At 37.2% G+C, this 72,089-nt stretch overlaps 1 non-coding gene across 1 annotated transcript; it reads left to right on the top strand.

Moving 5' to 3' along the window:
• Nucleotides 1-40,628: 40,628 nt before the first annotated feature.
• On the top strand, nt 40,629-40,734 carry LOC123456111. Its single transcript, XR_006634332.1, has one exon. It is a non-coding gene; the product is annotated as a U6 spliceosomal RNA (small nuclear RNA).
• Nucleotides 40,735-72,089: the final 31,355 nt, after the last annotated feature.

Here is a 72,089-nt window from a genome sequence, read left to right as displayed (position 1 = left end):
GTGATAATGAAATGTACAGTGCAGGGCAGGCTGGAGAGATGGCTTAGCAGTTAAGGTGCATACCTGCAAAGCCTAAGGACCCCGGCTTGATTCTCCAGGTCCCACTTAAGCCAGATGCATATGAGTTCATTTGCAGTGGCTCTTAGAGGCTCTGGCATACCCATTCTCTCCTCTCTCTGTAATAAATAAATAAAATCTTAAAAATAGAAATATATTGTGTGAGGAAATTAAATGGACATTTGAGAAATGTTGATTTTATTGACTTAATCGTTTTTTATTTTTATTAAACAAACAAACGCTAGAAAGAATAAATATAAAAGACCAAAAGCTCCAGTCACTTCCTGGTCCATAACTTACATCCTCAATGCTAAAATCACAATTATTAATACCTTGGGTAGACAAGCAAGAATAAGCAAGATTGTATATAAAGTTTCTACGGTATAGCAAATGGAGGTGCTTTATAAGGAATTTGTTTTCCCCTGAACCTGTTGACACAATCCTGTAATATTAACTACTTTATAGGCTGAGGCCGAAGGATTGCAAGTTTATGAATTACATTGGTTATGAAATTAGTTTAATGCCCAAAAAAAGAAAAGAAAAAAACGCTATCACTACAGCTGAGAGCTAGGGCATGTACACCCCTGGAGTGGGTGTGGCCCTGATGTCAATCCCTACATCTGCAACCTCAATATTAATAATAAAATAGAAACAACTAAGTCATGGTCCTAAACCTGGCCCCACTGGACTGCAGGAACAATAAAACCTAGAACACCTAAGATGATGGCAATACATATAGCAGAAAGGCTATGCCATAGACCAGATCATCTGGTTGGAACTAGATTTGTTCCATCTAGAGGTGACAATGACTAACAATTGATCCCCTCACCTGAGCTAAGGAGAGACAGACCATGCCTTCAATGGTATGCTTGATTTTTCACCATTCTTATACTCTGCTCTCACAATTATTACTCCATGTAAACGTAAAGGTCATAACAGTACGCTGAACATGAGTGCAAGGCTAGAAGACCACTTTATTTTTTACTTCTCAACAAATGAAATGCCTATCTTGGCTTTTCATCACCACTCACCTTCTCAATGGCATACTGGGATGGGTGGGCAAACCTAAGTGGTTGGAGCTGCTCAAGCTTCAATGCTGCCCTAACACTTTGTTGACAACAGCAGCCCTTTCACTAGGAAGAGAAGTCCTTCTTGCTTTTGTTCCTGGAGTTCCTTATGTGCTCTGCAGCAACAGGAACGTAATTACACAGGTAAGTATCCCCTGACTGCTCCTGCAAAATAGTTTTACATACAATTCAATGGCCAAGAAAGAGCAACAGAGATAGATTTAGCGACAGAAAGAAGCGGAACTTTGTAAAACTGTTTCAATGTATGCAAATAATAAAACTTGTGTTTAAGTATGACAAGAAGGAGTTTATAGATTCTACTATAAATAAAAAAATGTTAATGTCTTATAAATGTTGTGTATAAAAAGTTGTTCCCTTATTTTTTAGTACTAGCTAATGCTAATGGTTTCTGGAATCCCTAACTTTTCCCAAATGTCATTTATAACCCATTTTGGAATCTTCAATTAAAGAAATATATGCAAGTAAAAATAGACAAATGGAGATACCACACACTGTTTTGTTAGAACCACACATAAACACCAGTGCAAATTCTAGAAATATGGACACATGGTCTAAGTTTAGAGGTCTAATTTGAAATCTCAAATTTCCTTTCCTCTGTATAAAGTGGTATATGATTTGACACACTCCTCAATTAGCCCATAGGTATGCATACATATGTATGTATAGGCACACACACACGTGTGTGTGTATGCGTACATGTAGATATATATGTATATATATTAAATCAGGCAGAGACTGTTAGACATGGGTCACAGGCATGCGTCTTGTTCAAACCCTGGGCAGGACATTGAACAGTTTTTTAGCTCTGTCCCAGTGTCTTAGCACTTGCAATCACCAGGTAAGTTGTTGATATACTCTTCAAAATTGAGAATTATTTAGGGTCAATTAGGCAATTCAGATTGGAACCCTCTGACCTGGATTTGGCAAACTTGTCGATGTATCGGAAGAGATGGGGAGAACTGGATGTGAAAAATACTGAAGAGCAAGTCCATGGGTAGAGAAAGCCATGAATAACCTCATAAAATGAATGGATACACAGAATTAACAAAAGATCTCTAAGAGTTGAATATCTGACAAACAAGCAGGAATATGGCCATTGAATGGCTAACTGAACATTAATCAGTTCACTAAGTTAGAGGCTGGCTTTCCAACATCTGCCTCTTCCTAGATTTCATCTATGAAGAGTCATAGAACAATTGACATTTTTCTTTAAAACTTAAAAGCCTCTTGTAAAGGTTGTTAATAATGATGAAAAAATAAAATGTAAGTCCTCCTTTTGATGTTTGCTTTAATAATATTATATTAAAAGTTACATACAGTGAAGATACAGCTTAAAAGTGTCCATATTTTCTTGGATATATGTACACATCCTTCATTAAATTACAAAATGAAGATAGTAAAAGCATATATTACCTATTATAGATGCTCTCCACAACCCTTGGTAATATTTCTTCTCAATCTCGACTCCTGTAGCATCCAGTTATGGTTTTTATGACCATATTTTGATGTTTTATAAATTTTTTTAAAGTACAAAAATGTAATTTTCAGGCTGGAGAGATGGCTCAGTGTTCAAAGCGCTTGCCAGCAAAGCCTATTGACCACAGTTCAATTCCCCAGTACTAATATACAGTCAGATGCACGTATTTCTAGGGTTTTTTTTTTTTTTTTTTTTTTTTTGCAGTGACTAGAGGCTCTGGCATGTTCATTCATTCTCTCTCTCCCTTTCCCAATCGCTCCACAATCCCCACTCCCCTGCTCTCTTCTCTTTCATTGCTTTCAAATAAATAACTATAAAAATGCAATTATGTTTCCTTATTCAGCATAGTCACTTAATTTTACTGTTTCCTAATGGTTTTCTTATTTTTGTTTTTAGTAGTTATGGCAGCCTCTATCTAAACCTCTATGGGATATAAGCTGTCCAGATAGTTGCTTGAATACTGCTTATGGTTCAATAACTGGAGCAAAATTTCATTAGTTTTTATTGTGGATAACTAATGTTGCCAAAATAATTTGTGAGAAGACTATTGAATTTCTCTTCTGTTTTGGAAATTAATCATATTTGAATCACATAAATGTATTTAATTTTTCATTCAATTTCATTGGTGTACATTCCAATTTATAAATCTATACAGTGGGCTAGAGAGATGGCTCAGTGCTTAAGGCATTTGCCTGCAGAGCCTAATGACCAGGTTTGATTCCCCAGTAGCTACATAAGGCCAGATGCACACAGTGACAGATATGTCTCTAGTTTGTTTACGCTGGCTAGAGGCCCTGGCATGCCCATTTACTTTCTCTCTCTCTCTCTCACTCTCTGCCTCTCCCCTTGCTAGTGAACACAATTTTTTTTAATATATTGAATTTTATTTTAAATACACCAAATGAAATCAGTAACACCTGCTTCAGCTTGTTCTTCCATCTCAAAATTTAGTGTTAATATTTTTAGGGGAGTTTCACTATAAAAATTTTAATGTAAAATATTTTTATTTGACTTTCAATACTACTAGTAATAATTATTTAACAAGTACAATTAAAAGTATATTTATCTGCCAGGCCGGGCATGGTGACACACGCCTTTAATCATAGCACGTGGGAGGCAGAGATAGGAGGATTGCCATGAGTTCAAGGCTACCCTGAGAATACAGAGTGAATTCCAGGTCAGCCTGTGCTGTCTAAGGTGAGAACCTACCTCGGAAAAACCACAAACCAAAACACAAAAAAGTATATTTATTGCCTCTTACCATAATGGATGGCTAACCCCACAAAGCATGACCCGTATTTCCCAACGAGGTAGGTCCCGGAGGAGGGGAGAGGACAGCGCAGAAGCTAATGATGGTACCAACATGCCCGTATACGCTGTGCACATAGCTAATAAAAAGCATATTTATTTAAGTAAATGCAAACTTATGCATAAAAACATATCGAGTATATATATTAATGGGGTACCATGTGATGGTCCAATACCTGCTCATGGATACATAATACGTGACCTTTTGAAATTTCATAAAATCTTAAATCAGTATTACTTTTTATAAATCCTAACAGGATTTTTATCTTGATTGTACTCAATCCTTATATATTAATTTCAGAATGTTTTTACTATTGTGACCTTTATTTATTGGATGCATATATTTATATACATATATTTCAATTGACTAGAACATTCTGTCAGAATATTTTATTATTTTCAGTTATAGGTCTTTCATGCCTTATTAAGATTTATTTTTATGGCTGGAGAGATGGCTTAGTGGTTAAGACCTTTGTCTGCAAAGCCAAAGGCTCCCGGTTCAATTCTGCAAGACCCACGTAAGCCAGATGCACAAGGGGGTACATGCATCTAGAGTTCGTTTGCAGTGGCTGGAGGCCCTAGCACACCCATTCTCTCTCTCTCTTCCCCTCTCTCTCTCTCTCTCGCTCTCGCTCTTGCTCTCGCTCTCTCTCTCTCTCTCTCTGCTTCTTTCCTTCTCTCTCTCTCTCTCTCTCTCTCTCTCTCTCTCTCTCTTTTACTTATTTTATTTTATTTCTATTTTTCAAGGCAGGGTCTCACTTTAGCCCAGGCTGACCTGACCCTCACTGAAGTCCAGGCTAGCCTCTAACATGGTGATTCTCCTAATGCGCACGTGCACTCAGGACATGCATGTTCAGGCCAAAGGAGAACACCGGTGTCTTCCATCACTCTTCTGCCTGTTTTTTTTTTTTTTAAATTAGTCTTTTTATTTTTTTATTAACAACTTCCATGTTTGTAAGAAATACCCCATGGTAATACCATCCCTACCTCCTCTCTCTCATAAATAAAAATAAATAAATAAAAAATATTTAAAAACCGATTTATTTTTAAATATTTCATAGCATAATTTCTATATATGATGCTTTAAATAATACATTTGTGTATTGTTGAAATAAACTTTACTCTTTATCTCACAGATGAACTAACAAATTTAAGAAATGCTATAGTTTTCAATAATCTTTTTTTTTAGTTTATTTATTTGAGAGCGACAGACACAGAAAGACAGAGAGAGGGAGAGAGAGAGAATGGGCGCGCCAGGGCTTCCAGCCTCTGCAAACGAACTCCAGACGCGTGCGCCCCCTTGTGCATCTGGCTAACGTGGGACCTGGGGAACCGAGCCTCGAACCGGGGTCCTTAGGCTTCACAGGCAAGCGCTTAACCGCTAAGCCATCTCTCCAGCCCTCAATAATCTTTTTTAAAATACATTTTATTAACATTTTTCAAGTCTCAGTAGATAAATAAAATATATGACCTTAAGATGAGGTAAGAAGAAATGTTCTTAAAGTATTACTTTAAAAAAAAAATCCAGAGACATGTTTGTTTTATTTATTTATTGGAGAGAGAGGGGGAGAAAGAGAGAGAGAAAGAGATGCAGTTAGAATGGGTGCACAAGGGCCAACAGCCTCTGCAAATGAACTCCAGACATTTGCAACACCTTGTGCATCTGGCTTATGTGGGTATTGGTTAATTGAACCTGGGCCCTTAGACTTTGTAGAGAAGTGCCTTAACTGCTAAGACTTCTCTCCACTACAAGTATCACAATTTTTTGCGGTAGTGTCTTAGTGTATAGCCAGGCTAGTCCGAAAAACATTGGCTGAAGCTGGCCTCAGAGACACTATAGTATAATTAGATAACATTGTATGCATTTTTATAATATTTATTTATTTATTAGTAAAAGGTGACAGGGAACTAGAATGTGTGTGCCAGGGCCTCTAGTCAGACTTCAAATACTAGATGACAGATGTGAACCACCATGACTTGCCACTACCATAATTTTAGATACTCAGTCAGAATTGAATGCTAACTTGGAGATAAAATGGGCTAAAGTTATCACTAATATCAAAAAGTCGTTCATAAGGCAAAAATAGAGAAAATTGGAATTACTATTACAAAAGTACACTAGGTCTAAAATAGAGCATAAAAAGCAAGTTGAAGGGATAATTAAAGGACAGAAGGGGCAAGTTAAACCAAAGTGAAATATTATAGATTAAACTGAAATATATTCATTAAAGCAGATGGTCTCATCTGGGGTTTGAAAGCAATTACCAAGAAGCAGCATGTTAAATGTGGCCACCTCTGAGCTGCCGAGGCTCTACTGCCAGCGTCTGGTCCACCACAGCAACAGAAGAACAGCCATGGGCAACAGACAAGTCACTGAGCATAGCCCTCTTCTAATAAGACATGACTTTCAAAAATAGAAAGAAAGAAAGAAAGAAAGAAAGAAAGAAAGAAAGAAAGAAAGAAAGAAAGAAAGAAAGAAAGGGGAAAGAAAAAAAAACAAGATTGGCAAATTCTTGCTCCAAATATCCCAATTAAATGGAAATGACTGTTAGATTGTATTTGAAAAGTAATGAGAATGATATATATTCTGCTTGCAAAAAAAAAAAAAAAAGATGTTAAGAGAGCAATTAAGATGGGCCGTAGGACATGAAAATGTTAGTGAAAAATGGAGGTGCAGTCACTACACAAACACCCAAAAATGTCAATTCCAGAGCAAGTTACTAGAGGAAACAAGAAAAAACAATCATTTAATAAAGATAAAAGAGTTAAACCAACAAAGCGCATAATGATCCCATGTTTATATATTAATAACAGAATTATAAAGTATATGAGAAATTTGATAATTGCATAAATGAATTCTTATACTTAGTGCTTTTAAAACTGCTGTTTTCAATAATTGATAGAATAAAGGGTAGGAAATAATTAAAGGCATAGATTTCCCAAGTGACATGATTAAACAATTTAATCTTTTTGGCCTTCTAGAACACTCCAACCAATAACAGAAATCATATTAAACTCAAAAGCACACAGTATACCAAAGAAAAATGGATGGCTGGGGTGGTTTGATTCCGGTGTCCCCCATAAACATAGGTATTCTGAATGCTAGGTTCCCACCTGTTGGAAAGTTGGAAATTAAGGCCTCCTGGAGGCAGTGTATTGTTGGGGGTGGGCTTATGGGTGTCATAGCCAGTTTCCCTAGGCCAGTGTTTGGCACACACTCCTATTTGCTATTTTCCATCTGTTGTTGGCCAGGGGATGATGTCCACCCTCTGCTCATGGCATCATTTTCCCCTGCCATCATGGAGCTTCCCTTCCAGTCTGTGAGCCAAATTAAGCTGTTTTTTTTTTGTTTTTCCCACAAGCTGCTCTTGGTCAGGTGATTTCTGCCAGCAGTGCGAACCTGACTGCAACAATAGCCTATAAATTGAATTTCAATATATTTAAGAATATTTAGTCCCGATAAGCTATGTTCTCCAGCAGTTTCTAATGCTAATAATAAAACAGCTACCAATAACAACATCACTAAACTCTTCTTTAAATTAATCAGAAGTAAAATCAACAAAAATTCCAGGTAAAGCAAGGATCAAAGTTAAAATGAGGAGGAATTAGAGAGTATTTTGTACTAAGCCATAGTGAAAACACGACTTATTCCTGGGAGGTGAGTTTATAGCAGTGTGCCATAACCCTAAGTGCTAGCCAGGAAGTGAGCTCAGAAATTAATTGCTTTGGCTTTTAGCATAAAGACAAAGAAAGGGAAAATAAAATGTATCCCAATGTGGCTAATGCAAAGAATTCTCAGATTGTCAATGGTCAGGTATGGAAAAATATGAAATTTTAAAAATAGAAAAAAAATCAGCTAAACTTTATTGGATAAGTAATTCATTATCTGAAGAAATATTTAGAAAATTACAACACACTGACTATTATAAAAATAATGTTGCCATTACAGTAGATTCTATTCATATTTATAGGATCTTGAAAGGATGAATAACAAAGGAACATTATGGAAAAAAAATAAGGCAATGCGTTAAATAATGCAAATTAAAAAGAAAATATGCTTTAGAGCCAACACCTGGAAAGAATTTGGTAAGATGAACAAAATTAAATTGAATATTCCAACGTCCATCAAATATAATGAGTTAAAATTTTTTTCCATGAAAAAAACACGAGGCTTATATGGATGGTTTACCAATAAATGCTAGCAAACACCTCAAAGTCAAACTTACCAAACCTGCAAATTTTAAATCCACCAATGTCAGACAAGAAAGGAAACCAGATAAGAAAGGAAAACTATACACAAATTAGCTTCCTAAACAGAAAAAAAAAAAAATGCAAAAAGAAATTAGAGGAAATTCTGATCACTCCAATCAAAATTTTTGCACAAGAATAAAATGCTCTTATCAGATGACATTTATTTCAAGATTGGAAGGTTGATTTAACTCTCAAAATGAACTCTTTATTTATTTATTTGTGAGCAGAAAGTGATGGAGAGGAGAGAAACAGAGAACCTTGGTGCTCCAGAGTCTCCATCCACTGCAAATGAACTCCAGATGCATGCATGACGGTGGGTCTGGCTTCAGGTGGATACTGGGGAATCAATCCTTGGTCCTTGGGCTTTGCTGGAAAGTGCCTTAGCCACAAACCCATCTCTCCAGCTCTCAAAAACACACTCTTGAACACTTTGAAAACCCTAAAATCAATCATCATAATATATACAAAAATCATTTGATAGAAACTAACAGAATTTTCATTCAAATTAACAATAGCAACAACAACAAAAAAAAAAAAAACTCTGGGTTAATGGAACTCCCCTTGAAATCTACAACTTGGACAATACTTAAGCTGAAGAACCTAATTATTTCCCATGCTAAGACAAACTGAAATAAGGAGTATCTGACGTCAACATCCCTATTCAGCATAAAATGATACATAAATAGTTACATGCAAATGTACAAATAAAGTAAAATTTTACTTGCACAAGACATCATTATCTAGTGACACAAAAGTGTAGAACTATCTCTACATGTACCTTGACTGACCTAATCTTACACTTTATGCCTACTATTGTCCAGCAAGATGAGTCAAGAACGTAATATCCTGAAATTGTAAGGGTTAAAATCCAAGTTGCATCTTTATTTATTTATTTATTTATTTTTGAGATTGGGATATTCTGTAACTCTTATGCCTTGGGAACTAAATCCTGATCAGCTGTTTAATCCCAGAGTACAGTACTCTTGCGGTTGGTCAGATGAGAGCCAGCATGCAACATAAGACCCCATCCATACGAACCAATTTTCCTAATTCTTTTTTGTTTGTTTGTTTATTTTTTTTTTTCAAGATAAGGTCTCACTCTAGCCCAGGCTGACCTGGAATTCACTATGTAGTCTCAGTCTAACCTTGAACTCATGGTGATCCTCCTACCTCTGCCTCACAAATGCTGGGATTAAAGGCGTGCACCACCATTCCCGGCTAATTTTCCTGATTTTTCTTGAGGGTGGACATGAACCCCGAGATTCTGTTTATCCTCAATGCCTGAAAGTAACTACCCAGTTTGCCTAACTTGTGGCAAGATAAGCAATTTGCTCAAATAACGGGTCTACTTTTCCCCTCCTCAGCGGACTTCATGAAGGTTCTGCTGAAGCTCATAGTTCTAGTCCATGTGAAATGTACAAACACTGGCCAAAACCTCCTAGAATAAGTGAACTGTGCCAAGTTGCGAGATAGAGCATTGATGTATCATAATCACTTTGTTAACATTTTTATCTTAGGAATGAATGTGTGTGTGCATGTATCTAACATTACAAAGAGTGAAACTAAAATTGCCTGGAAATAAGCATAATAAAAAATGAAAGACATATACAGTAAAAACTATTTAAAAATATGTAAGAATTTGAATGTCTAAAAATGGTGAGGAGGATTTCAATGATGTTGGCAGGCCCTCACTATTAATATGTCAACTTTCCCCCAAACGTTGCTATAAAGTCAGAACAATATTAAACAAATCCCCACAAAACTTCATATATACTTATTTATTTTCAAATTTTTATTAACAACTTCCGTCATTATAAAATTATCCTATGGTAATACCCTCCCTCCCCTCCTCCGTTCCCCTTTGAAACTCCATTCCCCATCATATCCCCACCCCATCTCAATCAGTCTCTCTTTTATTTTTATGTCATGATCTTTTCCTCCTTTTATGATGGTCTTGTGTAGTAGTGTCAGGCACTGTGGGGTCATGGATATCCAATCCCAGAGTGGAAGCCTTGAATGAAAATTTACAGGAAACTCAACAGAATTTCAAAATGCAATTTAATAAACATAATCCAAAAAAAAAAAAAAAACCTTAATCATGGGCTGAGGAGTTGGCTCAGCAGTGGCACTTGCTTACAAAGCATGTGGGTCCAGGTTTTCTTCCCCAGTACCCACATCAAACCAGAGGCAAGGCCCAGGAACACACCCTTATTCATTTTCTTTCTCTCTCTCTCTCTCTCTCTCTCTCTCTCTCTCTCTCTCTCTCTCTCTCTCTCTCTCTCTCCCCCTCTGCTCCTTTCTCCTACCCCTCCATGCTTTCTTACTATATCTTTCTCTGCTCACAAGTAAGTATATAAAATATATTTTAAAAGTGACTTAAAAGTCCATGAACAAAGGGCTGAATGAAATGGAAGAGAGTCAACAAAAAGAACTCCCAGATGGTGGAATGCACTCCATGAATTACAAAGGACATGATCAAATGCCTGAATGAATTCCAAGAGACAATCAACTAAATGCAGCGAGAAATTTAAGAAATGAAAGTAACTCAGTAAGGAGATAGAGATGTTAATGAAAAATCAAAAGTACAATAACTAAATTAAAAAAGGCTTCCATGAAAGCCTGACCAACAGAATTGATCATGTGGAGAACAGATTACCAGGGCCTGAGGACAAGACAAGGAAAATAAATTAGGTGACCAAAATCAATGACAAGTTAAAAAAAAAAAAAAAAGTGAAAACAGAATAAAAGGTAACCTGGGACACCTTAAAAAGAACAGATATTCGAATCTTGGCATACAAGAAGGGGGAGAGCTACAAGACAAGGACGTAGGAAGTATCTTCAATATAATTTTAAAACAAACTTTTCCAAATCTTATGAACGAGGAGTCCATTCAGGTATAAGAAACACACACAAAGCACTAAACAGGGCCAGAGAAGAAATTTGCCACATCACACTGTAGTTACAACACTGCTGCAGTTTGAATTTACTCGTTCCATTGACGCAGGTTTCTTATTAAAGCTTGAAACTTGCATCCCCACTAGCCTGGCTTGAGGACTTGCCAGTGGGGAAGGATCCCCGGGTTAAGCTCTAAGGTGCGCTTGGGGGAGGGTCTGATTTCCAGCCCAAAAGTATGCAGAGAAGTCAGGGCTCTGCCTGTGTCCACGCTGCTTGCTTTCTGAGTGTTGCTGGCTGCTTTTGGAGTTAGCGGGCTGTTTGGTTGCTTGTGTCTGCTTGCATGCACCAAAGCATCTTCTTCCCCTGCGATGGAGCCTCCCCACCCCCATGGGTAAGCTTGAAGTCAGTCCCACGCTCCCAGGAACTGGGCAGCACTTGGATGTTCATCCCGGCAAGGAACTGTTTATAACAAACACTAAGCATAGAAATCAGAGAGAGTACCGAAAGCTGCAAGAGAATATCAGCTCTTCACTTTCGACGGCAAGCCCATCAGAATTGCCTCCAATTATAATTATTTTTAATAGAAATTCTAAAAGGCAGAAGGGATTGAAATGGAGTACTGCGAACTTTGTCAGACTCTGGCTACCCACCCAAACTACTACGCACAGCCAAACAGTCCTGCGTAATAGAAGGTGAAAATAAAACTTTCCGTAATAAAACCCAGCTTTGTGAATATATGAACTCTTCACCAGCTCTACCGAGAATACTGGATGAAATATTTTTTTTTCAATGAAGATAAGAATAAAATACTCAAAACATAGGAGGAACAAACAGCAATAAAAACTAGAACGGTTATGAAAGCACATGAAGGTCAAGAAAGCACAAAGCTCTGTAAACTCTTGACCTTTGACAAGGATTAACTCACACCCCTTTATTATAACTGAATAACAATGAACTCACCTCCTCCGTCAGAGCACATACATTAGCAAGAAGGATCAAGTTGAATCCATCCATCAGCTGTTTTTTTTTTGTTTTTTTTTTTTTCAGAAAGCCACCTTACCATTATAGAAATAAATTACTTCAAGGGTGGAAAAAGATATTTTGAGCAAATGGACATAGTAAAGAAGCAGATATGTCTATACTAATAACAGACAAAATAGACTTTAAATGAAAAAATATCAAAAATTATAAACAAGTACACTCCATACTCATTAAAGTAAGGATTCAGCAAGAGGCTATTACAATAATAATAATAAAATACTACACTGAAAAGCACAAACTATTTATTAAGCAAATTCTAAAAGACATTAAATCAGAAGTAAATCCCAACACATTACTTGTGAGTGACATTAATATCCCACTATTGTCAATAGACATATCATCCAAACAGAAAATAAATAGGGAAACAATAGAGCTAAACATTTAATACCATAGAACAAATAGACTTAAGAGAGATTTACAGAACATTCGATCCAAACTACAAAGAATACACATTCCTCTCAGCAGCTCACTGAACCTTCTCTAAAATATATCATCTATTAGGACCCAAAGCAAGTCTCCATAAATTTAGGGAAACTGACACAACTCCTTGTATATGACCACAAGGCAATATGTGTGTATGACCACTGACTAAAATGTATTTAAAGCTCTAAACCAGGCCTGGTGGCACACTCCTTTAGTCCCTGCACTTGGGAGGCAGGGGTAGGAGGATTGCTGAGAGTTCGAGGCTACCCTGGGACTACAGAGTGAATTCCAGGTCAGCAAGGGCTAGAGCGAGACCCTACCTTGAAAAAGAGAAAGGAAAAACAAAAAAAAAAAAAAAAAAAAAAAAACTAAATCAGCTTTCATGAGTATGTGAGTATATTTGTCCACAGAGATATAACAATTTGAATCATTGAGGATGCCATTTCTCAGGTGATATTTTACATTCTTGTTTTAGCCTGTTGTTTTTCCTTTATAAACAGTTTTTTCCTCCTATTGTTTGTGTTTCTTATTGGAGACTGAGCTGTTTAAAATGCCATATCTGTCCTCTATGCACAGGGCTAATGTATTGTCCAGTGGTGTGGTTTATGGGCTAAGTACTGTGTTAAAAAATTTCCTGCTTTAGGTGATATATGTTGCTGCTAGCTGTGAGTTCAATATCGATGAATTAAAAATGTGGAATGAATGAGGTGCTTTTTCACCAAAAAGCAAATAAAACAGAGTGATGTATTTAGTTTGGTTGATAAAAATGTTGTGACCAAAAAAAGCTGACAAGAAATGATTTCATTTGTTTATTCATTGTGGCAACTTAACAGAATATAACTAACCCAAGTAATGAGAATTGATTCTCTTTCTGAAAAATGGGTATTATAATTTAGCAATAAGCAGTTGATATGCATAAAATTAATCTTAAATTATGATGCTGAATGAAAGAAGCTGGGGTAAAATAAGGCATATTTATGCTTCTACTTATATAGAGCTCTAGAAAATGTAAGCTAGTCAACAGTGGAGAAGAAGCTAGCTGGTCAGTGGGGAACAGGGGAAACAGGCAGAGGAAAATATTATAAGAAAGGGGGTGAATATATTACTGTCCTTATTTTAATAACAGCTTAATAAGTGGGTGCTTTAAATATGTGAAAATCTGCATCATGTCATGTATATGCCATTGAAAATTATCAAAAGTCTTAAAGATTTTCTGATTCATGTAACAGAATTATCAGGTTATCAGTATAACTATTGAGTTTAATATACGAAGAATATAATTTCTAACTTCTAATTGAATAATATTCCTTAGTGCCTAGTTTTTAACCAGCTTTTAAATTTTTGATAACTTTTTGCATACTCTATCATTTTATCTATGGTTCCTTATTTACTGTGATATCCTTACAAATATATTGAATGTTATTCTTAGTGAAATCTTTGTAGTATTTAACTTGTATGTTTTTTACAGTATTTTGTATGTTTATTGTTTAGAGAGTTAAATTTTCTTTGTCAGGTAAAATAGGGTTAGGCTGGGCATGGTGGTGCACACCTTTAATCCCAGCACTGGGGAGGCACAGGTAGGAAGATTGCCATGAGTTAAAGGCCACCCTGAGACTCCATAGTGAATTCCAGGACAGCCTGGGCTAGAGTGAGTCCCTACCTCAAAAAAAAAAAAAAAAAAAAAAAAAAAAAAAAAAAAAAAATATATATATATATATATATATATATATATATATATATATATATATATATATAGATTTATGGTTCAGTGGTAGAACAAGTTCCATCTGAAACACATAAAAACATGAAAAAATGGAGGAGGGGGGAGAAAATGATATTTTACATCTTTTTAAGTGATTTTTAATTGATGTACAAAATAGTGAGTTTCACTGACACACAAATATGTAGCAAATATAACTGTTGTTCGCTCCATAATTCTCTCTTTGAAGCCTTGTTTGCTTATCCTTCTCCACAGAATAACCTCATCTGTAAATTTATGAATGGCTTTACTGGTACTCAGTAACAAAATGCCCTGTCATTCCAATGTCAATAATAATATTCCTTGATGACCAAGTGATTAAACTGATTTTGCAACTATCTATAAATCAGTATTTTATATATTAGCATGATATCTTACCTTCTATATACTTATTATTATTTTCATTGTGCTTTAATCAGCTTTCCATCATTATAACAAAAGAACTGAGAATTAACTTGTAAGGGGAAAACGTTTATTTGTGCCCACAGTTTCAAAAACTTCAGTCCAAAATCAGGTAGACTATTGTTTTGCATGTTGATGCGCATGCCCAAGAGCAATGGTGATCGCATTTTTGCTAAGCAAACTAGAATAATAACTACAAGAAGGTCCCAAGTTTCACGGTAACCCCAAGAGCCATGTGTCCTAGCTCAGGAGAGCACTGAAGTAGGAACCAGACCTTCAAAACCTCTGAGGAACATTCAATACCCAAACAAAAGGAGGTTGGGAGATGGTTTATCTTTCTTCTTATTATTATTTTTTTTTGCCTCTGGCCTCCCAGTCATAATTTATTGTTTTATTTCTATTGACAACTTCCATAATTATAGACAATAAACCATGGTAATCCCCCCCAAAACACACTTTCCCATTCATGACTCTACTTGTCATCATATATCATATCCCCTCCCCTCCCAATCAGTCTCTTTTTTATTTTGATGTCATCATCTTTTCTTCCTGTTATGATGGTCTTGAGTAGGCAATGTCAGGCACTGTGGGGTCATGGATATTCAGTCCATTTTGTGTTTGGAAGAGTATATTGTAACCAACTCTACCCTTCCTTTGGCTCTTACGTTCTTTCAGCCACCTGTTCTGCAATGGACTTGAGCCTTGGAAGGTGTGATGGAGATGTTTCAGTGCTGAGCACTCCTCTGTCACTTCTGAGTCATCCCAGAAGTTGCCACCATCTGAAAAGAGAAGTTTCTCTAACAAAAAGTGAGAGTATGGGTGAGCATATGGGTATGAACATTAAGATAAATGACTACCAGGCAGCTTGATGAGCATAATATATGCATTTAGCCAGACACCACCAGGCATTACACCCCTAGGTCACATGACTTCCATTGTCATAGGTTTTCACTATGAGGTATATATTCCCTTCCATGTAATGGGCCTCTAGTGCAATTAGAAACTGTTTAGGCCTCCTGCATAACAGACATGCCACTATTGCACCCATTGACCTGGCTGGCCCAACGTAAGACTTGCAGTGTCCACTTTGTTTATCTCCACTGCTGACTTCTCTCTCTCCTATGGAGATGCATGCAGCTTAACTATTTCCAGCTTTCTCAGCTTCAGCAAGATTTCTCAGTGACCTTGCAACCCAAGTATGTGGCTTCTTCTCCCGCTGGGAAACCAAGAGTCTCAGCAATGGCCTGTAATATTCTGGGGGTATAAGGGATGTCCCTGACCAACAACTCACTTGAAGGTATTCCATCCCTGGTACTGAAAATTTTCTAGTAACAATCTATGGCTTCTGAGTGCATCACTGTTCAAAAAAGTAGGTTTCCATATTACTTATTCATACCTTCTCAGATTTTGATTAATTCTCCCCTACCTTTCCTTTACTCAATCTCTTCCTCTGACCTCACTGAGGTCTTTCCAAACCCAAGAATCTGTTCTTCTACTTACATGTATACAAGAAAAAACCCTCTCCTCCCTCCTTTATAGCTACGTTCTAGTCTACTGGCCTCTGCTACCAGGATTTATTCCAACTCACATACAAGTCCAAACATTTGTAGCAAGGACCAACAGATAAGAGAGAACATGCAGTGCTTGGCATTCTGGTCCTGGCTATAATCCTATACATTTCCATGTAAATTTCATTTTTCTCTACTGCTAGATAGAACACCATCATATAAATGTCACACATCTTCATTATCTGCTCATTAGTTGAGGGATATCTAGGGGTGTGGAGAAATAAGGCATAACTTTATTTCATTGTGTATTTTTGTTTAAAGGGTAGTGAAGCCAAATGATAAAATAAGCTTAATTTATTTATTTTGCAAAAGTCAAATTATACCCTACCTTTCTTTTCCAGTTGTTGAATGAGTTCCAACTATGCCCAACATTATTTTTAATTGCCCTAATTATAATTTCATCATTTCTTTTCTTAGTGAATAAATGTAAAAAAAATACTCAAAATTATTATAAAGCAGAAAAGCAAATGAGAATGTTAAATGGATTAAATATTGCCAACTCGGTAAATTCATAGATATCTAAGATGAATAAAAAAGTGACAAAGAAATAAAATACCAGAAAATAATGCATATCTTTGAGTAATATCATGATCAAGCTGGCTTCATTTCAGAGATGCGAAGACAGTTAAACAAACGAAAAATAATAAATGTAACGCAGAACTCCAAAAGACCAAGTATCACATCACCATCTCAATACATATGGAAAATGCTTTTAACAAATTTTATGATAACAGCTCTGAGAAAAACTGGGAACCGAAGATTGATATTTCAATGTAATAAAGACTGTATAAGATTGTGCAGCAACATTGTACAAATAGAGGTACTTCCTCAACCAGAAGTAAAAGACAAAATGTGTGTTCTCATTTTATGTATTGATTGAATTCTTAGCTAGAATAATAAAGCCAAAAATTAAATAGAAATATGTGGCTGAGGAGATGGCTCAGTTCCTGTTGTACAAGCACGAGGTCCTGAACGGGTCCAGACCATCTAAGTTTGATTTTCCAGCGCCCATGTCAATAGCTGGGTATGGTAAAAACACATCTGTGACCCTGGTCCTATGGAGGGTGGAGATAAGAGAATCATTGGGGTTTGATGAAAGAAAAAATTATGGTAAAAAAAAAATTCAGGGGCTGGAGAGATGGCTTAGCGGTTAAGCGCTTGCCTGTGAAGCCTAAGGACCCCGGTTTGAGGCTCGGTTCCCCAGCTCCCACGTTAGCCAGATGCACAAGGGGACGCACGCGTCTGGAGTTCGTTTGCAGAGGCTGGAAGCCCTGGCGCGCCCATTCTCTCTCTCTCCCTCTATCTGTCTTTCTCTCTGTGTCTGTCGCTCTCAAATAAATAAATAAATAATTTAAAAAAAATTCAGCTCTGGGGCTGGAGAGATCACTTAGCAGATACGGTGCTTTCCTAAGAAGCCTAAGAACTAACGTTGCAATCTCTACATCCCACATAAGCCAGGAGCACAGTGACAGCAGCATGCACTATCACACATGAGGAGTGCATGGGTCTGGAGTTTGTTCGCAATGGTTGAAGACTGTGGTGTGTCCATTCTCTCTCTCTCTTTTGTCTTGTTGTTTGGTTCAGGGTGACTCTTTCAACTTCAACAATTTCTACGAATTGCGGGAGGCTTGTGCTTTAAATCACACTTCTCATTAACAAGAAACGGCTGTGATCTTTCTTATAAAACTTATAATACCAAAGGAGCAAGCAGGTCAATTCAGGTCTGTGGGATTAGTATTACTAGAATAACACAAAATATTTAAAGTAATTAGATAAATTGTCATTTCCCTACCTAACTAATGTAGACTTTTATCCCATATTTTTAAAAAGAAAGGAAACATACGGGGCTTTTAATTAATAATGCATCCTTGAAACTGAAAGAAAGGCACCAGGTAGGTGTGTAATTAAAATGATACATGAATATGTTAATATATATTCTGTCATCTATTCAATGTTCCCCTCTCTCTACAATGACTATAGTTAGATGAAGCTCTATTTTAAACATTTCTTCATAGAGAAACTTTACAAAGTAATGTATATGAAAAAGTAAAATACTAATTTTATACAGATTATAATTAAATTAATAGCTAAACTTTACAGCGTAATAAAATAGTAGAAGAAAAAATAATCTGCTTGTGCTAAAACTTCAGATGGGCCAATGGCTCACAGACACTGGAAAAACAAACATTATTTGCATTCTTATCCTAAGCAATGTAAAATAATTCTATTATTCACATTTTGCTGAACATGGTTAACGTTGAAGTTTTGTCTGCAAAAAGAGAATAATAAGGAATATACTAGAATGACAAAACAGAGTAGCCCAAATGGTAATTTGTCATTTGATAGCCCAAATTATAAAATTGGGACTCCATAAGGAATCTCACTGGGGGATGAATAAAGGATGAAGAATTTGTGTTTGACTGCAGGCCTGGACAGAGAAGAGGGGAGGCTGTGCTGTGTGTAATAAAGTTGTGGGGTCTCATGTGTTACAGCTGGTTTGTCACCTACAGCATGACAATCTTTAAAGGTAACACACACACACACACACACACACACACACACACACACACATCCCAAGTGAATTTATTGACTAAAAACAGTTCCACAGAACCAATTAGCATCTTACACAGGCTGCCCTGCAAGGCTTATGAGACCATCCATCACTTGTCCATTTAACTATTTAGCATTTGTTGCCGTAATCTGTCACTGTGTCACAAAGCTCACAGTGCAGATTGAGACTTTTTCGGTTGAAAGAAATTCAACACAGGCACTGCAGATATTTCTCCTTTAAGAAGGCTTATGTTTCTACTATACGTATCCGTAAGCATCTTGTATATTTTACCTTAAACATCTTATCTCCAGGGTGAAGTTGAATTGTACACTGCAGATATTTTAAGATTAGTTCAAGTATTTTACATGAATTTAAAAATGCCATGTCAAGTGGAATTATTTTAAATTTTAATTTATCAGAGTGCCTACATGATGATAAACCTTTCTTATGCTTTGATGATCATATTTTTCATCAGTGTTCCATTGGTTTTTATGTTCACTTCTTGTAGGTTTCTTAACTTCTCAGTATTGCATATTTATATTTTAGTTACCACTGGAAAAAAAATAAAAAATTCTGCACTGCCTGTCTTACACATCACAGGTGAACTCAGAGTTATAGACATAGATAGATGAAGAGATTACTGAAGCATTTCAATTAAACCGTATGTAGTTTATAAACAAATGTGTACCATTTCTATTAAAGAGAATTAGTTATAAAACCTTGCTGTTGATAAGATGTAATAGTCAACTGCTGTTTTTTTTTTTTTTTTCCTCTCATAAAATGCCAAGCAAATGTGAGAAGAGCACAATATGCAACATGCTAGTCACTTGCTATAGAGAAAACTGACAAAAATATCACAGGGCAAAGTGCTGGGGCGAAATGTAATTTGTAAAATGAGTCAGTGTTGCACAACAATTGTAAGAAATTATAAGTTCCACGTTATTTCTTTTAGAGAACCAGCCATTTTCTTACCTTAGATATGCCAATCAAATGAAAATTACTCAGCTGTCTAACATTTACATTTCATTTAAAAATTGGAAGTATCTTTTACTGGTGGAAACTGATAGGTATCGTTCCATTTTAAAAACTATCCTACGAGTTCAACTGATTAAGGTTTCTAATGCTGGAGAGGGAGGCTAGATGCCGAGGCCTCAAATGCCACCTCTGCGTGGGAACACTGCTAAGAAGCTCTCATGACATTTCTCACTTTCAATGTACTTGTCACTAAACTCAATCCCAAAGATAAAACAGAAAATGTAAACTCCTATGGGACAAGAACTGAGTGAAAAGCTTCTGAAACCCTCAGAGTAATGTGTCCTATCTATAGTAGAAGCTTCAATCAGTGGTTTTATCCCTGTTACTATACATTATCCACACTCTGACACATGCAGAAGATAAGTCGGACTGAAGAATTATAATTGAATTATGTATGTCTGTGTGCATGTATATACATATATGTTTCCACAATGAATCTTCACGTTTTAAGACACTGCATATTCCACAACCCATATCAATTCCTGACAATGTATTCCTGTGACTCAGAAAGGGGACTTCTTTAGTAAGCTAGCATTTAAAAGTTATAGGAAAGAAAATAAAAAGGGATTATAATTATATACACATCACACATACATTGCATGTATACAGGATTCTTTGCAATGCTAGTTTTCAAAATGAGGCATGAAAAATATACTTACACACATATATTTTTATTAATGAAATAATATTATGATCAAGACATTTTAAAGTATTGTCCAGGGCTGGAGAGATGGCTTAGCGGTTAAGCACTTGCCTGTGAAGCCTAAGGACCGGGTTCGAGGCTCGGTTCCCCAGGTCCCACGTTAGAGAGATGCACAAGGGGGCGCACGCGTCTGGAGTTCGCTTGCAGAGGCTGGAGGCCCTGGCGCGCCTATTCTCTCTCTCTCTCCATCTGTCTTTCTCTCTGTGTCTGTCGCTCTCAAATATATAAATAAAAAAAAAATGAACAACAACAACAAAAAAAGTATTGTCCAAGTAAAATACCTGGAAAAATTGCAACACATTGAAGAAAGCCAATAATATTGTAGATTAAAAGAAACGTATAACTGAGAGGAAATAAGGCTCATGAAAATGCTGGAAATTGGTCAGTTGGAGAAAATATACAATTGAGTGGTAAAGGAATTAATTGGACATAATTTGAAACATCTTGGACACTTACAGAATCTCTTTATGAGGAGGGCATATTGTGCCAGTAAATAAAAGAAGCAATGGCTGGTTTGGCTAACACTCTGGTTTCATTGCAGCAAAATTAAACTCTGGGTATGATGGTAAAATGGTTAATTCTTATACAAATTTCTCTCAAGTCAGAGTAACTTCTATAATTGAAGATAAGGAGATGATCACATTAAATTAATCAGTACTATTATGGTGGTCAAATTCTTAAACTTTGTTATACATAGAACTTGAAAAAAATTCATTTCATATCTTACTAAACCCACAGACAACAACTTTATAGAAAATGTTTGAGTGGGAAGCACTTTCATTTTTTTTAATTACATAAATACTGGTAAATATTATTAAAATTAATATAATCTATCTTTCATCAATGTTGTTTATATAAAAGTAACTCATTAAGTCTTTTAGTCATCTCAAGAGGCGATGTGGGAGACTAGTTTTACAGTGGTATGGTTAGCATTTGAGCTGCATAAAGTAACCTATATTACTTAGAGAAGCAGACAATAAAACTATAATTTATAGAATTCTTAATTTTTGCATGGTAGTCACTTTATATGTGATATATAATTGGATGCTTCTCAAAATCCTGAGGGGTAAATTTTATTATCTCAATTTAGTTAAAAAAAATATAACTTATCACTGGCTATAACACTGATAAATAATAGATGAAACAGTCAAGCTGATGTCTTTTGTACCTCAGAGTGAAAATTTGAGTATTCTTCCTGACACATGGATCCTATATGTAGGAGCAACTTAGCATTGTGGTTATATCCGTCCTCCTTATGGTGGAGTAAACTTAGGAATGATACAGGCAGATATCTTTCTCAAATAAATATAAAATACACACTGTGTTTCTTTATTTAATATTTAATTATTTATTTGAGAGCGACAGAGAGAGAAAGAGGCAGAGACAGAGAGAGACAGAGAGAGAGAGAGAGAGAGAGAGAGAGAGAGAGAGAGAGAGAGAGAGAATGGGCACACCAGGGCTTCCAGCCACTGCAAACGAACTCCAGATGCATGTGCCCCTTGTGTATCTGGCTAACGTGGGTCCTGGGGAATCGAGCCTTGAACCAGGGTCCTTAGGCTTCACAGGCAAGTGCTTAACAGCTAAGCCATCTCTTCAACCCCACACTGTGTTTCTTAGTTTGAAGTATTGGAGATGTACCTTAAAATATGGGAATGCATTTTTTTTTAATTACAAGGGTCAATTTTGGGTGGACATATTATCCAATATTATTTGGGGAATTAGGAAAGCAATGTTTTTTTTTTTTTATGAGGTAGATGTAATGTAAGCTTTTGTGTATGTATGCATGCATGTAAGTAGGTAAGTATATTTGCCTCTAGATCTAGTGATGTCATTTATTTTAGGGACAGTTGGATGAGAGCTCCAGAGGGCAAAGATTCTTTCCTTTGGTTATGCCTACTCTAAGACTAATGACCATATGGAGAAGTGTCTGATATATGCCAGGATGGACAATATGTTATAATGAAAAGAAGGATTGGCACTAATATGGCACTAACATACGTTCTTTTAAAATTAAAGGAAAAACATCAATTAAATATATACCAACTAAGGGAATGCCAGAAGCTCCATTTGGGCGTGAGGCTCTGCTCTCCACCTTGCCGTGTAGAACCTGGTGGAAGAGAGGTAGAGATGTGAGAGGGAAATGGTGACACTGATGCACTGGCAATCAACAGTGATCATTCAGCTTTATTCTGGATGGGGTTGCTCATCATACCACCAATCCACAGTGACATATTGCAAATGCTCATCATTCAGGGGCACTTATGCAGAATAACTTTCGAGGATTAGTAATATTCATTTTAGAGGGCTGGACAGATGGCTTGGTAGTTCAGGCAGTTTTCTGCAAAGCCTAGGGACCCAGGTTTTATTCCTTGGGACCCATGTAAGCCAGATGTATAGTGTAGCACATGCATCTGGCATTCATTTGCAGCAGATGGAGACCCTGGAGTGCCCATTGTCTCTACCTATCCACCTCTTCCTGTCTCTCTCTCTCCCTCTCTCCATTTCTCTAAATTAAATGAATAAATAAAATATGCTTTCACTTCCTTTTGGAGGAAGAAAGAATTAAAATGCTGTACAAGATCAAAACATAGAAAGTGTAAGAGTATGTGTGTGTGTGTGTGTGTGTGTGTGTGTGTGTGTGTGTGTGTACGTGCGTGTATATGTGTGTGAGAGTGTATGAGAGAGAGGGGCAGAGAATATGCATATATAGGTGAAGAGCCTTTAAATATCAGTGTTTTCCCCTTCCCTATAAGTAACATTTGACTTAAGCCAGAGCTAATATTATCAAATGAGCAAACATTCATGAATAAATGCCTCACAGCTGGCAGTGTGAAGTTTGCTGACATTTACTTGGTACAAAGGATCAGGGATTAAATCAGGCAGCATCCCACAGGATCTAATATTGGTAGTTTTTCCATTCCATTTTTAGTTGTTTATGAAGAAATGGAAGAAATTCATTATCAACTATGAGTTGAAAAGACAAGATCGTAAATTATTTACATATTGAACTTTTTTCTTATAATAATATAAATATTTGTCATAAAAGTGTAGTGAACAAATTATAGATAACTTAGAAAGTACACTGACATATAAATCACAAAAAAGTGGTTCATAAATTCTAGTTTAGGAAGCTATATCCAAATAACATTTCCTGCATGTAGATTGACAGTAGGTAAGTATGCTGAACACAAGAAATATATACAAAGATATTTTACATATAAATATAAATATTATTATGAAATGCATAACATCAGATAGTATATACATCTTTGTGAAATTCATTACTTACAAATGTATCCTGACAATATCTGTCAATTATTTCATAATTTTAAAAGATACTTTTAATTATTTTGTAGTATTCCATTATTTATTTTTTTCTCAATTTTTATTAACATTTTCCATGATTATAAAAAATATCCCATGGTAAACCCCCCCATACCCATTATTTATTTTTATCATGCAATAATAGAGACCACTGGAAAATGTAAAAAGTATTTACACTTTCTATGTTTTGATCTTGTACAGCATTTTAATTCTTGCTTCCTCTAAAATGAAGTGAAAACATAAACCTGAAAGATCTCTTTGATTAAATACTAAAGTATACACTGTGTAGCCTATGAGACTATATGCCATTATAACTAAATATTGTTAGTAAAATGCACAGACTTAGTTGATGATCTTACCAGTGTTATGAATTTAAATTTGGGTAAAAGTGAAAGATTAAGAGAAAGGAAAAACAATGTATACAACTGGATAAATGCATGCTGGTCTTCATTGAGACTGGAAAGATAAAAATGACAAAGCTGAAATTTTTAAGAGAAAGTTAAATCTGTGATATTGCTTCTTTTAACCTATCAGGTAAATCATAAATAATAGGCCATATTGGTACCACATAGTTTAAATTAAGAATAATTAATACATTGGAAATAAAAAAATTGTTGATGGCACAGGGAGATGAGTGAGAAGTCATGCGTGAACAAAATGATAACATGACTTCAAGGACCAAAACTGTAAAGTTCAAAAATGCTAACCGGAATACAAGGTTATGATCACTGTGTACATTCATGATAGATTAAAAAATACATATATATATATATAATAAAAATGTAAAATATGTTTAAAAGGTGTAAAATATGATAATAGAATGAACTTCAGTAACTTCTATATTAAAAGAATATTTGGAAAATTGGTAAAATATTGAATAACACTATTTGTTTTCCTATCCTCTATGTATATCAACTGAGGTTTTTCTAAGATTTTTGAATTATTACTTAAAAAAACATACATTCATACAAAATGTTTTTCTCCTTTTTATCATGTAGCATGTATTCTTATTATTCAACTATACAGCATTAACATGTTCTGTGTGGGGTGTCACTTGTCACATTTGAAAACATTCTATCTTTAAGAAAGGGATTGACAACATGTCCCAGAAATCATGTTAATCATTTCAGTTTCAAAGAACCCAAGCAATGTGTATTTTTCCAAGTTGTATTTGTAAGTTCTAACTGTCTTCTGGTGTTTTTGGAAAGTAAAGTAGCACCAAATTCACCATTCCCAATAGAAGAGAAAGGGAAGATAGACAGATGTTAGATAAATAGAAGGATAGATGACCATAGATGATAGATAGCTGGATTATAGATAGATAAATAGATGATAGATAGATCGATATATAAATAGATGATTGATAGATGATAGATAAATGATAGATAGATAGATAGACATAATTTGTTAGAAATAAGCATAGTTTGTATTTCCTAATTGGTCAAAACACTTTTGTTTATAGTCATCCCTTCCTGTCTTCATAATTTATTGCTAAGGAAATGCTTGGCTATGAAATGCTGCTGTATTGTCTGCTTGACCAAGATATGGTGGTGGTGGAACTTCAGGGGCTGTTACATGGCAGATCCTTAGGTCACTGAGAACGTGACCTAAGATGTGCTGTGGGCCTTAGCTTTCCAGTCACTACTTACTCTCTTGCCCAAGATGTCATCTATTGTTCAGCATGCAACCTTTCCATAATGAATAACTTGATCTGAGGCCCACAATGATGGATGGTACAGCAACTGGAAACTCCAGAGCTGTGAGCCAAAGTAAGCTGTCTTTATAATTTCCAGAGGCATTTTAACAATGTGAATTGGACTCATAGACATTTTTCATAATCCTCAGCTAATTAGGACATTTTTACATCATGAATAAATTCAAACCATTTTTGAAGAGCATAAGTACATTACCTTACATTTATTGGATTACTATATTTTCCAATTGACATCTAGAGAGATGTAATGTAATTTTATTCCGAAAGCATCTGCTTCTGATCTATCTATTTATAAACCACAAATATTGCTTCTTCCAACAACTGATATGAAATTTCCTGTAAAGGCATAGAGAAGAGTAGATGTTATTAAAAAGTAAATTATTTATGATTTCTTTTTGTCTTTAGGAGCTACTTTTGTGTTATGCAGATGCACACATATATCCTTGAATCAAATATATATTGTTTACACTCTTATAATGCTTTGAAGGCCATTTTTCTTTTTTTTTTTAATTTTTAAAAATTATGTAACTGGGAGAGAGAGAGAGAATGGGTGAATCAGTACCTCCAGCCACTGCAAATCAACTTCAGATGAATGTGCCACCTTGTGTATCTGACTTTAGGTGGGTCCTGGGGAATCAAACCAGGGTCCTTTGGCTTTGTGGGCAAGCACCTTAACTGTGAAGCCATCTCTCCTGCCCTGAAGGGCCATTTTTATACTTCATTCAGATGGGTGTTTTAATTTGCTGAAACACATGTGCCCACAAAGCTGCATAATCCACATTGTATAAGAATTTAGTGAGGGGGCTGGAGAGATGGCTTAGCGGTTAAGCGCTTGCCTGTGACGCCTAAGGACCCCGGTTCGAGGCTCGGTTCCCCAGGTCCCACGTTAGCCAGATGCACAAGGGGGCGCACACGTCTGGAGTTCGTTTGCAGTGGCTGGAAGCCCTGGAGCACCCATTCTCTCTCTCCCTCTATCTGTCTTTCTCTCTGTGTCTCTTGCTCTCAAATAAAGAAAGGAAAGGAAAGGAAAGGAAAGGAAAGGAAAGGAAAGGAAAGGAAAGGAAAGGAAAGGAAAGGAAGGAAGGAAGGAAGGAAGGAAGGAAGGAAGGAAGGAAGGAAGGAAGGAAGAAATTAATTTAGTGAGAATACTGATCTTCATAGTAACAGAATCATCAAAGTTTCGTTGTGTACCCCTTTCCAACTTGAGTTCCTGAGTCCTATTCCTCACCAGGTAATTTCCCAACGTCTACAAAAAGAAAGTCAGTGAAGCATTAGTAGCTTCTTCCACTATCAACATAGCCAAAAAATGACATTTTGCGACTGTGGGTTCTTACATGTGTGGTTTCCTCTACCTTGGATTATAGCCCTTCCAAAACCTAGTTCAGGCCATCATAATCTACTGCACAAGTTCCATATTGATGAATCTATTTTTTTTTTATTCCTATGTATTATGCCCAGCGTGTATTGGCATGCTAGGATCATTGAATACAGGGCACTGTGAAATGAAATTTTCAGGAATTCAGTCAAGATCATGTTCAGGGCATTGAAGCACACATGTTAAATCAACATCTAAATCCATTCTCATCTGAAGTTATAATACGTGCTACTGAGACAAGACTGAATCTGTTCTTAGATAATTCATAGTAAAAATGATCATGTTCCACTGCACTTCTCTATGGTTTCTTTGCATGTTGATATTGGCCTTGGTTAATAAATCTGATTGCAGTGATTAATATGAAGGCAGTATGTCCTAGTGGAAGTTAGTCTTGAAGAAAGTGAGTGTTTCTTTATGAAGCAATGCCCCCTATCTAAGCCATTAGAGACTCATCCAGCCTTGTATTTATTAACAAAAAAAAAAGTCCTTCATGATGCTATTTCAGCTGATGAGGATATTAAGTGGAAATTGTCATTTTCAAATTCTCAGCTCCATCCCGTTCTTCTGTATTATTCAATGTCTACAGAATCTCTACCTTTCAATTTTTATCAGCTCCTTTCATGTGGCAGTGATGAAATATGACCAGAAGCAACTTCTGGAAGGAAAGGTTTGTTCTGGCGGACAGTTCTGGTGAGAAGACTCATCACGGGACTGCAGGGTAGCAGGAGCAGAGCTGACCACCTTGTCAGGAAACAGAGAAAGAACAGGAAACGCAAGGCGGCTTAGCCTCGAGCCTCAGAGGCCTGCCCCCAGGGGCTCACTTCCTCCAGCAAGATGCCTCTTCCTAAAGGTATGACTTCCACTTCCCCAAACAGTGCCTCTAGCTAGAGTCAAGTGAGACTGGGAGCGGGTGGGGTCATTTTATATGCAAGCCACAGTATTCTGTTTCCAACGCCCGCACGACCAGGGACTCTGTACAAAACGCCTGCAGTTCAACACAGAGCGCCCCAAGATCCCAGCACTGTCCTGACCTCTGCAGCCCAGAGCATCGTCGGAAACTCAAAGCGGTCTCTTAACTGGGAGCCTCGTACAGCCAGAACATGTCACCACTGCCAACACGGAGCAGTCCCGAGCAAGCCTTCGATTCTGAAAGAGGAATCCGGAATCCAGACCCCAGCAAGGAAAAATCAGATCAGCGCAAGTCGGAAACCCAGCCCTGCCAACGCCGAACTCTTGTACGTGTTCACGTCCAGCATCCTGGACACGTGATGAAACGGTCTGAGCTCCAAAAGGCTTTGGTAGACTTGTCTGTCTGTCCACCTCTGCTATTTGCAGTACACGTAGCCTCTCCAGTGCCTCTTCTTCCAATCTGTCACTTTCCCTGGCATTTCTAATATCCTGAGGTCTCCAGAGCAACTTAGGGTCATGCAGTGACCTCACACTCCTCCTGGCACGGACTGTAACTCTGCCCTACACTGCCTTGCCTAGGCAGATTTCTGGAACCATGGTGAGCACTCCTTGACACCCTCACTCTTACATCTTCCACAGGTGGAAAACAAAGACCGTGTGGGAAAGACACTAGCATACTGTGGCTTGCATATAAAATTGTGCAGCCAGCTTGGGATGAAACTTTAGTAGCCCTTTGCAGGCTAAACAAGGGCCAGGTTATAAAACCTAAGGTCCACATCACGTTCCCAATTCTTCCAGCGAGGTCCCATTTCCTAATGGTTCCACAAACTTGCAAACAGTATCACTAAGTGGGAGACCACCTGAACCTATGGGGGGACCTAGCATTTTCAAATCACAACTGAAAGACCCAGAAACTGGATGAGGCCATGACAGGCTTCAGTACAGCGCTGCCTTGGTTAGGCCTAAATTCCAAGTTTCAGCTTAAACAAAGGAACAAAAGGGCAGCTGCCAGGCTCCTGCCCAGGACACCTGAGACTTGCCAGAGACTCGTCCGCCTACCTCCCTGCCCTGGCCAATTGAAACACATAAAAATGTTATTGCTGCTTGTTTAGCCAAGCACAAGGGAGGTTGTTTAGTTACCTAGCTCCAGATCACCAACTTTGTTAACGATGCCCTAAAAAAATCAGCCAATCATGTACCCATTCCCTACCTTTTATTCAAATCCCTATAAAAAAAAAAAAACCTACCCCCCCATGGATCCGCTACATTGGTGAAGTCAAGAGACCTGTTAAGCCCGAAATAAAGCTCCTTGCTTTTGCATATGTATATGGTTCTCCTTGCTGCTGTGGGGGGTCAGGGATTCACTCTATTCCAAATAATCTAATTGTAAGATTATAACTTGTGTAGTTTCCTTACTAAATCATGCAATCATTTTGAAATACAAATAATATGCATCAGGCCTTTTCAAAACACACTATCATTTTTAGTGGTATACCAAGTTTTCTTGATGCTACAAAAAAAAAAAAAAAAAAAAAAAAAAAAAAAAAAAAAAAAAAAAAAAACAGTTAAATCAGAGTTTGTTTTGGTTCACATAGTGGCAGGGAAAGGTTTGGTGGCAGTGTGATAAGTCACTTGTTGCTGTTGTGTCTGTGATCAAGTAGACAGAGGGCTGGAGAGATGGCTTAGCAGTTAAGCACTTGCCAGTGAAGCCTAAGTACCCTGGTTTGAGGCTTGATTCCCCAGGACCCACATAAGCCAGATGCACAAGTTGGTACATGCATTTGGAGTTCGTCTGCAATGGCTGGAGGCCCTGGCACACCCGTTCTATCTCTCTCTCTCTCTCTCTCTCTCTCTCTCTCTCTCTCTCTCTCTCTCTTTCTCTGTCTTTTTCTCTCTCTGTCTGTAGCTCTCAAATAAATAAAAATAAACAAACATTTGAAAAAGAATTAGACAGAGAGGAATCTTAGTGATTAATTTGCTTTCCTTTTTTACGTTTTATTGAGCTTGTTACCCCCCTCACACACACACACACACATTTCTACTCAGGTTTGGAACCTTTTAAATCACACACCCAAAGCTGTCTCCTGCATACTTCCACATTCAGTCAGTTAGCAGTAAAGGGTCACTGTCACAAGAGGGAAAGGCATAGTGGGAAGAGTCGGCTCATGATGAGCTCTAGATCATTGGCAGGGACTAACACAGAAGGAATGGGCTCATCAGCAAGCTCATGCCCTGGAATATCGTCAGCTTCCACTTACATACTAAAAGAAGTATTTTGTACTGGATGCCCCCTCATACCTGCAAATCATCAAGCAATCTTTCTTATTGGATAAATATATTAAAATCCAGAAGATAAATGGTATAAAATTGGTTATAAAAAACAGACAGAGGGAATTATCATGGGATTTTTTTTATAATCATGGAAAATACTAATAAAAAATTTTAAAAAGTGCAAACCGTTCAAAAAAAAATAAAACAGAAAATTGTACCAAATGTCTAGTAAGTAAACATGCACTTACCTACAGTGATACTGCAAGACGTCCATTATGGTTTGATAATAACTATTTGAGGCTGGGAAGATAGTTCAGCTGTTAAGGTGCTTGCCTGTGAAGTCTAAGGATCCAGGTTCTATTCCCTAGGACCCATGTAAAACAAATGCACAAGGGAGTACATGCATCTGGAGTTTGTTGCAGCAGCCGGAGGCCCTGGAACACCTATTCTCTCTCTCTCCCTCCCTCTCTCTCTCTCTCTCTCTCTCTCTCTCTTTCTATTTCTCTCTCTCTTTCTGCTTGAAAATAAATTAAAGTTTTAAAATAACTATTTGATATATTTCCAGGTTTAACTGAATGAACAATAAACAATGCAAATAATGAAACATGTATTATCTTCTCTGTTAAAGATGGAAATATACCAGAGTAGAACTCACAGAATTGTGTAAAATAGCCATGCCATTTTGTCATTGCCCTAATTCGATGAAGTTTGTGTGCTATACATTTTTACACAAATTTTACAAATCTATAAGATATAAAGTAAAACTCACTGTGATCTAAGAGTGGCATCTTACATTTTATCTTAAATGTGAGGAATCTAGATTAATTTGAAAAGTCTTGGAGAAAAATCCTTTCAAAATGAGGATTCCAAATATTTCAAAGACAGAGATCTCCTTAGTCATGCATGCAGATTTTTAATCCCTCTCAGGCGATAGAAAGACTAACAATAGAAAGAAGAATGATGACGTAGAGGGTATTAGTACCTAATGGGAAAGAAACAAACTTCTGGTATAAGTCAAAGTTCTTGGGCACTGTGTGTAAATGCAACACAATCAACTTGAGAAGAAATGTGTGAAATAATGCATATTTGGAGGCTGGGCGGATGGTTCAGCTCTCAAGGCGCTTGCCTGAGAAGCCTAATGAACCATGGTTCAATTCCCCAGTGCCCACATAAAGCCAGATTCACAAAGTGGCATATGCATCTGGAGTTCCTTTACAGTGGCAAGAGGCCTGGTGTGCCCATTGTCATTGATTTGCCCTCCCCCCTTTCTCTTTCTCTCTGCCTGCCTTTCTTCTTTCTGCTTGCAAATAAGCAAGTATTTTAATATAGTTATATAAGATGCATATTCAATGTGCAGGAAACACTAGGGTATTCATTCTTTTTGGAAAGCCAGCAGCTCTTACTAGTGTCCGCCAGACAGTGATGCAGTGTTCTCAGAGAAAATGAACCTTCAGCTGAGGCGCCATGTTAGGGCACTATCACCAGTGCTATGAAAAGCAGAGAGGAAGTCATGGGGCATTTGTAAGAAATAAGTCCAGGATGGCTTCAAATCCTTTGTTTATCATAGCTAGATGATATAAAAGGATCCCTAAACCCATCTTATATTATACATTGGCTGTTTTTGAACTTTTAAATCAAACTGCTTCAAAAAATTTCTTGTTTTAATTTTTAATTTTTTTGTTTATTATTTATTTATTTGAGAGTGACAGACAGAGAAAGAAGGTGGGGGGGAGAGAATGGGCATGTCAGGGCTTCCAGCCACTGCAAACGAACTCCAGACACATGCGCCCACCTGTGCATCTGGCTAACGTGGGTCCTGGGAAATCGAGCCTCGAACTGGGGTCCTTAGGCTTCACAGGCAAGAGCTTAACCACTAAGCCATCTCTCCAGCCCCCAAAAATTTCTTTTTAAATTAATACAGGGATGGTGAGGTTGACGGCATGTCCATTCCTTGTGTTCACTTGAGAGTAAAGGAAAGCCATGGTCCTCAGATTTCCTCTTCAGAACTTGATAGGATTAAAATGAACACCAGTGCAAGTGAATTATTATGTCTTACTTTCTTTCATTTAATATTTTAAGTGAGGATATTAAATAAAGCACAATTTTTTGACTTCTTTATGGCTATTTCAACTTTCTTTTCCTTATTGGAACTTGATGCCCAGATATCTATAAACATATTTTCCTATTCCTTTTGCATTGCATTTAAGTTATTTTTAATATTTATCTACCACATCTCTTTCTGTTGTGTTTCAACCTGACTCTAAGCCAGAAGTTTTTCATACAACCTTTGTCACATTTTCATACATTTTATCTTTCATTACACTGGATCCACATTTTATTGAATTATGTTGAAAACACACAATGCTATCTCCTAACATTTATTGTTATTTTCTGGTAGTACCATTTTTCCAAAAGCCTCATTATTTTTCATATTGGGATGGTACATCTTTTCGTCATTGGAAAACCTTTTCTTAGCCTAAGATTAAGGGTTTCCTTCTCAGCAAAATGATACTAATAATAGAAAAATTTACTTGTGAATATAATTTTAAGCAAGTGGGAAATATCTTAAATGTGTTTTACTCTACTGACTTGTTCCAATCTACCTTTAACAGGCATAGTAATGTAAAGCCTCATTTTATTTTTAATTATTTTTATTTTCATTCATTTAAGAGAGAACGAATAGGTGAGCCAGAACCTCCAGCCACAGAAAATAAGTCCTAGATGCATGTGCCACCTGGTGCATCTAGTTGACTGGGGAATCAAACCTGAGTCCATAGGCATGCAGTCAAGGGCCTTAACCACTAAGCAATTTCCTCAACCCTAGAGCCCCATTATCACACAGAATGTCAGCAAAGTGTGACATTTTCCATCTTGAATGCCTATGTTGGATGAGCTACTCTGACTTTTACAAGGCTACAATCAAGGAAATGCCTCTGATTTGTATCTCTAAGAAGTAGGAAGCTGGAAGTGTGACTTAAAATGTGAGTTTTGACACATATGTAGACATGGTAGTCATTTTTTATCCCTTAAAAGAGACAATTCCTATCAGTTTTTGTCTCACTCTAGCCCAGGCTTACCTGGAATTCATGACTTTGTCGTGCTGTATAGAAGAAGCTGGAAGTTGAAATGATTCACTGAGTTTCTATAAGAGTTAATTGCTGAGCAGCAAAGCTTATCTTTGTCAGCAGATGTAAAATTCCCAAAGAGAGAACTGGCTAGGAAGGGCCCAGAGGGATGAAAAGAAGGAAAGACAGTTTAGGCTAAAACAAAACAAAATAAAATGGAATTCATTGTTAGGGTGGCCTGACTACAGAAATGATTGATATGCAAATTGCCACATCTTGTTTGTTCACTTAGCCCTCAGCTATAAAAATTTTAAAAAAATGAAAATAATATCTTAACCAGAGGCCAGAGCTTTTTTGGAGAGATTGGTCAAGGTGTCTGTCCCTCAGGTAAGTAAAGTCCTCTACTTTCACTCACACTGGCAAGGGAGTGATTTTTTTTTTTTTTTTTCCCTCAAAACCTCGGCATCAGCCTCAGAGTGGCCTTAAAACCATAGCAATCCTCCCTCTTCTGCCCCTTAGTGCTAGGATTAAAGGTGGGCGTCACCAAGACAAGCTATCATTTTTATATCAGAACCTTATCTATGTATTTAAGTAGCACTATTCCCAAGTACAGAACAAAGGAGTCAAAACTATACAATTACTAGCTGAGAAATAAAACATTTAGAATCGTGAGTATGCACTTGAAAGATATTGAAAAGTAAAATTATTCTTCATCTTCTCCTGGGGGAAGAAATGTGATAAACAGAGCCCACTCTTGTTGGAACTTGTATCTCTTGCTGATCTCTGAGCTTGTCTTTTCAAAAATTATTATTTCTTATTACTTTCTATAAGTGCCTGTGATTCCAGGTCTCCACTTTCCTACATGCCTGGGGTTCCAGATGTGCAAGGCCACACTCGGCTGCAGGTGTGGATTCGGAAGATTTACGCTCTGGCAATCTGGGACCCCCTCAAGTGCTTGAGCTTGTGCAGGAAGCACACTTAATCAATGAAAGTTAACAGTGCAGAACTGAACCCCAGATGAAGTCGGGATCTTATCTAGGAAGGAAGCTCCAAACCCCAGCAAGCAGAATTCTTTAAGTTCTGGAGCAAATAAATATCTTTTGTCTGAGCAAAAGTGTCACCATTTATTTGTGTCTTGAATCACATTATGACAAATCCTCTTGCATTTTTCCTGAAAAATTCTACGTTTGGTTTCCACTCTTTGAAACTTTTAGGTTTGTCTTTTACCTTCCACAAATATTCTTTATTCAAATTTGATCAACACCTTATTGTACCCATTTTCATTTTCACATGCCTTTCTCAGTTCTAAGGGCACTTCGCCTTTAATCTTCCATCTGTACCCAAAGACCTTGAAGTAATGCCTTGCTTTTACATAAGCAATTTCCTCTGCGTTGAAAATCTCCCCCCTAGGAGAAGTGGATGAAAGAAGTTGAGGAGACTCAAGAAGCCAAAACATCTGGGAAAAGATGGTGAGACTCCATCCTGAGGTTATATCAAGGGAAAACAATTGCTTGGGATTGAGACTCTAGGACTGAGTCATGACTGCAAGTCATGGAGAGAGGTTGTGAAGTGTGTTTCCGAGATGCATCTCCTGTACACCACCACCTGTGCTGGAAGTGGTCATTTTACAGATGGAGTTGCCTTTGGATGAACGACACTTTGTAAGTAAGTCCTCACCCTGAGACTGAGGGAGGAGCACCTTGACATAGGGATCCCCATGAAAATGGTTATGGGGAGGTTATCACCCAGAATAGGATGAGACTTCTCATTGGTATGTCTCTAATGTTTCTATAAGCAAGTGTTCCCCTCACCCTGCTCTGTAAGTAACTCCAATGAACTCATTGGCTCAACAAAACTTGTTTTGATTTGTCATATGTGCCCAATCTTGGGTGAAGACTTCTCCCTAGTGGGAAAAATGATATATTCTTCTCTGCTTCTTTCTCCTCCTACTTCAAGAATATACAACACAATTTCTGTCTTGAAAAGCCTGACCTGGAATTCACTATGTAGTCTTAGGGTGGCTGTGAACTCATGACAACCTTCCTACCTCTGCCTCCCGAGTGCTGGGATTAAAGACATGTTCCAATACCGGAGAGAAGAAGAAAATATTTATATTGATACAGGTCTTACATAGACCTTGCTGGCTTTGTCTTCAAAATCCTTCTGCTCCAATGTTCAGTTCTGAGATGACGGACGTGTGCCCCCATGCTCACCTAGGGCAGATACCTTGTGAAAGGTCATGGTGTGTGGGGAAATAGTATGAAAAATAGTAATGAATTACTGTTAACATACACAGCAATATATCTCAAAGTGGTAACACTTTTGAGCCACATACTTTAACATATATAGTTATACGCCTAGTCAAGTTTTATGCAAATTCAAAGAAAATTGTCTTCAGATATGTATTTTAAATATTTAATTATCTGGGCTGGAGAGATGGCTTAGCGGTTAAGCGCTTGCCTGTGAAGCCTAAGGACCCAGGTTCAAGGCTCGGTTCCCCAGGTCCCACGTTACCCAGATGCACAAGGGGGCCCACGCATCTGGAGTTCGTTTGCAGTGGCTGGAAGCCCTGGCGCTCCCATTCTCTCTCTCTCCCTCTATTTGTCTTTCTCTCTGTGTCTGTCGCTCTCAAATAAATAAATAAAAATTTAAAAAAATTTAATTATCTAAATAATTATGCTTCTCTTTCCAGAAGTAATTATGGTCTTCAGTTTCGTCATTTTGCTCAGACCTCTCACCCTGCATGAGGGCTGCAGGCAATACTTCTCCTTGCTGGTGTTACCATTATGTCTAGCTTCCTTTCACTTGAATATCATCACTTTGAAGGTGTATTTATCATTCATCTTTTGTGAAGTTTGCTCACCTGTTTCAGATAATTAATGCACGTCTTCCTAAAACTTTACTCCAACTCACCATGCATGTATCCTTTAATCTTACGATCTCAAAACATGCTAAACTCATCTTCTATTCACTTCCTTCTGAACTTTTCACTGTTATACTAACTATAAATACAGCTGCACAATTAAGCTTTCCCTCCCTAAGCACATGAACTTCAGTTACTTAAAGAATAATTTCCTGTTCACAGGGGAATTAGAATGAAACTGTTTATTTTATTTTATTTTGCATTTTTGTCCTTCAATGGAAAGGCTCCCTTGTATCCCTCCCATTGTGTCTCCACTCTTGGAGGAGAACTGCAGCCTTTCCATGAATCCATCTGGGCCATGTTCCATTTTTGAATTTACAACACTTTCCCAACTGACTCCCTCCTCATGAAACATTCCAAAATTTGAAGTTTAAACACAAGAAATACTTGACAGTGTTAAGACCCAACCAAGTAAAAGAACTATATGCTAAGTGTGTGTTGAGCACAGCCTCCATTGCAGGGAATGGTTTTTAGAATTATGAGATACAGGGAAGGCTTGAGCACATAAAGAATCAACAATGTGTAGCTGATATAAAAATTACTCCTGCAGCTAGGCATGGTGGCGCATGCCTTTAATCCCAGCACTCAGAAGGCAGAGGTAGGTGGATCGCCATGAGTCTGAGGCCACCCTGAGACTACATAGTGAATTCCAGATCACCCTGGGCTAGAGAACCCTACCTAGAAAAATCACACACACACACACAAAATACTCCTGTAGCACTGTGGAGATACCTCAGCAAATAAAGTGCTTCGTTCTCACGCACGAGGAGCTGTGTTTGGTCACCAGAACCCGTATAAAAATGCTAGACATTAGCAGCATGTTTTGGTAATAACAAAGCTTAGGAGGTGGAGACAGGAGGATCCCTAGATGCTCAATGGCTAATCAGTCTACCCTAATTTGTAAGCTCGATCTTGCCTCAAAATGATGTGGATAATATTGTGGGGGTTAATAGCTCAGGTCATCCTCTGACCGCCACGTGCACGTACATATGCACCTGCACTCACTCGTGCGCTTGGGCTCATATACATATCAGCACTTACACAAGCATGCACATTACACATGCAAAAAGAACAAAAGAAAAATCACTAGTAAAATTTTAGTATAATGCAGTATATATATAAAAAATCTGAAATCCTGATTTATTTTTTCACTGGTTAGGAACTTGATGATATAATCAATATAAGCATACTCTGATGAACATGTGTAGGTAAGTGTCATTGTGGATCCATTGTGAAAGGGCAAGTGTCAGCCAAGTTTGACTCCAACCTCAGGCTCTGGACACTTTCACAGCTTTATGGGCTGTGGACATCCCTGAGCTCATGGGCCTTTCTACACTTTCCAAGTCCAGTAACAGTAAAAGGAGTCCTAGTGATGAGATTCTCTTTGTGATTCTTTTCAATTGAGAAAACTTGTTTTTTTTTTTTTGTTTTTGTTTTTGTTTTAAATAGCCTGTGTGATGCTGGAGGTGGTAGTTCACACCTCTCTCTCTCAGGCTCTTATCCTTGCACGCTGGAGGCAGAGGCAGGAGGGTCAATAATTCATTCATGGAGGCTTGGGCAGATTGCTTCATGGTTAAGGTGCTTGCTATAAAACCTAACTGCCTTAATTTCCTCTTAGTCTCTGGAGACCTTTGAGAAGTTCTACAACACCAAGAGCTGCCCTGTCTCGGAGGATTCGCATGCTCTCCTTCATCTGCTCTTCCTTCCCCCTGCTCCATTTTCTACCCTCTTCCTACCTTAGTGATTCCTCCTTCATCACATGTTTCGCCTGCATAGGACCCTGAATGAAGTAGTTTCCAAAAACGAATTTCTGTTTTCCTTCTCCTCAGTATTAAGCCATAACATGAGTATTTTAACTTGGCACTATTCAAAGCCTGAAAGTCGGCCTACATTCTATGTTCTATACTCCCTCTGATATTTTCTTCTGCGACCCAAGGGCAGTGAGATGTATATTATATATATGTCAGATGCATGTTAGATGTAAGTATGTTTATGTTCCTTGGCTCAGTGTGCCATGGAACAAAATCCGGACTAGCACTGAGAAAGGGAAAAGATGTCATATAAATCATTTCTTTGTGCAGATAGAATTCTTTTTGCATCCTTCTCTAGTAAGCAACATGGAAATTCTTGATCTAAACCACATGAATAACATTCAGTACTAACTTTTCTTTTGCTATTCAAAGAAAAAGTTAAGAAAAGTGAAGCTAGCAAGTTATAAAGTGTTTGGAACTTCATAGTTTTACCTTATAAAAATACATAAGTAGGGCTGGAGAGTTGGCTTAGTGGTTAAGGTGCTTGCCTGTCTAACCTAAGGACACAGCTTTGGTTCCCCAGTACCCATATAAGCCAGATGCAAATAGTGGTTCATGTATCTGGGGTTTCTTTGCAGTGGCTAGAGGCCCTAGTGCACCCATTCTCTCTCTCCCTCATGAATAAAAATAAAATATTTTTAAAAATATATATAATTGCTGAGATTTCGTTTAGGTGAAAATACTTCACCTTTGATATTTCATAATATCAACTAATTCCATAATACAATGGCAAATCCAAGCACTTAGTAGGATTGTCTAGAGATGACAAATGACTGTAGAAAGATGGATTGCCAATAATGTATAGCCATCAGTCATTCACACATATTTATGTGTACTTCAAACAAACAAGTGAATTTTATAGCCAGGTAATCAAATATCAGTGAGGTTTGGAGCCATAAGACAATGAAATATATTTAGATTTAAACAAATAGCCTTAGTTTCTAAAACTACCATTGCTACATCCATTCTGAGAAGAGGGAAATTTTTCTATTATACAATAAAACACAATCTATGTTTCTGACAACCATGATACAACAATAAGATATGGAATCAATATTCTTAATTGCAAACAAAGTCTTAAAATTCTTGTATTTTTTCCCATCTTTTATTTACTGGCTATTAATTTAGTACCTGAATTCTAATTATTTTTTTTCCTTATTCCCAAACAGCTTAGCTATGGCAGCCCTGCCAAGAACTGCATGATCACTTGCTTCTAGACCTTGTAAATAATTGCTTGTGCAAGCCCACAGAAAGGTGATCTTTATGGAGTACTGAAGTAATTTGGCATGACATGCTTAGTCACTGTTATGTAACTACTGAGCTATGTAGCAAGATACTGCTGACAGCATAGTAAATTTATTTAGAATCCAGAAAGTACAACTGGTACTCTCATTTTAAAAAGGTAAATTTGGAATATTTGCATAGATATGTGTGCATATATATATATATGCACATATATCTATGTGTGTGTATAAATATATATATATATATATATATATATATATATATATATACACACACACACACATACACACACACACACACACACACATATCTATGTAAATTTTTTTAGACTGTCAGGATGATATAGTTGTAGAGTTGGGGTAAAAGAAGCTTCTTGCCAAGCTTAAATTCTCTGCTTCCTACATCTTGGCAAGATTTTACCCTGGCAGGCAGAATTTCATCACCACCAACCCCAGAACATGTCTATTTAGGAAACTAAGAAAAGAATAACTCTCTGAGCACACTACACTCTCTCCACCCCCAGATTGTTGTTCCATAGTAGCTATAACTAGAAGTAGATCTATATAGTTAGCAAAGTTCTTTGAAATATATGTGTTACTTTCACCAAATATCAAATATAGATTATGTTGTGTTGCAAACAATAGAAATGCAGTGAAGGGTTATTCAGAAGCTACAAGCAATTGCTACACACTTGAAATGTTATTTGTGATCTTACCACTGCTTTCAATAGCTTTATAACTACTTCTACCTCCCAGTAGATTCTATCATAATTCATTTAGCACTTCAGATTGGATTATTCTTTTTTAAAGCAGATATTTTATGGGTGCCATTTTTTGTATAGCTTTTATGACATTTTTGCCAAAAAATAACATGTTAATTGTTTTCCATATTCAAAATGATTTATCAGAAGTTTGGTGGACTAAATATGAAAGTGTCTTAGGCAAAATAAAAGACTGACTATTAGATTGGTATGAACACTAATCCTCTTGAGCACATCTAAGGTAAATGAGGAAGCAGGCTAGAGGACCATAACCCTATTTCTGGTTTTGGAGGAGTAAATTTAAGTGAATGCCTACAGAAACAAAAGTTAGTTCACTGACTTTGAAGACTCTGCAATAGAAAAAGATTTCTGGAATGTAAAGCAAAGGCTCCCAGTTCAGTTTGCTAAAGAGTAGATAATAAGAGGGAGGGAAGGAAAATCAGTGAAGCTGGATCTCAAGGAAGAGAAAAATTTAAAAGCTTATAGTTTGACATTATCCCAGCATGATTAGCATTTAATGTCCATAATACAAAGACGGCTTCAGTAGGTAAAATCTTCAAGCAGAGGAAGAAAGAAAAAAAAAAAAAAAAGACGGGTGACAAGGTCAAGGGGTACTACTTTCAGGGATTAGGAAAAAGATGAATGATTGACAATGATAAAAATAAATAGCCAAGTGCTCACTTTGGCAGCACTTATAATAAAGTTGGAATGATACAGAGAACCTTAGCATGGCCCCCTGCACAAGGATGACACACAGTCATGAAGTGTTCTGTATTTTTACAAGCAGCAGACCACAAAAACCAAAGTTAAAGATAGCACAAAAATTAAAAAGGCCAAGAAAACACCAAACCACATAATCTGGCACAATATGGCAGTTATTAAATGAAACCTCACAGTTATTACCCTAAATATTAATGGCATTAACTCACCAATCAAGAGACTTAAGCCAATAGGGTGGATCAGAAAATTAGACCCCTCAATCTGATGTCTTCAAGAAACCCACCTCACCACAAAAAACAGATACATCCTCAGGGGGATAGGGTAGAAAACGATATTCCAAGCAAACGGAAATAAGAAGCAAGCAAGTGTAGCTATACTTATACCGAACAAAATAGATTTCAGATTAAAAGTAATCAAAAAAGACAAAGAACGTCACTTCCTACTTATCAAGGGAATGATCCAGCAAGAGGATATCACAATCATTAATCTTTATGCATTGAATAGAGGTGTACCACAATTCATAAAACAAAATTTACTAAACAATAAAACAAAATAACCACCAACACCATCATAGTTGGGGACTTCAATACTCCACTATCAATAGATAGATGATCCAAACAGAAAATTAACAGGGGGGTAAGAGAGTTCAACAACAGCATAGATCAATTAGACCTAATGGACATCCACAGAACCTTTTACACAAAATTCATAGATTATGCATTCTTCTCAGTGGTCCATGAAACTTTCTGTAAAATGGATAATATACTGGGTCACAAAGCCTGCCCCCATATGTTTAGGAGGAATGACATAATTTCCTGCTTGATATCAGATCAAAATGCTGTATTGGTAAAAATCAACAACAAAAGATGTGCCAGGAACCCAACCAACTCCTGGAAATTGAACAACAAACTCTTAAACAATAAGTGGGTAGTGGACAAAATAAAAAATGAAATTTCAAAATTTATAGAAATTAATTACAATAAGAGCACAATGTACCAAATCTGTGGGACATAATGAAGGTAGTCCTCAGGTGAAAATTCATTGTACTAAATGCCTTCATAACAAAGATAATTGATCCCAAATCAATCACCTAGCCATCCAAGGCATTGAAAAAAAAAAAAAAAAACAAACAAGAAGTATGGAAGCCATAAAGCTCCAGACAAAAAGAAATAATTAAGATCAGAGCAGAAATTAATGACTTGGAAACTAAGAAAATCATTGATGGAACAAAGAGCTGGTACTTTGAAAAAATAGACAAGATTGATAAACCCATGGAAAATTTGATCATCTGAAAAAAAAATACTTCAAATTAACAAAATTAGAAATGAAAAAGGAAGGATCACAACAGACATAAGTGAAGTTGGCAGAATCATCAGGACTTACTTCAAAAACCTCTACTCCTCAAAATTGGATAATAGGGATGAAATGGATGAATTCCTGGACACATGCCACCTACCAAGACTAAACTCAGAGCAGATTAATCTCCTAAGCAAACCTATCACAAACAATGATGAGGACTGACCTTAATCTTCTACAGCTTCTCTCTCTTTCTTCTCTCTCTTTTATATTACTTACTTTTTTCTTCCTTCTCTTCATGAGCACTGACCTGTAACTTCCAGTACCAGCAGGTGGCTATCATCCAAAATGAGATTTGATCAGAGAGACCTACACAGTTTCCTAAAAGAATGACAGATTTCTGTTAGAGTACTTGATGACCCAACAAAGATCAATGGAAAGATGCTACTGCCGAAGACACCATATACAGTTGACAAGTAACATGGAGTGACATGGCTGAAAGTTGGAAGAGAGTCAGTCCCCAGACAGTCAGTGCGTCCAGTGTCAGAAGGTGCTACATGGGTGACTGGGGGAAAATGACCAATATATCTCCAAGCAACTCATGGTCTAACCTACTTAGCAGCAGATAAACTTTTGTGATGCTCACACAAGTGTAATAGTGGCACACAGCCTTGGTGGAAAACCAGCTGCTCTTAATTTGGCTAACTAGTCTGCTCACTGAAACAGGACCCATAGCTGGAGCTGAGAAACAAGTCAGAACCATATCCAAACATGAGCCCCCTCTCAATTATCAAGCTACTACCAACTGTGTGGCCTATAAGAGGGAATACACCTATTAATTTTTTTCTAAAAATAAATAAGAGTTATGCCATTTAATTGGTGTAAACTTTATTCTCCATTGGAGAATCTGCTTCTCTTTCTCAGATACACACAGATCCTAAGGAGAGAATCATCCCATCATACCTCAAAAGGGCACCAGCTGAAACTAAGAATAATTATCAAAACAAGCAAGGGTAATGTTTTCTTGGTAAACCTGGTACCAGCACAAGGGTGAAGGAGATCAACACAGAGAACAATCAACTCCTACCAAATCAGATATCCAGAGACACAGAGTTTCCCAAGCCCTCATCACTGAAGCAGAACTAAAATGAACCCAACATGACTCAGGGAAATTTTGCGGAAGAGGGGGCAGAAAGAATGTCAGAGCCACACATTGGGTCATGATATACAGAGACATTTCCTCTTACCAATAACTGAGGGCTAACTCCACAATGCATGATCCACATACTTCAACAAGGAGGGACCAGGGGGAGGGGGAAGGACATGGAGGAGGTTAACAATGGCACCAACTTGACTGTATTCACTAAGTAAAAAACTAATTAATAAAAAAAAATCTTAAACGAATAAATAAAAGTCAGTGTTTCTCATGCAAAAAAGAAACAAAAACTAAACAATAAAAAGTGAAACAACTCAATCAAAAAATGGGGCAGAGAACTACACAGGGAGATCTAAGAAGAAGAAATACAAATGGAAAACACAAACTTAAGAAAATGTTCAACATCCCTAATTGTCAGGGAAATGCAAATTAAAGCAACAATGAGATTCCACCTACCCCAGTAAGGATAGCAAACATTAATAAGTCTAATGACAATGAATGCTGGTGAGGTTGGGGAGAAGTAGGAAGCCTAATTCACTGTTAGTAGGAATGCAAGCTGGTATAACCACTATTGAAAGAAATATGGAGACTCCTGAAAAACATGACTATAAAGGTACCAACAGACCCTGTTATTCCCTTACTGGGCATTAATCCTAACATCTCCAAACCTCATCTCAGACATATTTGCTCAGCCATGTTTATAGCTGTTCAATTCATAATAGCTAAGAGCTGGATACAACCCAGATGTCCATCATTAGACGAATGGATAACTAAGATGTGGTATATCTACATGATGGAATTGATATGCAGCAATAGGAAAAATGACACAATGAAATTTGAACAAAAATGATCAAACTTGGGACAGAACATTCTCAGTGAACTCACCCAATCACGGGAAGATAATTGTTGCATTGTCTCACTCATCTGTGGCTCCTAACCTATATCTTCCTGTGATGCTGACATACCTAATAAACATCTAAAGGACTGGACAACAGGTATGGTAGAGCTGGTAGGGAAGGAACAAAAAACTGGACCCAAATGGAAATGGTACCATAAAAACCTACATCCTGAAAGACATACTATAGAGTCAAACCTTCATCAGGTGCTAAGAGAGAATACCTGATTCACAGGGGCCTGAAGGGGTTATGATAAAGGCTATCCTCAGTCTTCTTCTTCCTCTTCTTCTTCTTCCTCTTCCTCCTCCTCCTCTTCTTCTCTCTCTCTCTCTCTCTCTCCTCACTTTTTCTTTTATATTACCTATATTTGTGTTTCTTCTTCTCCCTTGGCACTGACCTGCAACTCCCAGTACCAGCATGTGGGTAACATTCACAATGAGCTGTTGATCAGAGAGACCTACAAGGTTTACCAAAAGAAGACAGAATTCTGTCAGAGTACTTGATGAACTATCATATGCTTTTTGGAGAGAACATGTAGTGACCTGGCTGGAAACCGGAAGAGAGTCAGTCCACAGACAGTTAACTTGTCTAGCGCCAGAAGGTGTTACATGAGCAACTGGAGGAAAATGACCAACATCTGTCTAAGCAACATGTGGTTTAAGTTACTCAAGAACTACCAAGCGTATGCTCACACAGTGTACTAGTGGCTCACAGCCATGGTGGGTTACCAACTGCTCTTGATTTGGCTAACAGATCCACTCAATGAAACAGAACCCATACCTGGGATAGGGAAATAAGTCAGAACCATATACAAAAATGAGCCTTCTCTCCAATATCAAGCACCCACCAGTAGTGGACTGCAAGAGGGCCTACACCTACTAAAGTCTCTCTAAAATACGCATGGGCATCCATATATCTTGCACTGACCTCACTCTCCATCAGAGAATTTGCTTCTCTTTTTCAGATGGATGTAGAACCTGAGGAGAGAATCAGCCATCACACCCCGCCTGGGCACCAGCTGAAGCCATAGAGTTAGTGTGGCGATGAGCAAGAGCTGGTTTCTCGGTGAACCTGGTACCAGCACAAGGGTGAAGGAGACAGATACAGAGAACATTCAACTCCTACTAAATCAGATATCCAGAGGCACAGAGACTCACAAGACCTCCCATCACTGAAATAGACCTGAAATGAATCCAACATGGCTCAGAGACATTCGAGGAAGAAGGGGCAGAAAGATTGTTATGGCCATAAATTAGGATATTATGCACAGAGACATTGTCTTCCCCCAATAACTGAAGGCCACCCCCACCATGCAGCATCCACAATGCACAGGAGTGGGGCAACAGGGAGAAGGCTAGGGATGGTATCATCACGGCTGTATACACACTATATACATAACTAATTAAAAAAAAAAGAAAGAAATGGAAAAAACAAATAGATGGCCAAGAAAGATTGGGTAATTAGGTGGCACTGCTCTACCAGAACTCAATAGGAAACATTTATCCAAATGGGATTGGTTGAAAGGATTAGCTGTTCTGTGAGAGGTGGAGCTGCACTGAGATGCTGACTTTACAAAGCTGGGACATAATGTCCTTACCCTGGAGTTTAAATGAATTGGTCAGGGCTTAGAAGACAGCACACCAGTTAAGGGCTCTTGTTTACAAAACCCAGGTTGAACTCCCTTGTACCCATGTAAAGCCAAACACAAAAACCTGGCATTCAGTTGAAGCTGCAAGAAACCCTAGTGTATCCTTCCCCACATAGACACACACACACACACACACACACACACACACACACACTGAATAAATAAATAACGTGAATAATTTTTAATATATACATATAAATTAGTTTGATAAGAAGTGAGTTTCAGTGAATAAGATTATCTATAGATCAAGGCTGGAGAGATGGCTCAGCAGTTAGGCATAAACATGAAGGCCTGAGCAGAACTGAGAGCATGATTTCACTCTCCAAAACAAACACATAAATAACACATCTGTAATCCCAGTCCTTTGTGGAGCAGGATAACTGATAACACCTGGTGCTTATAAAGGAAAGGATAAGTTCTGGGATCATGATAGATTCTGGCTAAAGTATGAGCTGGATGAACAGCAATGGACCAGGACAGGCAATGTTCCTCTCAAGATGTTACACTGTGGCCACTTCGGGCAACTATAAGGGTTGCAACATGAGCACCTGAAAAACACACACACATAGAACGTGTGTGTGTGTGCGTGTGTGCTTCATTCCACATGCATGAATATACCAAAATTAAAAAAAAAAAAAAAAAAAGATTGTCACACTCAATTTTAACTGAAAAAATTTTTTTTTCCAAAACTATAACCTAGGGTTTGGAGAGCTGGTGCAGCAGTGAAGGCACTTGCCCCAAAGCCAAAAGATCCAGGTGCTATTGCCCGGTACTCACATAATCCAGATGCACAAGGTGGCACATGGGTCTAGAGTTCATTTGCAGCCACTAGAGACACCGGTTCCCTCATTCTTTCTCTCTTTCTATTTATCTGATCCCAAATAAATAAATAAAAATAAAAATAATAACATTGTCTAGCAATAAAACCTAGGAAAGGAGAAGCAGAAGACCACAGGGTATTATTTCTTGTTATTTAACATCTTATTGCTTGTTTGTTTCTTTTCAAATTGAAACCATGTGTATATGCTGATGCAAATAGCTAGAAGACAGAGTGCTGCAGACACAGGAAAGGGGAATTTTTCAGAACAAATTTCCTGAAGCCAAAGTTTGGGGCACCCAATGCATATTAGAAGGAATAATACTATGAGAAAGGGAGAGTAATTTACACTGAGGTAAATGAAGGAAAACTGAAGGGTGGTCACATGTAGGAAGTTTCTAAAAGACTAGGTGGTTTCTTTTAGTCTTGTTTGCTTAAAAATGAGAAAGAATTTGTGTCATCAAATAAGACTGATCTGGGATCTATTGGAATGGGTTAAAGAAGAGAGGTGTAATAACTATTTAGAATGTCAGATATTACTGGAATTCATCATGGTTGTTATTGAATACTGTCTCCACTCTCATTTACAATATAAGTTTAGGGATGGAGAGATGGCTTAGCAGTTAAGGCACTTGCCTGGGAAACCTGAGGATACAGGTTTGATTTCCCAGTACCCATGTAAGCCAGATGCAAAAGTGGGCAAATGCATCTGGAGTTCACTTATAGCAGCTGGAGGCCCTGTTATGGCCATTCTAATTCTCTGTCTGTCTCCCTTCTCTCTATCTCTCTCTGTTTGTGAAATATGTATATATATATATATACACACATACACACACACACATACGTGTGTGTGTGTGTGTGTGTGTGTGTGTATTTTAACGCATAGTCAAGCAAAATGTTTTCCTCTAAAATTCTCACTTGCACTGGAGAACTAACTTAGTGGTTGTTTATAAGTAATCACTTTCCATTCCTGGGAAAACATTATGGTATTTCACCATAATGATAAGATATTTATGATGATGAATCAAAAATCATAAAATTCATATTTGGTCAGTAGAATTCTGAGAATTGGGGTGGGATGTATGAGACAAGACAATGGACACATTATGTAAAGAATGGTATACTTAAGACCTGATATTCTCAGTGAGGTTCAGAATGTTGAAATGGGAACACTGATCTGCAAGGATGATCAGAGGTGGAAAGACAACCAGAGGATATATCAAGACATTGCATATGTATTCATATTTGGAGATAACCAATTCAGTTGTCACAACTAAGAAATAAATACTGGAGAGAACTACTGAAGCAGGAAATCCAGGGGTCAAGTTTATTCATAGCTGATGGATTCATCCTGGAGGGAAATGGACAACAGGCAAAGAGAACATCAGTTGAGAAGTTGTGAATATGGGATGACAGGTGACATAACCTGTTTATTTTATTAGTTACATAAGAGAAGAAAATAAATAACAAAGCAGAAATAGACATATAAAAACTCTACTTAATCCATTTTTTAAATTAGCAAAATGTAAATAACCCAACAGAGAATATAGAAGATAATAAAAATATGTTCATTGGAATTATTAATAAATTTTAAAATATGCATCTAAATATAATAATTTCATATTATTCTATTATCATTCAATATTATTAAATTATTCAATATTATTCATATTTTCTTTCTGTATATATATATTCCTGTAATTCATAATGGTTATTATTGGATACTGTCTGTACTCTTATTTACAATATAAGTTTAGGGCTGGAGAGATGGGTTAGCAGTTAAGGCACTTGCCTGGGAAAGAGAGAGAATGGGCACTCCTCTATGGCCTTTTGCACTACAAACTCCAGACACATGTGATGTACCACTTTGTGCATCTGGCTTTCCATGGATACTGGGGAATCAAACCAACTTCCAGCCTTTGTAAGCAAGCCTTTTAAATTGCTGAACTATCTCCCCAGACTGAAATCTAATAATTCATATAACTCATCTCTGTCCTTATTTAAACATAATGGCTGAGTCAGCTAGGCAAATGAGATAGACAAATTTAAAAGGGGAAGTCAATGTTATTGAAAGCATATGTTTAACTTTAACATTTATTAGTAACTTTAGAGAATGAATTTAGTGATTTCCATGGTCTCATTTAGCATTAATATTCTCCAGTATGTTGATATGTTTTCCTCTGGTATGCCCTACAGGACTATTTTATGTACTCAACTCTGAAGAATGGAATAGTTTTTGCATATTTTCATCATTAAGGGGACATGTTTGACTAAGAATAAAGCGGAGCCCATGATTATTTAGAATCTTTACTTGTGCCTACATTATCTCTATTGGCAAATAAATCTCCTTAACAAATTTGCATTTGATACTTTATTTCATGCATACATCAGTAATGTTTTATAGATGGTAGAAAGAAGTCACAAAATTATAATAAAAGCATTGGTTTGGCTCTTATATTTTCCTATCCCATGATTAAAATCAAATTATTTACATAGTCATGCTGTGAGCACTAGAGGATGATGAATGAAAACTAGAAGAAGATTTCTGGAAAAATAAATAATGAAAATAATGTGGATTGCATTTTAGTATTACTCCATGTTAAGATATATTTTCATTTTTGTATATAGTATTCGGTAGTCATACAGTTTCTCTTTTCCGTTACTTAGTCTTTACTTCACATCATTATGTAAAATAAAAATAGTATAATCATAATATATACCATATAATTTTAAGCAGTGTAACGTCCATGAACTAAGCAATTACAAGATATTCTGGAGTCAGAAGAAAAGTAAAAGAACTAATATCTGTGCCTAGAATTAGAACATATCCTTTGGTAGTTCTCATGGAGGATGGCAGAAGAAAATTTAAGAAATAACTATGGAAATAATGTGGTCATCCCTCAGCATTTTGATGCTCAGAGCATCCCATTTGTGTCCCCTTTGGCTGGCTGAATGGGTGCTATAACATCAGAGAGTAGAGATTTCAACTAGGGAACGTGCTAAGCAAGAAAATTGATAGGTTTGTGTGTGTGGTCTCATTTTCTCTTTGCCTTTTTCTTTTTCATCTTTCGTTTGAATTTTTTTCTTTTCTCCATATCATTGAGAAATTAAACTCAGCAAGGTAATCAGGAAAAATAAATACAGTTTGTTACATACATACATATTTTTATTGTTATTTATTTTACTTTATTTATTTGAAAGAGAGAGAAATCAGTCAAAGTATAAGCATTAGGACCTTTTTCTCCATCAAATGTTCTTCCCAGTAACACTTTTCCTTGCATCTTTGCTGAAGGATGTTTGTGTACCTGGAAGTTATCAAATAATGGAAATGCACACAGACTGAAATTGTTTAAGTGAACTTAGTCATGAGTCACTTTATTTAAAATATACTGACTACTAAACATACCTAAATAAGCCATAGTTTGCAATTTTAGTAAAATTAAACTACAGTTGCTGTTTTTTTTACAACATATTCATATTTCTTAATCTGTAATTTATATAAAGTTTCTGTTGGTCATAACTTCCAGAAACAACAAAGTCTGAACAAATTTCTTGCAAAAAGTAATGTAAGGTTGCGAGAATAAACTGTTGTAGACATTCCTTCACACAATTGTTGACAGTTGAACTAATGACTTGGGGCTAGGAACATTGCTTAATGGTTAAAGCACTTGATTACTTGAACTGATTACTAATCACAAGACAATTATTTTTCTTCCTTGTCTCATTTTGTATTTATGTTTAATTTATATTGTCATTAGTTCTAAATGCTTAGAATAAATAAAACCCTTCTTGTGAGTCTATATGTTTGAAAGGTATGTTATATTGGTAGACAGTCACTTTGGTTATGATATGAAATTGATAAATAAAACGGAGTATGTGGAAGCACAAATAGATCTGGACAGTTGTGTAGTATAATAAACTGTGTTATGTTATAGTGTATTGTCAGAATTAAAATACAACTAAATTTATAATTCTTCTGGAAAGAAAACAACACGGTCAAATTCACAGAGTTAGAAGATGGTGATTTATATCTGTGAGCATATCACATATAGTTAAGAAAGTAATACACTTTCACATTTTTATTATTTTTATTTATCTGCAGTAAGAGATGGAGAGAGAGAGGGGGGAGGAGGAGGAGGAAGGGGGTGGGAATACGGATGCACTAGGGTCTCTTGTCACTGTTGATGAATTCCAGACGCATGCATACCTTTGTGCATCTGTATTTACATGGATACAATGAAATGGAACCCAGGCCAGCAGGCTTTACAAGTAAGTACCTTTAGCCACTGAGTTAACTTTCCAGCCCTAATTTTACATTTAAACACAAAGGTCTCATAAATTCCTTAACTCCTCAGAGAACAATAAGATGAAAATTCCCTCTTTCAGAGGTATTATTGGACTTGATCCAAGTTTCCTCATGGAAATGAAGAACTGGATAGCTTTTGCCTTCTTTCTTTGTGTTGGAAGAACTAGGATGTGAGTGATGGAAAGGAGATTGGACTGGGATGGCTGGAGAGATGGCTTAGTGGTTAAGGAGCTTGCCTGTGAAGCCTAAGAACCCATGTTCTACTCTCCAGATCCCATGTTATCCATATGCACAAAGGTGAGGCAAGTGCAAGGTCTCACATGCCCACTGGGTGACACAAACATCTGGAGTTTGATTGTAGTGGCTGAGGTCCTGGTGTGCCAACTCTATCTCTCTTCTTTCCCTCTCTCTCTCTCTCTTTCTCTCTAAAATAAGAAAAATAAAAGAGATAGTAGATATTCAAGTGTTTAAAAATATTTAAACACAACAAAAAAGTATACCCCCACCACAAAATATGTGAATACTCATATAAAGTAACTAAGGCATGATTGGAAAATCCAAAATGGAATTAAATTTTTATATTTGTCTCAGCTTTCTAATTATTTTAAAAGATAGTTTTAATTGGCATTGGCATAACCTTGTTTATTAATGTTACTATTATTATTAACAACATATCTCATATGGATAGAATAGGTATTGGTACCCTTTTTCCCTCATCCTTGCTCTCATTCTGTTGGGGACCTTCCTCAGTGGGGTTATAGGTATTCTCTTTGGGGTTGTAGTTCATGCATTGTGGGGAGTAGCCGACAGAATTTTTTTGCGGGGAAGGGGAGGGATGCCTCTGTCCATGATGTCTCAACCTGTGGCTCTTACAATTTTTCCACTCCCTCTTCTACAAAATTCTCTGAGCCTTGGTGAGTGAGTTTTAAGCATACTTCAGTGATGAGCTCTCTACCTTTTTCCAGTCAGGATGGCAATCATTAAAAAGTCTAACAACAACAAATGTGGCCAAGGATGTGGAGAAAGAGGAACCTCATCCACTGTTGGTGAAAATATAAAGTTGTACAATCACTATGGTAATCAATATGGAGAGTCCAGAAAAGGATGAATGTAGAGCCACCAACAGACCCAGTTACTCCCTTATTGGGCATTTATCATAAATGCTTCATGCATCACCACAGAGATACTTGCTCAACCATGTTTGTAGCTGCTCAATTCATTATAGCTAAGAACTGGAATCAACCCAAGTGTCCATCATTGCTGCAAGTATTGTAACTGTGTTTTGCCTACTTTGATAGTTTTAACAGCACCATGTAATAATATAGTAGAATCTGTATTCACCAACATAGAAATATCTTTAGTCAATTTTAAGGAGGCATTGCTGAAAGAAAAATTAACCAGTAATAGTACCTAGATCTTAATCCTGTTGTTAGCAAGATGACCCAGTCTCATTTTACATCATTAAATACCAGGTTTTTCACTTGGTACTGCAACTTATTGATATCTTTATGGATACTTGAGAGGAAGGACTCATTCATGACATAAAGAATTTGAGCATTTGAGGCTGAGGTGATAGCTCCGTGAGTGAAGTGCCAGCCATATAAACCATGGGAAGTGAGTTCAAATCCTAACACCCATGTGAAGATGCTGGGCATCGAGTTACATGATTATAATTACAATGCTGGAGAGCCGTAGCCAGAATGTGCAGGACTCACTAGTTAGTCCTAGACACATGCAAGTGAATCCACATACATACAACCATGCATACACATATCCACACATACCACACACACATATACATATACAAAAACATTTGAACAGCGACCAAGAATGTGTATATAATAATTTCTGCATTAAACGAATATCTGAAAATTTTAGGGTTAGGACAAATATCAAATAATTCCTGATCAAGTGTCTTGTTAGATATTCCTTATGTCATTCCAGCTAGTAAAACTACACTACCATTCCTGTGTTGTATGATACCATTCAATATTCAAGTACAAGAATGCTTAGAAGCCTAGAACATTAAGAACTTCTTCATATCTCCTTGAAAGTTTGGATGAAACTTTTTAAGTCCTATTTTTTCCAGAAGGCTAAAAAATAGTATAGTCTTATGCCTTTAAAAATCTCTTCCTGGGGCTTCTAAAAATCCTTGTCTCCTTGGGCAAGTGCTCTGCATTTCTTCCTTCCCTTAAGTTCTGGGCTTCCCCATTTCCAGTAAACCTTCTCATAACATCTTGTGGGTATTACTTTTGTCTCCCTTCCTTATCTTAAGTTCTGTCTATAATCTAATGGAAACTGTAGGTTTTTAAAATATTTTTTTTCCAATAGTGGTATCTTTCATGACTGGATCATAATATCCAAATCAGGATAATTACACTGCAATAATACTACTACAAATATTATAATATTCTGTATATTTTACATAACTATGTGAGAGTATATTTATGTGGGTATACACACAGAGCTGTGCAAGAGCATATGTCATTAGTAGCTGTACCACTCTATCTGCAAGGTTTCTCCAGAGAAAGGAAGGTTGTCTATCAGTTTAATTGTCTCCTGTAATTCTGATTGTGGTTTGCCCCATGATCTGTACTGTGAGTTGGCAAGTTGGAAACCCAAGAGAGCTTGTGATTTCATCTCAGTTGGAGTCTAGAAGCCGCTAAACATTGAAATCTGACAGAGTGGTTCAGTGTGAATGTTGACAGGTCAAGAACCAAGAAGTGCTACAACTTCATTACAAAGTTAGAATGAAAAAGCCGATATCTGAATGTGAGGACAGAATTCAGGCAGAGGGAGTTCTTAGACCTCTGTTCAAGCCTTACACCAACTGCATGACTTTAATGGCATCTACACATATGGTGATGTGAATGTGCCTCACTAGGTCCCTCCGTTTAAATGCTAATCTCATCTAATTCACCCTCACACAAATATTCTCACTATTTTTAACCAAATACCTTGGGAATCCTGGGAACCCCGGGAACCATGGGGCCCAGTCAGGTTGGCACAGGAAACAAAAATATCATAACCAGAAAATACTTTCTTGTACCCTGATTTTGTATGTGCAGCCATTCACCTTGGCCCAGAACTGTGTCCTCAGACCAGGACTGACATCATGTGACTGTCTGAAAACATCAATAGGTATATATCAGATTGACCCATGTGACAATAGTTCCCTCTTCCTATGACTAAATTATCTCCTATTTGTGATATTCCATTGTACCAGAGTGTGTTTAACAATTTGTCTACTGAACAATATCTGGGTTCTTTCTACTTTGGGATTTTTAGAAATGAAGCCACCATTGATATTTGTTTACATTTTATAGGAATATAAATCACCATTCTTTTCTGGAATAAATGTCCAAGTATGATTGTTGAGTCATATATCAAATATATATTTAGTTTCATAAATAGTTCAATTAGATTCTTTTAAAAATTATTTATTTGTATGTGTGTGTGTGTTTTCCAGGATTTCTTGTTGTTGCAAGTGAACACAGGGTGCATGCATCACTTTGCATTCAGCTTTTTATTGGTACTGGGGAATTAAACACAAGCCAGCAGGCCTTCAAGCAAGTGCTTTTACCTGCTAAGTCATGTCCCCGGCCCTCAATTCTACTATCAAATAACTGGACCACTTTACAGTTCCACCAGCAATGTTTTCAAGATCCACTTTCTACATATTTGACACCATTTAGTAATATCATCATTTTTTCTCTTTCTTGTTGCTCTCAGAAACATATAAATTATATATAAGTTTAAGTTAATTATAGTAGCATTAAGTAGTATTTTAATGATTACGCCAAACATTTTTCTATATACATAACTTACTGATTTGGTTTTGGTGAACTATCTGTTCATGTCTTTTTCGAACTTTATAATTATATACATATTCTCCTTTTTCAAAAATCTGTCTATGGTTTATACATGAGACTTGTTTTGTATATAGTTTAAAAATATATCATTTGAAAGTATATAACTTATTGTTTAATCCATTAGTAGGGATTTCACACCAAAATATTTAATTTTGATAAAATCTTATTTATACATTTTTAGTAGCTCAAATATTTAATATAATGTCTTGAAACTCCTTACCTTCCCTCTGTCTTGAAGATCATTTCATGTTTCCTTAAAATACCCAACAGTTTATCAAAAGTCTTTCTGATTAAATATTTTCTATATATGCCACATAACCACTTGCAGCATTTAAATATTTGATATGCTCAAAGTCAGTCAGAAATTAAGATGTACAAGGTATTGAAAGACCCAGAAAGTAAATTAACTGCCATGAAGGGATTCAGTAAGGTGCTTCCCTGGCTGGGCCTAACTTTCAGGTTTTCTGTTTAGGCAGAAGGCAACCGCCCTGACATATCGTTAGGAAAGGTGCCCACCCAAAGGCCGGAGCCACCCCTAGCCTAGACATGCCCAGGACATGCCTGAGGCCTGTCCTCTCTGCTCTTTCTGCCCCAGCCAATCACCTGGGGTTCCCCTAGCTTCCACCTCCTTCCTGCCCCCAATTTTGCCCACCGAAATCCCAAGCCAAGCAGAAAAATACTGTTTAAATCAACCAATCATGTACCCACCCCCTTCTTCTATGTTCAAATCCCTATAAAAGCCCTACCCTCCCACTACTAGGGGCTCTTGCATGGATCCACTGTGTTGGTGAAGTCAAGGGACCGAGCTTAAGCCCGAACTAAAGAAAAAGCTCCTTGCCCTTGCATATGTGTTTGGTTCTCCTTGGTGACCAGTGGGGGTACCAAGAACTGGGCATAACAGGTATATCTGAAATAATGATATATTTTACTATGAAAGCAACATTCTCTCATTAAATGCTGTTCTATTGTAGAACTAAAACATTTAGAAAAAGATGGTGAAAAACCTGCAAAAGGAAAAAATAAATAGTAAGTTCATAATGGAAAACCACACAAAACTCCCACGCTTATTTTTATAAAATTAAATAATTAACATATTATCTATTTTAACTCTTTTCCAAAACACAAACATAATAATGATCTTGTAACAATCCCATTAGTTATAAAAAAGGGCCACATTTTTAAAAGCATGAGCTTTTAAAAGGAAAATAGTAATACAAGAAAATGTAGGTGAAACATAATCAGTGTTATTAAGGACAAAAGTTAATTTTTCATTTCTTGGAGTTGGAGGCATAAATGAAGCATAAAACACTACTCAACGGTCATTATTTATTAGTAAAAAGTCTACTAGCTGGTTAGAAAACATTTTTCATTCTCTGTGAAATCTCAAGAGGCTTAATTACATAGATTTTTCCATCATCACCATGAAATGAGAATGAACAATATTTGCAAATGTAATTTTTACCAGTAAGGTGACAAAGATTTATATAGACATATTGACCCTCTGTAAAAATTAGGTTTCAAAATAGGTAATGGAATAGTATTTAGTTATATGAATTTATATTATAATTTCATGCACACCTTAGGTAATGAGCCAAATGACATAATCAGTAACTATGTTTATTTGATAATTCTTATCTGGAATTCAATTAGATCAATCTTGTTTCTGGGGACAGCTGTAGGATTCATAATTAAAGTTTAGCATCCTAGGTAAAATAAAGAAGTAATGAACACTCATTAAAAATTATATACCAAGCTATTGTGCATTCATAGGAAATGCTGGAAAGAAAGATATTAAAAGAAAAAAATATCTAATTTTATTTGATACAATTAAATTTCCCCAGAAATTCAGGGGATTTGAAGTAACTTTTATTGGTTTTTTTTGTTGTTGTTGTTTATTTTTATTTATTTATTTGAAAGTGACAGACAGAGAAAGAGATAGAGAGAGAAAGGGGGGGGGGGAATGGCTGCACCAAAGCTTCCAGTTACTGCAAAGGAACTGTGGATGCATGTGTCACGATTTGCATCTGGCTAGTGTGAGTCCTGAGGAATCAAGCCTCGAACAGAGGTCATTGGCCTTCACAGGCAAGTGCTTAACCGCTAAGCCATCTCTCCAGCCCTGAAATGACTTTAAAAAAAATATTTTATTTATTCATTTGAAAGAGAGAGAGAAAGAGGAAAAGTCAGCTAGAGAACGGGAGAACAGGCGGGCAGGGCCTCTAGCCACTGCAAATGATCTCATTTATGCGCCACTTTGTGCTTTAAGTGGGAACTGGGGAATAAAAACAAGCTGCTTAGGCTTTGCAAGCAGATACCTTAACTGCTGAGCCATCTCTCCAGCCCCCTGGAATAACTTTTTAAGGTATTTTATGTGTGTAACATCATAGGCCCCAATGCAATTTATATTGTAGACATGTATTAGTGACACTTTGGCAGTTAGTCCTGCCACATAATTTTATCATCAATCTACTCAAAACTTATATTTCTTTTCTTGTGTTTGGTATTAGACTGTTTTTATATAAAGTCTAATGTATACCTCAAGCCATATATCTCAACCTGAGAGTGTTGGGGATACAAGCATTTAACACCATGCCTGGCTTCAAACTTAAAGCTTCTTTCTTTTGTGGAATGTCATTCTTTAGACATACCAGAGAATATCAAGCGGCATCTTTGTTATAGCACTGTGAGAGTGAAATGAAGTTTCAAAGAGAATACTTTCTTCAAGACTCAGTGACTCTGCTAAGATTTCTTTGGCATTCTGAAATACTTAAAATGGTCAAAGGTATGTACTAATTTCATAACTATATGTCTTCATTTTGGACAAGGAGTTAAAGTAGGAGCCCTCCTAGATTAAATTATAAATTCAACTTGGTTCTACTGAACACAAATGGATACTCTGGAAAAATAATCATCCATTGCAATCACGATGCAGGCTGATCTATTTCTCCTGTACTGGCTTTGTTTCAGGAATTGTTGAAACATTGGCCTCAACAAAGATGATAAACATCTTTGGAGTCAAAGATATGCATGCCATTGACTAAGCAGAGGTCTCCAAGTTCCAGAAACCAGGATAATTTTGGGCCTTGGGACATGAATGTTTCCTTTTGTCAGTCTCTTTTCCATTTATAAATCATGACAACAAAGCAATGACATGAAGATCCATTTTTTTTTTTTTTTAATGTAAAGCCACTTAGTGGAAAACAAGGTGACTTGACATTCAAATCTTAACAATTACTACAGGAAGCAGGAGGTCACAGATTGCTGCTGGCAAAACATGCAGGAGGATCAGGGCTCCCTGAATCAATTCACATAAATCCAATTGAAAATAACCCTTAGTAAATAACCCTGAATGTTTGCAATGCTAAGCAACATCCAAATTTTCATGTTTGAAATCAGATGTAAGTAAAAAAAAAAAAAAATGATGGTGGATCCTCTGGAAATTTGAGTCCATGAACTTTTGGGACATTGAGAATTGTAAGTGGAAGAAGTGACCTTAACTGCATGTTACAGCCTTAGCAGCTTAAAATAAGTAAGTTTGATCATTGCTATGATTTGGATTTAACTAAACACCTAAAAGATTCATATATGAAAGGCACATCAATCAGTTGGAAATTGTTGAACCTTCAAGATAAGGTGCCCAGTGGAAGGAAGTTGGGTTGTTGTGTGGGGGGCTGCTCTACAAGGGAATATTGTGTTTATCCATAACTGTCTTTTTGTTTGTGGGGTAAAGTTCTTCATCTACCAGCACACTGGCACCCGACCAAAATAAATCAGTATATGTCTGTTACAAGTATGAAACCTGTGAGCCAAAGTAAAGCTTCCTTCTTTTTTTTAAAAAAAATATTTTTTGTTCATCTTTTATTTATTTATTTGAGAGTGACAGACAGAGAGAAAGACAGATAGAGAGAGAGAGAATGGGCGAGCCAGGGCTTCCAGCCACTGCAAACGAACTCCAGATGCGTGCGCCCCCTTGTGCTTAACCGCTAAGCCACCTCTCCAGCCCTAAAGCTTCCTTCTTGAAGAGGTATATCTTGGACGCTTTGTCACAGTGATCGCAAGCCATCTGATACAGGAAACTGGTAATGAAAAGCAGTATCATTGCTGTGACCATATGGTGATATGGCTCAAAAGCCTTTGCACATGCTTTGTGGGGGGGAATTGAGGAAGTTAGGAAGAGTTGTCTAAAGATTAGCATTCTCTAAAAAGAAGCTTAAGAGGTAATTCTATTAAGGGCTTGGAAACTCTGCATACTGACAGTAACACAAATTTCAGATGACCATGAGATGATTTCTTCAGTGGCAGAGCCAGAAGCGGATCAATTTTACATATTTGGTAAAGAACTAGTGTTCATTTTTACCTGTCTTAAGATCTTCTTTTGAGAGCTGGAGTTAAAATATGACAGACTAATTAATCAGAGAAATTTCAGTATTCAGAGAGCAGCATTGGTTTTCTGGTTGTTTTTAGTCAGATTTTAAAATTGGAAAGAGGAGCAAGAGGAAAAAGTGTTGTTTCAGTGAAGAAGTTTGTAGTTGTTATTATCACCATTAAAGTGAGGCCAAGACAGGCTGGAGAAGTGACTTAGCACTTAAGGCACATGCCTACAAAATCTAAGGACCCAGGCTTGATTCTCCAGGGCCCACATAAACCAGATGCACAAGATAGCACACGCGTCTGGAGTTCATCTCTGATGGCTAGAGGCCCTGGTGTGCCCATTCTCTCTCTCTCTCTCCCTCTGTCTGCCTCCCTCTCTCTCTCTCTCTCTCTCTCTCTCTCTCTCTCTCTCTCTCTCTCACACACACACACACACACACACACACTCTCTCTCTCTCTCTCTCTCTCTCTCCCAAATAAAAACATAAAAATAAAATATAAAGAAGCCAAGTGCATTTACAGGGACAAGAGGAAAGAATCTCTAATGAGCAAGACTGCCCATTATTCACAGGGTTATAAAAACCTTTCAAGGATTTTTGTTTGAATAGAGATTCTCGGGGTTCCCTACTCACAAAGTTTCAACTAATGAATAATTTGTGTGGTATATAAAATAAATTCAGCTCCCTAGGCACTTAGGCTTCTTACATCCATGATTCAAATGTACCTAAATATGGCTAGACCTGACAGAATGCATTGGCACCATCCATATGATACTTGATTTGTGGATATGCAAAATAAAAGAGTTATGGACCATCAAGGCTTCCACCAAGATTTCACAGAAGCACTTGGTGGTTAGGTGTTACATTACAGAATCAGAGTCCTTGGACACAGTCCCTGATACTGCATGGAGCACATGAAGTTCTGAAAGTGAAACCAAAGCGGAATTGGATGTTCAACAAATAAAAGATGCCAGCAACACGGACCATTTCCTGAAGGAAACTACAGATTGAGCAGATACAGCTCGGGATAAAGGTGTGACTGCATCTAAGAAGTTTTTAGGACCACCTAAGGCCTTGGCAGCTTACATCATACCATGCCACATTTGACCCAGATAGTAGACATGGGACTACAGGATTTAATGTTTACCTTCATGAACTAAATGTCTTTGATTTAATCTCCTCTTCTTATCCTGTTTATCCCTCCAGAAGTAAGAATGTTTACTGTTACTCACGGGCATTTCATCATGGAAATAAGTGAAATAGGAGCTGATAGCTGAGTACCATGGGGAATTTTAGACTTGGAATTTTTGAGCAATGAGATAAGTATTAATATTTGGGCCTCAGAAATGAGTGAGATACGATTTCCATTGTATGATGACTAAGAACCTACTGGGACATTTGGTTATATTATTGAAGTTTGATCTTATATGTTTTACTAAGCTCATGTGTTGAAATATTAATACCAATGAAGAAGTGTCGAGAAACATGTCTTTTGGGAGGTGATGGGGTCATAAGAGCTTTGACCTTGTGAACAGATAGATTGTAAAATGTATTCCTAGTTTACTGTGTTTCAAGGAATGGATTTTGTTATAAAGTGAGGTTTCACTTTTACTTCCTGTCTAGCAAGAGAGGAGTGGATTCCTCCACCATATATCCTGTCAACATGATTTTCTGACGTGCAGTACATACAAAAGTCAGCTTGTGGCACAATTGAGATAGGATAGATCATGTAAGAGGTGGGATATAATTAAAGGAAGTTCAGATATTGGAATCATGTCCTTGAAGTAGGCCTTGTGTTCTGTGTTTTGACCATCTTTTTTTAATTTGTTGTTGTTGTTGTTCATTTTTATTTATTTGAGAGTGACAGACACAGAGAGAAAGGCAGAGAGAGAGAGAGAGAGAGAGAGAGAGAGAGAGAGAGAGAGAGAGAGAGAGAGAATGGGCATGCCAGGGCCTCCAACCACTGTGAACGAACTCCAAACGCGTGTGCCCTCTTGTGCATCTGGCTAACGTGGGTTCTGGGGAATCGAGCCTTGAACTGGGGTCCTTAGGCTTCACGGGCAAGCACTTAACCACTAAGCCATCTCTCCAGCCCGTTTTGACCATCTTAAGTAGCTTTCTCTGTCACTTGCTCTACCCTGGTGTACTATTAGCACAAAAGCATTGAGCATTCACAAAAACCTGTGAATTTGAGAAAAATGATCTCTTTCTCCATTAAGTTATTTATCTTTAATATTTTTGCAGTGCTGAAAATATAGACATCTCCTCAAGGAATAAACATATGTGAGCTAGAATTTGTTTCATATACCATGTTGCTCATCACAAACAAAATCACCAGGACTCATTTACCTTTTCTAGCAAGGGATAGAGTGTCCATAAATACTTGTAGACATTTTGAAATCATATGATTATAGTTAGTATTACTTTTTAGTAAGGATGACAAAAAGTAGGTACAGAATTGTGTGTATGAGTGTGTGTGTTTGCACTCGTGTCTCTCAATAGCTAATGAATTAGGAATTTGATTACAGACTGGATGCTAGGCAATTAAATGGAACTTGGTAGCTATAGTTAAAATGAGGATGCTTTAGAAATAATATTGTAAAGATGATGTAAAAAGGGGAATTCAAGAAATTACAGTTTAACTTTGTTGAATTGTTGCCTATGAAATACCTAAGTGGGTTTTCAAGTAGACAGTTATTTATTTGTGCAAGCTATGCAGTTGATACCTGGGGTCTACAAACGAGGCAACAAAATCTAAAAAATCATCTACTCTAACTCAGACAAGGAAGAAACCTGAACAGCATGTGATAGACTTGGATCACATCAGGCGCCATGTGCCCAACTTTAAGAGATCAACAACTAATTACGATAACATGGCACACATTAGTCTTCAGGTGTTTCCTCCAAAACTATTTTAAGAAGGTCTTGCACAATAAAATAAATGATTGCTTATTACCATGCCTCTCTGGATTTCTGAATAGGGAGAATAAAGGAAGACGATGGTTTGATTCTTGGGTTTGGCAGAGAAAGTGAGCACACTCCTGCATGCTTAGAAGAAGACATAGAGACAAGTAGAAACACCAGGTCACAAAAATGCAGAGAAATGCACTGTGGAGACACTGAAATGTTCATAAGCCTATTGGGTAATAAGAGTAAAATTTAGGGTTGAAGAGATGGCTTATCAGTTAAGCACTTGCCTGGGAAGCCTAAGGACCACGGTTCAAGGCTCAGTTCCCCAGGACCCACGTTAGCCAGATGGACAAGGTGGCACACGCATCTGGAGTTTGTTTGCAATGGCTGGAGGCCCTAGTGCACCCATTTTCTATCTGTCTGCCTCTTTCTCTCTCTGTCTGTCTCTCGCAAATAAATAAAGAAAAATAAACAAAAAAAAAAGAGTACAATTTAAAATACTGTTTTAAAACAAGTCCTTTCTTTATTCCTTGAACCAGTTTCCTTGTAAGCTCTAGAAGTGGTAACTGGGACAAATAGTTCATAGAGATGCTTGGTGATTCTGTATTGAAAAGCAGGAAAATGAACTACATAAACCCTCAGAGAACATATAAAAATCTCATTTTTAACTTGTCTTTTTTTCTCACTCCAATTGGTCCTTTAAGCCAGCAATGCTGCTGCAGCAGGAACACCAGCAAGGGCATTCAGCATCTTGAATGGAAGAGCTTTGTTTGGGTATGAGTGTGTAGTTCGAATTTCCACCTGACTTACTTTTTATATTTGTTTGAGGAACAGTTTGTTGTCTTGTACTATAGGCACAGAGTGTGCATAGCAATATGACCTCAGGTTAAGCAAACAAACTTTTGAATACATTACAAAGGTTCATAAAATCAACATATAGAAGTAGTACAATCTACCTCCTTCTCATTGAATTTCAGAAATGCTTTATAAAAATAACACAAGTTATATAAAATATAAATAAATATGAATTTGAAGATCTTATAAAAATTTAATCCCAAAATAGTAATGATTTTGTATTGTCTTTTAAAGTCCAAAGGAAACAGTGGCATTTAAGTAATTAACTTTGTCCTCATAATGCTGATACTGATGTCATTACTATACTTTATCATCTAACACATACCTACAAACCCAAAGGGATCTTTGTGGCTAAATATATATCATTATTTTTGACATGAACAAGCTGATATGAAAGAACAATGCTATGATATATCTGTCTTTTAATTAGAATGCATCTAAAATTAGGTAGTTAGATGGAGATGAAACTGAGGTGAAGAGAGGATAAGAGATGCACATGATACATGGTTTCATGGTTTGTATCCATGCAGAATTAGTGATTATTATTCGGATCTTTTTCAAATGGTAGGATCTTGGGATAAAGCAAAGCATTTTTCTGTTTGTGGAATTTCACTGAAGATGTGATGTGATGTGAATGATCGGATGTGAACGATCTGTTTGTGCCATTACTCATTAGTGCCTTAGGTACAATATGGACAAATTAAGTGATTCTTTAATTTGCATCCACAGTTGTGGCATTTTTCTGCTTAATTTATACTTTCCTTTTCTCACCAGTTCTGTTAGCTTGTCAGTTGTGAGTTGACAGCTCATAGTTTAACTCCATGCTGGCACTGATTGTGCTTTTGAGTGAATAAAATATATAACTAGGATGTATCCTATGTAGTTGTATATCTTTTTTATAAAGCAAAAAGTTTATGAGAGGTCACTATCTTAGATTCCTGAGTCACTATTGGAATAAAAGTAACACATCTGAGAGGCTATAAAAGGATATAAGGTAGGGTAATATGACTTAATTCTCAGAATAATGGAATATGCAGGGGGTCTTATTATGGGAAATGTAACATTTGTAAATAACAATTGTTTCATAAAATGTGCAGTAAATCTATAGTAAAACACAGGGACAGTTTTCATGTTAATATTTAAAAATCATGATTGTACCATCACATATCAGATGTTGGTTATGATAGAGGACAGGATTTGAGGTGTCCATCATTATAACAAACAACTGACTTGAAAGCCACTATCAATGCCTCCATGATTTTTCTTTGTAATTCTGTTCTTCATAGAAGCTTTTACAATAAAATGATTATCAGTGTCACAGCAACTATTATAATTGTAGAAAGCACCAAGAGTCCTTCTACCTCTAATAGATAACATGCTGCTCAACTCCATTTTTCCTGTAACATAAACTATGTTTCCTAAAAGAATGAGCCAGACAGGACTGTCCTGACTCTTACTTTAATTTACTCCACCAACCAGATATATATGGAAATGCAAAATAGATAATGCTTTAAAGAAGGCTTCTTTATTTAAAGACTATTTTAATTTATTTTTAATATTTATTTATGTATTTATTTATTTGAGAGCGACAGACAGAGAGAGAGAGAAAGAGATAGATAGATAGAGAATAGGTGCGCCAGGGCCTCCAGCCACTTCAAACGACTCCAGAAGCATGTGCCAACTTGTGCATCTGGCTTATGAGAGTCCTCGGGAATTGAGCCTTGAAGCAGAGTCCGTAGGCTTCACAGGCATGCGCTTAACTGCTGACCCATCTCTCCAGCCCCAAGGGTTCTTTTTTTTTTTTTTTAATAAGTATTGGTGATTAAGGAGCTCTCAAGTGACACTTTCTATAGGACACTGAATCTTCACAGACATAGCAAGAGTTAGATTAGTTGAGTGATGTCTTCCAGCAACCCTTTGCCCCAGACAGATCCATTTCAACAGCTATTCACAAACCATCACATGAGCTAAAGAAGTCAGGAATGAGATGATAATTCTTAGTTTTAGTGTTAGAATAAGAAATACTCATTGAGGGATGATAGGACATACAGAGTCCTCTGTCCCTAGTCATGTAGCTCCAAGTAATGTGGGGAGAGGAGTATCTTGGTGAGGTAAGATATAAGAAAATAAGTTCAAGCCATAAATTTATAATACAGTACCAAGTTTGTCACAGCAAACCTAAAGCTGGTCAAAGGCCCATGATTCCTACACAAAGGTGCCATCAACATACTATGTGGCTGTTGTAGACACCAAATGGACTGCATGTACATTTCCTCCTCTTCCACCCTGGGGCAGAAGAATCCAGCAACAATTCCAGTTACTGGAGATCAAGGCAGGAAAGAGCACAGGCCCAGGGTGGTAAGACCCAGAACTAACCAGAAACCAAAGGCTCTGATAGCCAGGCCAGCATATGCACATGGGATCTCCACATAGAAAAATGAAACTAAATTTCTGTTTCTCTGACTCATGCCAAATCCACTCAATATGTGCTAAAACTTACATATGTCACCCAAGACTATGAAACTACTAGCAATAAACAATAGAAACATTCTGGGATAGATGTCTGGGTGAAAATTCATATGATGACTTCAGAAAACAGAACTAAAGAGAGAAAATGAGTTGTGGAAAAGTAAATATCATTGATAAAATTCTACAGAAGGAATAGAAATCCCACAGAATTGTACAAAACAATACCAAACTCTACATTTGACAATATACATTAATCCAAAATTAAAATTAGAAAACAATAGCTAGATTTGAAAAATGGACAATAGGGCCTGGAGAAATGGTTCAGCAGTTAATGCACTTTCTGAATCACCCAAGTTTGATTGTCCAGTACCCACATAAATCTGGATGCACAAAATGGCACATGCATCGAGTTCATTTGCAATGCCTAGAGGATCTGGCACACCCATTCTCTTTCTCTCCCATCTACCTTTCTTTATTTCTCTCTAATAAATAAATATATAAACTGTCTTTTAATGGGCAATAGGACTAGGGATGGAACTCAGTGGAAGAACAGTTACCAAATATCCATAAAAAAATACTGGGGCTAGAGAGATTGCTCAGTGATTAAAGGCAATTGCTTGGCCTGAGTACAATTCCCCAGTACTAATGTAAAATCAGATCTGTAAAGAGGTGCATGAGTCTGGAGTTTGTTTGCAGCAGCAGGAAAAACTGGACACTCATTTCACACACACACACACACACACACACACACACACACACACACACACTTTCTCTCTGTCTGAAAAAATAAAAAAATATATTAAATTTTTTGTTTCTATTTTTATTTTTATTTATTCGAGAGCAACAGACAAAGAGGCAGAGAGAGAGAGAGAGAATGGGCGCACCAGGTACTCCAGCCACTGCAAACAAACTCCATATTCATGCGCCCCCTTGTGCATCTGGCTTACATGGGCCCTGGGGAATTGAGCCTCGATCCAGGGTCCTTAGGTTTCACAGGCAAGCACTTAACCACTAAGCCATCTCTCCAGCCCAAACAATTTTTTTTAATTTTTTTGTTTATTTTTACTTATTTATTTGATAGTGACAGACAGAGAGAGAAAGAGGCAGAGAGAGAGAGAGAGAGAGAGAGAGGAGAGTGGGTGTGCCAGGGCCTGTAGCCACTGCAAATGAGCTCCAGACATGTGCACCCCCTTGTGCATCTGGCTAACGTGGGTCCTGGGGAACTGAGCCTTGAACTGGGGTCTTTAGGCTTAACAGGCAAGTGCTTAACTGCTAAGCCACTTCTTCAGCCCCCAAACAAAAATATTTTTAACGAAGAAATGAAAAATACTACGTGTATAAAAAGAAAATCATATAAGATTAACTATGAAGAAAGAGCATAGTTCACGGAAAATGAGAGAGAAAAGAAAAAAATATTCCAAAATGTGAGCAACAAAAGAGAATTATGAACTAAAAGGATCAATGGTTTCTTGCGGGCTGGATGAAGCATTAATCCAGAAATTATGTGTGTTGGAGAGATGGCTTAGCAGTAAACGAACTTGCCTGCGAAGCCTGAGGACCCAGATTTGATGTGCCAGGTATCACCTAAGCCAGATGCATATGGTGGCACATACATCTTGAGTTACTCTGCAGTAGGTAGATGCCCTGGAATGCCCATAGTCTCTCTCTTGCTCCCTCTCTCTATAATAAAAAATAATGTGCTGGAAAGATGTTATAGCTCTTATGGCGCTTGCCTGCAAAGCCTAGGGAACCAGATTCAATTCTCCAGTACCCACATATGCCAGATATACAAGGTGGCACATGTGTCTAGAGTGTGTTTGCAGGGGCTAGAGGCCCTGGCATGTCCCTTTCTCTCTCTCTCTCTCTCTCTCTCTCTCTCTCTCTCTCTCTCTCTCTCTCTTTCTCTCTCCTTCCCTTCCTCCTTCTCCCTCTGCATATCTCTCTCTCAAAATAAATAAGTGAATAAATAAAGAAATTTGGAAAAAATAATAATAGGAGAGTATTTTTAAAAATCCTTTAAAAAGAGAGAGAAATGGGGATGGACCAATAGCTTAGCAGTTAAGGCACTTATCTACAAATCCTAAGGACCCATGTTTGACTCCCCAGATCCCACACAAGGTAGATGCAGAAGGTGATGTAAGTGGAAAGTCACACATGCACACTAGGTGGCACAAGCATCTGGAGTTGCATTGCAGTGTCTGGAGGCCCTAGAATGCCAATTTTCTCTCTCTCTCTCCCTCCCTCCCTCTCATAAAAAAAAGAGAGAAATTAAAAAGAGAGAGATGAGGTACTTCTTCTGCCTTAGAATTTATTTTTTTTATTTTTATGTTTTGTTATTTTATTTATTTTAGAGCGACAGTCAGAGAGAGAAAAAGGCAGAGATAGAGAGAATGGGCACTCCAGGGCCTCCAGCCACTGCAAACGAACTCCAGACACGTGTGCCCCCTTGTGCATTTGGCTAACGTGGATCCTGGGGAATCAAGCCTCGAACCGGGATCCTTAGGCTTCACAGGCAAGTGCTTAACTGCTAAGCCATCTCTCCAGCCCTGCCTTAGAATTTAAAAAGCATTTACCATCCTCAGCTATGTTTAGTCCCAAATGTTTAAATCTCAACTCATCCTGATTCCATGATTTTAAGAGCTTCTGAAGTAATCTACAAGTACAAGTCTTCTTGGATAAATTTACAAAAGTTAATACATATTTTTACCTAAATATACTTGGGAACAGGGGACTGGGGTTCCCAATCCAATGCTGGTAACCTTGAATTAGTATTTGTGTCTACATGTGTGTGCCGATGCACATTCATGCATGCACTCCAACGCTAGAGGAGTATGTCAGCTGCCCTTATTCCTTTCCTAACCTATTTCCCTGAGACAGGTTCTCTCACTGAACCTGGATCTCACTGCTTTGCAGGTAGACTGGCCGGCCAGCAAGCCTGAGTGATTTCCCCAGTGCCAAAGTGATAGGCAGGTGTGACTTTTTCTGTGGGTTCTGGCCATTGAACTGAATTCCTCATTCTTGTACAGCCAGAACATTTATTGACTGAGCCATCTCCCAGCCTTAAATTTACATTTCACGGGTAAGCATTATATAAATAAATATGAATGAATAAGAGTAAAATTGCAATCATAAGAAAGTATGATAGAATTCATAACTAATGCCCACAAACATCTAAATCCTCACAAGTTTTTAGTGAATTCATTTTTAAAGAAACTTAAAACTTACATCATTAATCATGTAGAACAGTGGACAATTTCCTGGTAGCATCACTGTACTTACATCTGGTTTTAAAGTAAGATAATTGTGTCAGGTCTGGTAGTGAATAAACGTAGCAATGTTCAAATGACAGCAACTGATAATGTCCAAAACTAATGGGAGGTAATAAAGTGGTACTAAAATAAAAAGTCTAGCCTAAATTTATTGAGGAGATTTTTGGAAATGCTGGAAGACTAATGTATCACAAATACCAGTTACTAGTCCCAGACCCACAGAGAGAAAGAGAGAGAAGTTTCATTATCCTTGCACACGTGGTAAAATCTGTGAAAATGTTGAAGAAAAGTTATTCTATTAGTGTTGCTGTTTAAACAACTACACCAAAGTAGTTTTATGCTCTATTCTAAAAATGCCAAGTCTGGCTGCATTTAGGAGGATAAATAACGAGGAAGGTGCAGCAATAGTCAAAAGAGGAGAAGTGTCTGGAGAGCCGCTGCAAATGTCCACATTAGAACCTCATAAAATCTCGATCAAACAGTGACACCTGAGGGGAGAGGAAGATGAGCAGAACATTCAGTATGTAAGTGAGGGCTGCACTGCTGTTGTGGTCAGATAACTGAAGGATGGAAACAGAGACAAGGAACATTTCCCCCCCCTAAGGAAAGCCAAGAACCATCTCCATTTAAAGTCCGGAACAGATCTGTATGATCTTGGAATCATACAACAGGCAAGGAACAGCGAGGAGCAAGGCTGAGCAGACGCAGGAATGGGCGCAGGAGTGCTGCCCTGGAGGGTGAGGGAGGGTGAGGGAGGTACGGATGGAAGGGCGGGCTCAGACCGGGATGGCACACTGGGGCCAGGGAGCTTGAATGGGTAGAGATGAGGGTTTGAGCTACACGGCACATTGTAGCAAAAGTGTTACCATCTATTATCCTAGGCGCTTATTTTCAGAGCAGCATGAAAGCATTTGTCATCCCCAAATAATCCAGTGAGGAGAAAACTTTAACAAAAATGGCTGCGCATTAAAGTGAAGTTAAACAATGCCTGATTTAAAATTTCTTGAAACATAATTCAGAATAAAAATTGTAATTAACATATATCTAAAATTCAGTTCAAAATTGAGGGGTTTTTTATAGTTTGCATTGATAAATTCACCCTGGGAAGTTTTCTGTTCATATTTAGAAAAAATACTCAAATATCTAATAAAATTAAATTTGTCCCTTTGAGGAATGAAGATATACATTGCAATATTTATTTTTTAAGGAAGGGTCTTGCTCTCGCCCAGGATGACCTAGAGTTCATTATGTAGTCCCAGGGTGATGTTGAATTCATGACAATCCGCCTACCACACCTGGTTGATACATTGCAATATTTTAATTACACAATAGGCTTATAAATTATGTTCCAATACCAGTTAAAATGCTCTTACATAAATGAAAAGAAAATCATCAAGAAGGGTACATAGAATTATAAGAACATAGGAGCAAATGGCCACCTACACATGGAAGACATGATTTTTTCCTTTCAACTGACCTCCTTGCCTTTAGGAGTAGACCTTTACTTATTTTTGGTTGTTCTTTCTTCTGAATGCTATCTTAAATACTAGAAGCATAGCCCCAGAGATAGATCCAGCCCATCATTCACAGTTTAATAATTTGGAATTGAAATGCCTGGTGTTTATTTTAGGTTATAAATTGGCTGGTTATGTAACCCGGTAACAATGCAATTCATAGCATGACAACTCAGCATGCTTCACAGCTAAAATTACGATAAGGCTGAAATGTAACTGAAATCCCAAATATGGTCGAGAGCAAGACGTTTAGTATTTTTCTTCTCTCACTTTTATTTTATTTTTTATTTTATTTTTAGACAAACTCAATTGACTGTCTTTTTTTTTCTTTAATGCAAGAGTGAGAGAGAGAATGAGAGCAAGAGAGAGAGAGATCGAGAGAGAGAGAGAGAGGGAATTGCATGCTAGGGCCTCTAACCACTTACATGTGTCATCTTGTGCATCTGGCTTGCATGGGGCCTGGAGAGTTGGTCTTTAGGCTTCAGAGGCAGATGCCTTAACCCCTAAGCTATCTCTCCAGCCTACAGTTTTCTTTTCTATTAAGGAAAAGAAAGCAGAAGTGAAGTGCCAGTTAGCATGACATAGTTAATAAAATGGGCTAAATTCATGTGGGTATCACTGGATATGATTGAGCTACTGCAGAAATCTAAAACATCAACTGCTTTTCCATCTTTACTCTTATCATGCAACAGTGTTTTTATACACACACACACACACACACACACACACATATTTACAAGCAGAGAGAGGTAGAAAGAAGAGAGAATGGGCACCCCAGGGTCTCGATCAGCTGCAAACCAACTACAGATGCATGTGCCTCTTTGTGCATTTGGCTTTATGAGGGTACTGGGAAAATGAACTCAGGTCTTTAGTTTTTACAGGCAATCACCTTAATCACTGAGCAAACTCTTCAGCCCCAAAGCATTTGTTTCAAATAATGATGACATTTTCCAGAATCTTACAAAATATTTTACAGTCAGATGCTCTTTACGTTAAATATTTTTTAATACTCTGATCATATAATGTAATACTGTGGCATTAGAGGCACAGTTGATATGCATATCTTTTAAAATTTACTTTAAAAGTGTCCTTATTTTACTTTATATATATATTTTCCTTTTCGCAAAAGAACTTTACTTCTATTTCACAGGGATATTTTTTACAATGATTTGAAGTATTATTTCTGTAATTAGCTTATTTTATGCTAATTTTTTTGCTAATGTCAAAAGTAACTCCAAAAGTGAAATTAGGAGCAAGATAATTCTGTACAGACTGAGTTCTAGTGGGCATCACCTTCCTAATGATGATTTGCATATCTGATCTGACATTTTTCAGTCTACCATTGGATTGGCTGAATTTCCCTGTGATCCTTTCCAAAAGCAAAGCCTTAGACCCTGGGCTTTGTTCAACAGTGGGCTTCCCCTGAGTAGCTAAGCATTTTCATGAGGAGACAACAGCCAGGCTAGAAAAAAAAGATGTCAATCATTTCTATTAGTATTGCATTCACCACATCTCTGAAAGTAAAGAGAATACCGTTCATGTTCAAATAGAGAGGTATTAATTGATATTATTTGAAAATTACTAATGTCTAGCAATACAAAGTACATATTAAATTACATCTTAAGTGAATATATTAATACAAATAAATGTATGGTAAATTGTAAGGAATGCATTTTAGAACTTGTTTTCATATAACCCCAAGGAAGTTTGCATATTTATACAGATATATTAATTAAACTATTACAAAAGAAAGTAGTTTAACATAAAGGAGACAGATATTCATAATATAAATGAACAGGACTTTGTATTTCTTTAATATAATATAACTATTAAGTGCTAAAAGCAAGCAATGTTTTCTGGTGGCAGAAGTATTTTTTTCACATAATACCTTATATTAGAAATGAACATCTAAAATTGTTCATTGAACCATATGTATATTTCATGTGATTTATGCTTTGAACTAAAAAGCCGAGACACACAAAAGAAGACGTCTTTCCATTTTTGAACTTATGTCACACTATTTTTCTTCATAGTCTCAG

This window comes from Jaculus jaculus, chromosome 19 (genome assembly GCF_020740685.1).
Source record: "Jaculus jaculus isolate mJacJac1 chromosome 19, mJacJac1.mat.Y.cur, whole genome shotgun sequence".
NCBI lineage: Eukaryota > Metazoa > Chordata > Mammalia > Rodentia > Dipodidae > Jaculus > Jaculus jaculus.
The sequence above is the reverse complement of the archived record's forward strand: the minus strand, read 5'-3'. Positions and strand labels throughout refer to the sequence as shown.